The sequence below is a fragment of the Eucyclogobius newberryi genome, unplaced genomic scaffold (assembly GCF_026437365.1).
Source record: "Eucyclogobius newberryi isolate DKJ021-1_F unplaced genomic scaffold, fEucNew1.0.hap1 SCAF_9, whole genome shotgun sequence".
NCBI lineage: Eukaryota > Metazoa > Chordata > Actinopteri > Gobiiformes > Gobiidae > Eucyclogobius > Eucyclogobius newberryi.
The window spans coordinates 34423974-34496062 of NW_027316532.1; the positions used below are offsets into that span (position 1 = coordinate 34423974).

General features: G+C 40.3%; 3 protein-coding genes across 3 annotated transcripts in view; 1 reads left to right on the top strand and 2 right to left on the bottom strand.

Annotated features, from left to right (window-relative positions):
- fgf22 (fibroblast growth factor 22) overlaps nt 1-4488 on the bottom strand; it is a 17781-nt gene extending 13293 nt beyond the window's left edge. Inside the window, exon 1 of the mRNA XM_072439169.1 lies at nt 3543-4488. Within this exon, the coding sequence (XP_072295270.1) occupies nt 3543-3912 (370 nt within the window). The 5' untranslated portion in view covers nt 3913-4488. The remainder of the gene's footprint in view (nt 1-3542) is intronic.
- Nucleotides 4489-9350: 4862 nt separating this feature from the next.
- polrmt (polymerase (RNA) mitochondrial (DNA directed)) lies at nt 9351-49241 on the top strand. Its single transcript, XM_072438130.1, has 21 exons — nt 9351-9595; nt 9850-9945; nt 10961-11802; nt 11881-12014; nt 15520-15706; nt 17830-17979; nt 19632-19799; nt 20122-20292; nt 21317-21556; nt 23003-23788; nt 24070-24192; nt 24702-24824; nt 27584-27763; nt 31127-31213; nt 32679-32792; nt 38510-38562; nt 40683-40781; nt 40853-40925; nt 42674-42765; nt 45704-45777; nt 48682-49241. Exons 1-21 carry the CDS (start codon nt 9457-9459, stop codon nt 48729-48731), a joined length of 3981 nt encoding a protein of 1326 aa, XP_072294231.1. The 5' UTR covers nt 9351-9456; the 3' UTR covers nt 48732-49241.
- A 2418-nt stretch (nt 49242-51659) lies between these two features.
- The window catches only part of hcn2b (hyperpolarization activated cyclic nucleotide-gated potassium channel 2b), a 75193-nt gene continuing 54763 nt past the window's right edge, over nt 51660-72089 (bottom strand). Inside the window, exons 5-8 of the mRNA XM_072438131.1 lie at nt 65344-65490; nt 63804-64044; nt 60728-60892; nt 51660-55305 (exon numbers count right to left, since the gene is read on the bottom strand). Coding sequence (XP_072294232.1) covers nt 54353-55305; nt 60728-60892; nt 63804-64044; nt 65344-65490 — 1506 coding nt within the window. The 3' untranslated portion in view covers nt 51660-54352. The remainder of the gene's footprint in view (nt 55306-60727; nt 60893-63803; nt 64045-65343; nt 65491-72089) is intronic.

Here is a 72089-nt window from a genome sequence, read left to right on the forward strand (position 1 = left end):
CAAACCTTGCATAATGACTAATGAGCAACGGGAACCAGTCCAGCACTTCTCCAGTCTTTAATTTCCACCTCAATACTGAGTAGAGCACGCCCCAGTCCTGCTGCAGCCTCATTAACATGTGCATTCTCCTCTTTCTGAACAGCTAGGACATCCTCTGTCCAGGTGCGTCCCTCCTCAGGCCCTGTTCTTCCTGTCATCCACATTTGAGCTCTCCCAGGAGTAACACTGAGTCATCGCTGGGAAGAGACCCAAAACGTAATGTCTTTAAATTCACTCGACAAAAAGACCAATGTTTGGTCTTCAATTGAGCCTAAATTCAGTGTAAAACTCTAGATGTAATTTAATTATTGACTGCATCAGTGCCAAGATACACAGAGTAAAGCCTATATTTATATTTATCTTTGGAGCTGTATCCTAATTGGTTGTAAAGATGATAGCGTAGAAATAAGTTGTAAAAAAAAAAAATGCAAGGCAGATAATGCATTATCTTTGAAGACTCTGGTAACTTCATAATTCCCGCAATGTTGCAGATGCAAATGATTATAACACACCACTTCCTCTTACTGACCTGCGATTCCACAAAATACAGGTCCATTTATTGTGGCAATAGTGAAATTTACTAGTACAAAAATTTGATGTTTAGTTTTTTTTACTTTTTAATTTCATGTCTTCATAAATGAGTGGCATTTTCCACTGTTAAAATGTATTAAAATTATTTTCACATCATATTTCATTTGTGGGTTTTTTCCCCTCTGTGAACCTCGTCCAAATTGAATAAGCTGAAGAAAGGTCTCTTCAAACTCTGAGATGTTGCACACCATGAGAAAGTTGGTAAACACAACACGCCCTGGCACTGTAAGATGTAAGACCAGCCTCATGGTTATTTCCTCAGGGTGAATTGGCTGTCATAATCTGGAGCATGCAAGTGTCATACGCCTGTAGTCACACACCCTTTAAAACAAAATCAAACATCAAGTAAAATACTGCACTTTTAAACGCAAAATGAATTAGCTCTCATAAGAAAGGTCCTTAAATGTCATCATATTTCCTGCTGTAGTTCTGCAGTAAACCCAACTAAAAACTCATGTTGCAGTATTTTGCATTTTGCTGCTATAGATTGAGCTTTGGGCGGGACAGCCCACACAGTTGTGCTGTCCAATTAACAACCATGACCGATGACCTGGGACAGGATATGATGCGTACCTACCTCTGGAGCTTTTCTAAACACTTGGGTGTGTTTTTCCTCTAAATTATTTTATGCTCTAACCATAGGTAAAAAGTAAAACATGTTGTCTTTATGTCCCCCTCAACCCTGTTTACCCCTTCTGATGAGAGTGTTTGTGAACCTCATGAATACGTATTGGTATTGATAGAAGTAATGTCAATTCTGCCTTTACATACAATCTATCTAGTTTATCTCTAATAATCTAAAAGTTGTTTTTTATGAGAACATTTTAAATAAATCAGAGAATAAATCAGTTTTTCCCTATTACTCATCTAAAAGTCTATTTAACTCACTATAAGCCTGACTATTTCACTGCCACTTGTTTGACCCTTGTCTTATGGCACCATCTACATTTCAATCCACTGTCTCTTTGAGACAGCTGTTCCATGCCACCGCTCCACTGGGATTGATACAATATTTTCCAGCCTCAATTAGCAGCAAGTGTGTTGACGAATTCCAACTGTTTTTGCACCTGAACAGGGAGTTGGAAAAAGTGAGCGGGTGGAGGTGAGGGCCGGAGCAGGGTGTAGCAGACGGAGCTGTCGAGGCAATATAGCCATGTCCACAGGAGTGGAAGGGGTAAGCAGAGGGCAGAGGAGAGACGGCCCGACTGCCGGCCAAGAATCTCTCTAGGCACATATCTGTGACATATCAGGTCAAACCTACAGCCTATAAGTCCCGATGACTGTATCACATTACAGGACGCAAGCTTATGGAAATTACAAGATTTTATTTTAGAGTATCAATTCTTTTGGCGCCACTAAAAGACGTGTCTAAGCTATTTTGATTATTTTTCAGCTCAGTGACACTGATAAATACTGTAACTCTTCAAGGTTGAGTAAATTCTTTAAATGTGATTGCATCCTCTTTTTTGTTCCCTGATGGTGCACTCTTGTATCTATGTCAGTGTCATTAAATATGCAGAACGCACTTGTCCTCACTCTAATCGATCGCGTGGCCAAAGTATCAGTGTCCAGAAGTGCTCTGGGTCAGGAAGCTTTAAGTCTGATTAAAAGCTGTTGTGACTTTGGAGAAACTCAGTCAAAATGCCAATCAAACTCAACCTGTGCTCTTGAGACGAGTAACACAAAGCGGTCACATGTTCCACTTAGTTCAATTTAAGACAAATGCTCGCCAGCCAATGAGCAGCAACAGTGTCCACGGCCTGCATCAGGTACAGCATGGCAGTGTGAGAGTGCTGAAAGAATTGTTCTTTCCACCAAAGGAAATAAGAGGATGATAGCTCATTACAGTCAAAAGGTCTGCGCTTTTGCACAGAGCCTCTAAGAGTAATATAGTTTCTTATATTACCCCGATGTAGTCATTTTATAAAGGTAATATTTTATAATGGAGGGTACATAAAAAGTAATAATGACCGAAGAGTAATTACTAATGTAAAACTAGGTAATAATTCATAACTTGATTTTCTACCTAAATGTGTGTGTTCAAAATGTTCAAAATGTCACCCAGCATGAAGCAGAGGCAGGGACTGAGTGGCTCCGCTGGATGCAGCAGCTGCCTCTAGTAGCAATATGGAAAAACTCTGAGTCACACACTTTCATAAAAAGGCATTAACAACCAAAGATACATAAATATTACACTTAAGGGCATAACCGTTTCTATGGGCCATCCACTCAGTGAGTGAGTAATGGAGAGGGAGGTCAGCATATGACCACAGCCGTCTCATTTAACTTGTGCCAATAAGACACCCACTGATACACAGCAGAACGGCACGGTGCTGTTTGAGAATCCTCTTCTCAGGTGTCTCTGAGACAGATATATGCCAGGAATATGCCACAGATATGAATAAGCTCTTTTCATTACAAATAACAGGGAATACAAGTATGAGCCAGATCTCACAAGGTGGAGAAGAACATTAAATGTTTAAGTTAATGACACGTACATCTTGATGTAGACAACTCAGCTAAGAATGCATTTATCTGAGGTGCCAGTCATCAATAAAGAGTCTTATCTGTTTAGTGTAATTTTTTTAATCACCTGATACTTAAAGTACTTTCTACACAGTTTTGACAATTTAATCTTGTGGAAAAACTCAAGCTTTTTCCAAACAGACTTTGATCTGCCAACTGATGCTCAGTGTCTCTCCTCAGGTCAACATTCTAGTTAACTCTGCAAGTCACTCCATGAGGACCCCAAGTCCACTCTAGGGCATTCTCTCCCTACCTAGCAACATGTCTCACATGCCTCAAACACAACACAAATAATTCACCAGTTACAACCTTAGGATACCCCTGTAAAGTAGACAGATAAGAATGTCCCATAAAAGTTATACACTTGGCAACACACCAAAACTTACTGTCAGCGTAGTTTTTCCGCCGGGTGCCATCCACCTTGCCCGTTTTATCAATGCAAAGGAAGAACTTGTTGGCAGAGTAAAGTCGCCGCAGTCGGACGTCTCCCTCCAGATGATTGTAGCTGCGAGTGTGCCTCTCCAAAGTCCATGAACAGTTGATTGCTGTCGCAAGCCCCTGGACGGACTCATGCCGAACCCCAGGAGGACAGGCCCCTGTGGCAGTGCCAGCGGTGACCAAGAGCAGGGTGAGGCATGCCAGGCAAAGAGAGGCTGCACTGGGCAGGGGGACGAGCTGCACTTTGGAGGGGCTAGATGCTGTGCCGAGGGAACGTTCAGGACTGAAGTGGGCTGCGGATGTCGTCCATCTGCACATGGTGGGTCAGACTCCCAATGTGCACCCTGGGGCTGCCGGCATGCTGATGGGAGATGCCCTGTGGGGGGTAATCAATGTGAAGTCTGCAATAAATGAAGATGCTTCAGGTCCTTTGTAGTCTGAGGTTTACAAAGATCTGACGGCCTTCCTAAACATGTATAAAAAATTCTCCTGGCTTCATCTTTCTCTTGGCTTTTTTTGCATCCTGCTGTTGTAAGATTCACTTCTGAAAGCTCCCCAAAAGTTGCTCCTTCTCCTTAGCCTCAAGTCTTCTTTTCCCCAGATAGAGTCCAAGAATGTGCTTCTGTCAGTGTGGATGCCTCAGTGTGCAATGTGCACCTTGCAATGCCTGGTCCCTTCCAGCTGGAGTGGAGTAAGGTGCCGGTGGGAGCTGCTGACCCGTAGCTGAGAGAGAGTTGAATGAGGGTTGGTGTCTGGCTGTGTGTGTGTGGAGGTGTATGATACAGAGGAAGGGAGAGAGTGCGCCTGGGAGGGAGTGAGACTCGGCGAGCATGGGGCAGTGAAGCAGCAAGTGCAGTCAGTCACTCTCTGTCTGATGTGGGAGCACCACCGGAGCTGTTCCGCATTTTATCCTGGGCTGGACCTGCATCTGGGAGGCTGAGTGGAGCGGTGTAAGGGGGTGGGGCCATCAAACACATTCATAACAATTCAAAACTGAATCCACTTGGCCATTTTTATTCCTGTTGCTACTCCTCCTGTTTTTTATGGACCAATTTATGTCGTTACACCTTGTCCCATAGTTCTCTTTGATATGCTAACACAGGTCATATAAGCTTGGTTACTCTCCATCAAATATTTTTTCTAACACACCTCTCTCTTAGCACATGGGTCAAATCACAAAAGTTCCTTTAGAGGCGTCTGCTCTGCCATCAAGAGGTGGGAGACCCAGGGCAGGTTGCACAAGTGTTAGCAGAGTTAATCCAGATGGTGATGCTGGACAGACTTTCAGATCACCTGAGCTAATATTTCAATGGAACACCCTCTCTGATCTCCACTCTTTCATTTGAAGGGAGCGGAAATGACTTCCAACACTTTTGTCTGTCTTTACAAGCAGTGTAATAAAGCTGATTAGGAGGCATCAAAGAACCACGTGCCCTACCAAGTTAACGCTGAATAATTCACTACATAATAATGATACATTTTTAGTTGTGTGGCAAGAACAGAAATAAAACAATAAACAGATGTATGACTATTTTCATTTGGACTTTTCAACATGATAGTTCCAGTCGTGTGTCTCTAACCCTGAGGCCACCAGCTAAGCCAAAGGTGTTTGGAGAACTACAAACGTAAAGTGGGGCACAGTTGAGCTCACACGTTTGTACTTGTTAAATGCCCCCTGAGATGCAGCCTGTTTGACACTGTTCCGCGAAAATCAGTCTATGACCATTCATTCAAACACACTGCCTTGTTAGGCTCTTTGTAGCATTCAATTATAAAGTAAAAGTGTAATATATATGAACAAAATACAATACTTTTAACATGTTTATGTTTCCAAGTGATTAAATGGCTTTAATAATTGTACAATGGTCAAGTATGTAAAATATAGGAGGAAACAAATAGTATAAGTAGAAGTTTCGTTTTGATGTAGGATATGGTGGTTAACTCAGAAACTCACCTGGTAGAATGTGTGCTCTACTTGTCAGCCGCTTTATTCCAGATATCTTTAGTGTCTTACTGCCTTGGTCTAAACTAGAAAGAAAAAACTGATTAGGATCTGTTAGAGTGCTCCTTTTACTGCAGGAAGAAAGAAATACATGATATTTGTCAAGATTGAGTCGTTTTTCATTCTTTCCATGGCCCTTGATTTCCCCAAAACTGATATGATATAATCAAATAAACAATAATAATATACCATAGTACGTATACATATTCAGTGAGCTCAAGTTCCCTATTTTCTCTCTGATTACCTGCCCCTAAATCAGCCAAACTCATTCAAGATGCTGAGGCATGTGGTCATTTTGAGTCATATTTTCATATCAAATGCAGCAGCAGTGCTTTTCAAATATTTGGGCTCTGACTTTACTGCTGTGTTTACTTGTTGTTGTTGTTGTTGTTGTATAGTGTGTCTAAAAAAAAGAAATCACATTCTTTGATAGACTTTTGAGGTTAGGTGGGTGTGCCTGAAGCTATGGGCCACAGCGTCCAATCAGGATGCGCTCCAATGTAGGATCATAATGTTTCCCAGCAGGTTTCCAAGAGGCTCAGTAAGTGTATGAATAGAGATAATATCACAATAATGAGGCCTGTTTTGTATCATCAAAGTCTTCAAAAGAGCTGAAACCTGACCTTCGCTTTAGCATCCACAATCCCCTGCTAATGGCTGCCTATTATTAATTGTGTTTCTGCTTGCTCACCATTGTATCTTTCTGTCTTTTACTTCCTTTTGCCCCAAAGAAGTTTTGTCTTGTCCCCCAAGCCAATGAATAGTGATATGATGGCCTCACAGGAAATGTAAAGAATACATATTTGAAAGCTGTAGATTTGGGAAAAAGCTTTTGACCTGTAATAAAACAGCACGGTCTTAGATTTTTTTAAACTGACTTGTAACAATAAATTTAATATTGATTTGGTATATTCTCCACAGGTTTTCAATCATCCACATTATTTGATTGATCCAATTCAATTTAGTTTTGTAATGCTCAAAATCAAAACAGCAGTTGCCCTGGTGGGCTGATTAAACAATGTTCACAGGAGTTTAGCAAATGTATAAGTGTCCCAGCATTCCCTGTCCTTAGACCTGCCTTCTCGGCAAGGAAAAACTACAAAAAACCCAGTGAGAGATCCCGCTCCCATGGACGGACGGGCTTAATTGATCTAAACTTGGAATTATACAGTGCATTTATACAAAATCTTCTGGTTTGTGACTGTAGTATGCTATGTACTTTTTATGATCTTGCACATTAACGGTAGTAGGCTAGTAGTATGATTATGTAGTTCTGCAGATACAAATCTACCAAAATATGTGCATTTCATTCCTCAAAGATGTCGCAATTATGGGGAGAGGCCATCAGGAAAAAGTCAATAACAGCAGCATTACAGCACTGGCTGTGTCAATACAGTAGCTTTATATAAATGTCAAGCTTTATTTGAACTAAATATTGGTAAATTGAGACTATTACTCCGCAAGGTAGTTGTAAATACAATGACAGAACAGCATTGACTCACTAATTGGAGCCATCTTAAAAATGTGTGGGAAGCTAAGTGACTCACAGAAGTCCAGGAAAGGCTTGGGCATTAGTCTGCAGGCCGCTGTGATGTCTGCGCTGCTGTAATTAGCTCTAATAGACTTAAGTATCTGCAGTCCTTTAGTATTAATGTGTACTAAGAATGATGTAGACATCTTTTATTCTGCCAGCCTAGATCTTATTTGGGCCAGCTCCAAGCCTGGTCAAATGGAGGGAATACATAGGTTAGGCCTATAATGTCAACACTTCATACTAGCTCAAAAATCGATCAGGGCCCTTACAAATCAATTCTTTAAAATGTCAATATTTGTTCTGTTTACTTGTACTGTCGATACTTAAAATAAACATTATAGTTTTGATACTAGTTTGAGTATCGATTAGTATCTGGGTATATACTATACTATATATATTTTTAGCTAAACTGAAGAAAGGTGTGAAATTATTTATAGTGAATACCAAAACAAAATACCTGTCCATTTTTTTCTTAACATCACAGAAGGTTGAGAAAAATTTGGGCTTCACGGAACTGGCTACAAATGACCTTTAAATAATGTAAAGCCCCTTGCAAAAGGCCTTTACCAAGTATTTCACTGAAAAGTATCTCCATCAAGTATTCCTTGCCAGGTGAAGCCATTTGAAATGCAGCCCTCTCTCCATCTGTTAAACAAATAGGGTGTCCCTACAAAGGTGTGCAAAAGAATCCGCATGATCAAAGTGTATGAGAATGGCAGCCTTGTCGTGGCCTGGCCATTATCAGGCTCCATGAATGCCTGTCTTCTCCTCTTTTGTGTGCTGAGGCATTGACAGTCACTCACCCGGCAATGACTGTCACACCAGCGCTAAGAGCCAGCCGCCGACAGGGGCCAACCACATCAAACGGCAGTGTCGAGGGGCCCTGCTTGTGAACCGTGGCAACAAACACCTCCTGATCCTCACCTACAGCTCAGCAGCAGACACCTACTGCTGAGCTCCCGGCTTCTGCCTCCACTGAGAAAAGATGTACTGCCTGGACCTCATTTCCCCGTGCACCCCCCCTTGCTGCCTGCCACTCTGTCAAGTAGTGCTTGTGTTAACCTCCAGCCCGCCGAGACACAAAGGGCCGCTAAAGTGTTTAAGAATGCTTTATGGACGCATGACAAGGGGAGGCTGACGCTGCTGGGGGTCAAAAAGTATACTGGATATGAATAAGATAAATTTAGTGTAACTCCCGGCTTGGAGAAAAGTCACACTTGATTTTAAACTGTATGATCTTTGAACTTCAAAGCGCTGGGCTGAATAGAAGGACTAATGACTTTCAGGGGGCAGTAAAAGAGTTGGTCAGAATGAGTTCTTTCAATTGCAAATGTATGAAACTACAGTAAACAATTTTATCATGATTGTTACTTCAATATAATAAAATCACATTCAACATAACCTTTAGGGTATAAATGTTGAGTAGACAATACCGAGGCTGCATCCAGGAACAATTTCACTATTACTAATTATAATGCAAACAGGCCTAAACCGGTTAATGTTAATGCTATAGCCTTAACTATTATTTTCACAGTTCAATCAACATTGTCATGGTAAATCTACTTTTATTCAACACTCAACATGTACTGACATTAAAGAGACATGATATTGCCATAATATTGCTTTTTAAAGATAACATTTAACTCACCTGCTGCTTGAAGTTTCATCTCAACCTCTTATTTGTTGATCATGGTGAGACTGCCATCTATAGGTTAAAATGACACATGTATCTCAAATGAATATGCAATCAATTTAAATAATATCGTTTCAGATGTGTGTGTGTGTGTGTGTGTTTGATTTTCACAATGCATATCTAACCAAATCAAGTTTGAAATGTGACTGAAAACGTCTAGATAAAGAATATTTACGCAAATGCGTCATATTTATTTATTAATGCCAGTGTCTTTGTTATAAAAATCGTTGTTGGAATAAGATTTAGGCTCTGTATTGTCCGGTTAAGGATTACAATATTCAAAAAATACGAATAGTCGTCTAGTTATGATTACTTTCTAGATCCACATGCAACATCCTCCAAGCTCACGTGACAGGGCTATGTTTTCAAGTAAACATAATCATGCAGTAAAGACAAATAATACATGTGCGGCATGCATATCTATGAAAGTGTAATATACCTGCCGTCAGATTCTCATTATTTGACCATGAGGAGTGTAGTTTTTGAAGTCCAAAATCCTCGGCTCTGTTCTCCATTACTTCGCCTGACACTCGATGACCTCAGCGTGATTACTCTGGTCTGGAGCAAAATGGCGCCGTCCATGCACGGTGCGGACATGGGTGTAGAGAAGTAATGCGGTTATAAGATGTCAACATGTCACTGCTCAGAGTCTGTGCCTTTGCCAAATGTGTGCAGAGTAGCCGCATCTTGTTGGAAAAGTGCGCTGTACGAGCTTCGTGCGTGCACTGTTGTCCTTTGTGCCTTTTCATAAGAAACTCCAGACGAATAACAGGTGAGCTGAAGGATACACTGAACTCATCATCAGGACTGACCTTAGTGTATTTGACAAGTTTAATATCAGACTTTACTTCTTTGAAGTGACTGTGTTTGAGGTCAATTTGCAACCTGTAGCAACATTACGACCCCTCTCTGTAACGTGACTACTATGCCCATATATCCTCATGTGCAGCTACTACATTTTTAAAAAATGTTTATGATGATTTCCACATACGCAGAGTGTTCAATGTATTTATTTTCTACTGACAGAACCCGATCTGAACATTCAAAGAAGAAGGCTATCTTTTCTGATTCCCAAGTCAGATGACAAGAAGAAACGCAGACTGGAACAGTCTCTATTGGATGGTGAGTTATATATAAATAGGGATGTCAAGATCCATCTATCCATCCATCTTCTTCAGCTTATCCGGGGCCGGGTCGCGGGGGTATGCAGTCTAATCAGGGACTCTCAGACCACCCCTCACCCCAGACTAGACACTTCCTCCAGCTCCTACGGGGGGATCTCGAAGCGTTCCCAGGCCGGCCGAGAGACATAGTCCCTCCAGCGTGTCCTGGGTCTTCCCAGTGGGACATGCCCAAAAACCCCTCCCCAGGGAGGTGTCCCGAAGGCATCCGGAACAGATGCCCGAGCCGCCTCAGCTGGCTCCTCTCAACATGTAGGAGCAGCGGCTCTACGTCGAGCTCCTCCCGTGTGACTGAGCTCCTCACCCTAACTCTAAGGGAGCCCCAGCCACCCGGCGGAGGAAACTCATTTTGGCTGCTTGTATCCGCGATCTTGTCCTTTCGGACATTACCCAAAGCTCATGACCATAGGTGAGGGCAGAACGTAGATTAACCGTTAAATCGAGAGCTTTGCCTTTCGAACAGTCGATGCAGCAAACGCATCACTGCAGATGGTGCACCGATCCGCCTGTCAATCTCACACAAAAATGAGGATGTCTTGGTTAATAGTCTATATATTTATTTAGTCATTTACATTAAATTATATTGAGTGAACATGCACGATGCAATTGTCATTTTCAGTGTACAGTTGTCTGTGGCTTGGTTTACAGTGTTTGGCAGATATAATCCGGTGTAATAATACTGGGTGATTACTGATTACTCCTACTAAAAGCTAACAGTACATGCAACCTTTTTTCTTTTCTTTTTTATTGTGAGAAGACTGTGACTGTGTCTAAAATAAGTCAAATGACAGTTTACTTTAAAACTTGCTGCCCAACACTGCTGGTCCAAACAGGACTATTCACTAACTAAAACAATTTTCTCCTGCATGGGTCACTTACCCATAAATAAAATAAGATGCATAAATAATGTGTACGTACTGCTTGTCAAATAATCCGTTTTTTGCTTTCTCCTTTAGTTCTGGATGCCAGGATCCAGCAGCTCCAATCTGACGTCGTTCTAGATGTCCAACATGCAAAAGTGCAGTTATTCACTGCATCTTCTGGAACAGGAGCTTTATCTGGTAAAAGTCCCAAAAGCCAACCACAGGCAAAAGTAGACAAGCCCATATCAAGCAAGTCAAAATCTTCCGCAAAATCCCAGCCCAGTCGTTGGATGGAAAAACTCTCGCAGGAAAAGAAGAACAAACTTAAGAAAGAGCAACATCTACAACAGAGAATCCAGAAGAAGGCTAAAGACACTAAAGGGGGCAAAGGCAGCCAAATGCTTCCTGGTACGTCACTTAAAACTATTTCTACCACAGCTAAAATCACTGCACCCTCAAAGAAGAAAAAGAAAAGCGGTGCAAAACTGTCTGATGAAATTCGTGCGGCGGTAGCTTCAAGCTCTGCTACTGTAGCTGGACATGCCGCATTGTCTCGAAAGGTCTCAAAAGGAAACACAAATCGCTTATTAAATATAAATTTGAATGAGGAAGGTTCAACAAACACAATAGCGGAGAAAAAGGGGAGAGCGAGTGTGTTGGCGGAGGCTGAAGAGCTGGAGAATAGACTGAATGAACAATTAAGGCAATGGTCTTCCTCAAATACAACACACACACCAGATCTGCCAGTTCAGGCCGACGGCACATCGGCTGCAGAACTCCAGCAGAGCATCCACTCGTACTTGGAGGCCTGTGCGTTCGTGGGGGACATTGACCGCGGACACCGCTTCCTGCTCAGCCAACACCGAGTGATGAGCAGGCGGCGGCATCTCAACACAGACGTCTACAACATTATGATGAGGGTCTGGGCCAAGAAGGTGAGTTAGCCCTTCACTCTTTACATTATATTTCCAGGAAGTGTCCTCTTGATTGAAACGCGTGTGCTCCCGCTGTAGGGCACGCTGAATCACATCGGTCGCATATTTATCTTGCTGGAAGAGGCGGGGCTAAAGCCAAACCTGGGATCGTACTGCGCAGCGTTGGAATGTATGGGACGCAATCCAAGCTGCTCACCACGAGTTATTACCAGGCAAGTATGAAACACTTCTTTTTAGTTTGGTGTTGCTGCAAACAGTACAGGTATCTACTGTATGTAATGATTTGGTCAGACCAGCAGGGGGCCCCCTTTCCTAATATTTATTTTACTTATTTTTTGTGTCCTGGACTTTTCTATTGGCTTTAGTTTCATTTTCTAGAATAAACATCTTATTTAGTCAACAGGATAAAATATTTTAGTTTGTATAATTATTGACAGCAGCACCACAAATTAAATGTGTTGATTTATTTTACTATAAGCCTATCCCATATTAATCCTTAGATTTAAGTTTAGTCTTATTTTCCAACAAAATGACAATAACCTTAAGCCTAATGAACCAGACTAACTTTTTTCCTTTTCAAAGGAAGCTGACCAGTGTGACTAGGCAACTTTATGTTCCCAAACTCTGTTCACATCCTTCTGCAAATCCATTGTAACCTTTTTTACTCCAAAAGCAGTTTTTCTATTGAAAAATATATACTCAATCAAACTATTTATAGATATTAATATGACTCAAAACTCCAAGGTAATGTAAATTTACTATTACCTCTTTTGATCTCAGTAGTAGGGGAAAACAACAACACCACTTTCCTCTTATCATCTTTGTTTCTATAGCAACTATAATACGCTGATGCCTGTAATATTTAATTATGTTTTTTTTACCAAGCCCCTCAACAGACGACCAAGTTAATAAGGCTCACTAGAGGTCGACGACAAGAGACTGGTGTAATTAAAAAGTAGCCGAGCGACTGGGCCCCTCTGACACACTTTGTGCTGGTTTAATATATTTGTGCAAGTGCATTTCTTCATCAGGAACTACCATGACTGCGGCAGCACCCCAGTTTTGCTGCAACTAGGGCAGCTTGACAAATTATATCATCAAGAGCTGCAAGTGTACACTGGAATTTTATTGACGCTATTAACCAAAAATAATGCAGAGGTACGATGCACAAGTCCACTTTTCTGAGAAAGTTGAGTTGAGGTAACTTTAAGAGAGACAATTAAACAAAAATATATTGAAATTAGTAGAGCTGCAACTATTAATAACACTAAATATATCATGCTCATAACGTTTAAAGTGTTAATAGTTATTCGGACCATACAGATTCTAAAACGCATACGAAAAGCTCGAAAATCACATCACACGCAACATTATCAAATCAAAATGTCACAAAATAATGAATCATGTCTGATTTTCTCAAAAACCAACAGTGCGCCTTATATATGGATTAATTCTGGTTGTGCTTACTGACCTCGAAGCGATTTTGTGGTAAAAGTTGCAGAAAATGCGGTAGTCGACTAATCTAATGGTGTCAGAAATGTAGGGTATATTTATTGTTTCCCTGTGCGTGTATTTTTTGGCCTTTTTTTGTGAATGTTTGATACCACTGATGAGACTTAAGGCATGAAGCACGTTGGACTGGGCAGTTGTAGAGCATAAATGAGGCTCCATTGATTACTGTAAAATGATGCTCTCGTGACAAAGGCAGACTCGTGTACCTCTTATCTGCATTGGCTCGCTGAATATAGTGTTGCCTGGCCATTTCTCTTGCACATTATTTTCCCAATCTGTCCTAAGTCTTTTCAGCCCATTATCCCTTGAAGTTTTGCTTTTGTAAGTGCTGCCTCTCCCACTGCTCCCTCCTCCCCAGCGCTGCTGCCGAGCACTCACCAGGCTGATTATGCTCCATCATTCAACCTTTTTGCCCTTTCTGTTCTTTTGGACCACACCGCCAGCACCCACACTAATCCTCCTTTTGTTCAAGCCTCTCTTTTTTACTTCCACCCCAAATTGCACATGGCATCACACTTGACTCCAAGGCAGAATGAAGGAGACAAGACTTGCTCGGCTATAAATATTCGTCTACTTGTCACTATTTACTGCTAAGACCATCAAATATATACATTCATGCATTTATCATTTTAAGAATTAATTTTAATAATTATTTCAATAATAATAATAATCTAATATTTTTTCTTTCTTTGTCAATATGAAAAACCACTCTATTGCTTTTTGGAGGCCCAGAAATTATGCATTGTTTTTTCCTCTGAAGTGTGCCTATAAGCTTTGCAGCTTTACTGTTGAGATGAAAACAATGTGTAAATACAGACAATGCATAATATGTTAAATAATGCAGTTGCCACAAACACTTTTTCCATTAATGAATAAAATGTGTTTTATCTGTAGTTGGTGTAAATAGTAAACAATATGCAATTTAAAAAAAATCATATTAGAATGTGCAGTGTCTGATGTTACACTGTTGATGGTGATGAGTTGTATGTAGTAAAATACTATCGCCTGATTCTCGCAAAGGCATATTTTCTACACATATTAAATTACAGATACCGCTTAGGCCTGTTTATTTCCTGAACCAATTTCCTGAACCAATTTCCCTTCAATGCATTCATTCTTCTTGATGCCTCGGCAAAGCTCTGCTTGTGTCTGATTTAACTAGGTCTGAGGAAGCTGCTGAGCCAGGGTTTCCACCTAAACATAATTAGCACTGCTATAATTATTATGAAAAGGAGAACAAGGTAAAGTGGAGGTCTCTGATGACAAATGGGAGTTTCACTAAACTGTTGTGCTGTTCACCTCCAGACAGCATGCACAATGACTTTATGCAAGATGTTTTAGCTGAAAGGCGGTTCATCCTGAAGTACTAAGAGCATTTACCCCTTTGTCTACATTTATTTAATTTTTTTTCAATACTGTTGGTGGGGTTTGAACTTCTTTGTTTCCATGTCAGAAATGTGGCTAGACAACTACGGTCCAGGCCCAATGTTACTGGTTTAGCTTTCTTACATGCCTAAGTACTGGATTCATACAATACTCGACATAATTGGTTGTATGGGGCGTATCCTGTTGACGGTGTGTAATTTGATCATAGCAGGAAATGCCTTGTAGATCAATTTGACAAAATCCAGAAAAAAAAGGCAGTCTGTATTAATGTACTTACATGACATGGTTTGAAATCAGTTTATAAATAAGTTGATATAAACTATGAATAAAGTCTGTCTAAACATATGAATGTGCGTTTCAATTAAAGCAGACTGCTCCTTCAATCCATAGCTCAGATATGCATTTTTTCTTTTTTAATGAATCAGATGGTATGAGGAGACATACTGTGAAATCTCCCATCTCCTGACAGGTCAGAGGTCAGATGATTGTGCTCCAGTTCCATGGTGGATCTTATCTCTGATGCAAATCAAAGTGTCTAATAAGCTATTCAGAATTCTGCACACATGTGAGAATCCTAATTATTCGATCATGCCAACTCGTGACTATGTTTTTTTAGTCCTTAGCTTTTACAATTAAAGTACTCTCTCTTTTTTGATTATCCGCCTTAACTCCAAGTGGTGTTTGTCTGTCATTTAATATCCTACTACCCACCTGGCTCAGTTTTCCAGATTTTTAGTTCAATTTTCCCCCACACTAATAAAGACTCATGACCACGACTGTATCATCTAATTTAGAACTTGTTTGTGGTGTTTCGTCCAGGTGCCTGAACCAGATGGAGGAGGATGGAGTTTCTGTGGACCATTTGTTCAGTCAGTGTCTGTTCAGACAAGATGAGAGGGACATGGTGCTGAACGCCATTCATGTTGTTCAGCCTGAATACCAGCCGTGCCTTAACCCAGACGGAGATCGGCACTATCCTTCACTGGTGGAGGACTTCTACACTCGGGTACAGTAACAGGGCTAAATATCTTTGTTAAAGTGTATGAGGCTGTGATTTAGGGAAGTGGTGATGGTATTTGAAAATATAATATCAAGAACAACAACTGTATGGGAGCTGTAGAGCAGGATATAACAAGATTCAAAGGTTCAGCTGAGGAGTTACAGGTGAGGCAAGGCTCCATGAGGGATGAACGCTACAGATTTAACTTTTGGGCCCAAGATTTGCAACTAGTGCTGAAGAATTTAGAAAAAAAGATGATTTAAGAAATATGATGTAATAATTGGAATTAACTGTTTAAATAACAAGAAATTATATTTATTCAGAATCACAATCTTTGTAGGGTTTCATGTTACAGGCAGAAGGTTTTATACTTTAGAGAGATTTTATTGTTTGCAGCAGACTATATGCTATTAAAATGCAGCCATATGTATCACTTAAAATTAACTCATCATAGCTAAAAGGCTTTTTCTATTGCATAAATCAGAGCATTTTAAACACTGAATCTGATCACGTTAACTCAAACCTAATCAATACTCAAATGTGGTGTTCTTTATGAGGCAGCGAATTTGCAGTGATGACCCTGCGAACCGAAAGGAAAGCGAAATGGGCCCTGCATATTTTAATCACTCGGTCTTGTGTTTTTGGGTTTTACACCATGACAGGGTTGAGAAAGCTGTCAGCGAGCCCCCGCGTGACTCCTGAAGATTTGATTGTCACCCTTTCACAGCCAGCCACAGTCAGGCGCTGGCTCTGCCCTATTTATAGTGTGCCAGCTTTGCTTTCTAATGGCTCCTGTGCTTTCCTTTTGAGTCGCTTCTCTCACCTCTCCTCCCGCTCTTCCCACCTCCCTCCCCCCATTCAATCTCACATGATTCATTAACAGCTTTTTTGCGCAATTGTGCTATTTTTAACCTCATCACATACTCCATATTCTTTGGACCTGACACATTCTGAGTTGTCTTTTTGTAGGCCTAGACTGGTGGTGTGATGAGAGGAGCACGGCTTGCATTTTGAGATAAAAGTTCAGACTAAATCACGTCAAGCGTCCTTGCATCATTACTCATGCCTGTGATTGGAGAGCTGGCCTATTGTTACCCGTGTGGGGATCTAACTGTAACACGTTTTGGCTGACTTACTTGCATAAGGGAAGTCTGTCCAAATAACTTTTGAGTACAAGGCGAGCAGATCTTTAGACAGCAGACACAATTAGAATATGTTTGTTGTTGGTGTGATAGAATTGATTGAATTATAGTTAATAAAATGGTGTTTGATCAAGCCGTGGCTTTTCACTAGAGATTATTTTATGTTCTTTGAAACTTCTGCTTCCAATAAAAAATGGACACATATCAATTACATTTTGATGAGTGCTTATGCTGGACCAAATGCTCCTGCTGTGTTTTTGAAGTCCATTTCCAAAACATAAGTTGCAGTTGAAGATTATATAACATTTAGTGCCTCTATAGTGTCTATACACATCTCTTCCTTCATTTGCAAAATGAGGCAAAATGTAATTATGTTTTAATACCATAACCCATTGTACATTTTGTGTCAATCCAAGGCCTGGACCAGATGGCAGAGTAGGTGAACGCAAACTTTTTTTCCGGGCAGCACTCACATTTTCATTGCCGGACAATACAGGATTACTCACACGTTCATGACTCATTCTAAATTCAACATTGAGTAAGATTATCGATTTATAAAATGGTTAAAAGCTCATAAAACTAAATTGTACATAATATGTCCACTTTAAACACTTAACTACCGGCAACTGCTCGTTATCCTTTAACTGATGGGACTGGATGAAAATGTCTGTTCAAATGAAAGCAATCCTGAACTGAAAAGTGTCATTTCTTTATATGCATTGTGTGTCAGAGTTCTGTCATTAGTGTTTGATAAACTCTAAGATATAGCATAACGTGGCTTTGAAAGTTTGGATTGATTCCCCCTGGCAGCGGTTCAGATGGACTTACGATTTGGCTTTGGGTGACTGGCCTGACTCATAAGTCTTTATCTGCTTCCTGTCATGAACCTTGTCTGATAGGATCTCAACATTCATTCCCGCAATAGCACGATACACACTGCAATAAAACCTCTGAGCCAACTGTCCTATTCTGTGATCTGTGCTTTAGAGGGTGGAGCATCGCTATCCCAAACTGCACTTCACCAAGCAAGAGCTGCAGGAGCGCTTTAACCAGCAGCTCAGCATGGAGCAGGCCTGCACCGTCACCATCGAGTCTGTGGAGGCGTCCAAAACGGTCACTGAAAACATGGACAAAATGGTACACACTTCTGTTGAGCACCCTGTTCACTACCAACTAATGTGTTTATCCGTAGTTAATGCAGTTAGTGAAGACCTTAGTGTTTTTTTAATGTATAGCGTAAAACACATACTTTGACGTAGAACTACAGAAGGTGGCGGTAAATGCACCTTTTCAGATGGCTGCCATATCAGCTATCTATCTCTATACATACATACATACATACATACATACATTACATACATTACATACATTACATACATACATACACACACACACACACACACACACACACACACACACACACACACACACACACACACACACACACACACACACACACACACACACACACACACATACATACATACATACATACATACATACATACATACATACATACATACATACATACATACATACATACATACATACCCTGGAAAGTCCCATTGAGATGTAGCATCTCTTTTTCAGAGGAGTCCTGACCCCAGAGGGGAGGAGCCTATTGTACATGTTTTTAATTAGGCCCAATACTGACCCCTTGTGGTGAGAGATTTTTTGTTTTTTTTTACGAACCTATTACTGACCTTTCCAGAGAATCAGTATTGGCTAACTGAATGTACTGTACTGAATGTTTTAGCATTGGTTTTCTTCTAGATCTTTAAAAAAGATATTATACTTTTTTTCAGGTACTTCGTATTGAATTATACATCATTGTTTTACATTTTGTTCACTGTAAACTTGTACTAATGGCTCATAGAAATGGATCCACATGTGTCACGCGGAGTCTTATTCTTTCAAATAATCACAACTAAGTACAGGGATGTGGGTGGGGATAGGGGGTAGGTGGAAACAGGAACAGTACAATTCAGTATTAACTCAAACATGCAGGAATCAGTCAAAATACAACACTGAGTAAGATAATGATGAGGAAACACCATTGTAAAAAGGTTAAACGCTTGTTGATTTAGCATAATATGCCTTCTTTAATATGTATAACAAAACTGAACAAACATTACATTGAGCCTTTATTCCAAACTTGGCATTTGCAGCTGGCCCTGGATGGTGTGTCTGCAGATGGGTTATGTGGGACGCGAGTAGTCAGAGAGTCCCTGGTGGTCAGGGGGCATTTACAGACAGAGGGAGCTGAACAATCTTGCAGTGTAATGGTGGCCGGCCGATGGGGAAAACGTCACCTCTGTCTACACCCATTGCTGCAAGAATACTGAAAAACCCATTACTTGCAAAATGAAAATGTTGAAAAAAATCTGCACCATTATTTATGTAATAGTTTATGTAAATATGTCTATGGAAAAGCCCTTCAAGAAGGACTTAGCAGTTAAGAAAGAATCTTTAATGCCATATATATCATATACTCGACAACACAGGTGGGTATGAAATAATTAAGAAAAATCAGTATCTTAAATTTAAATTAATGATGTACTATGCAACTTTTCTGGTGGAGGGTCTGTCACCAGCTTGTCTCACAAAAAATGTAATTGCTTTGCCTTGAATGTTCAACAGTATGGTATTAACTTATCAAAGGTTTCAGACCTCCCACTTTTAAGATTGACATCAAAATGACTTATATTTGGTCAATTTTAGAAAAGTTATTTTTTTTTACTGTTAACAGAACTGAGTGGTAGTTATTGATTTCCAGTTGTTTTGTTCAGCGAAAGCTGCTGTCAGAGTTGAGGACACATTGGCACAAAACCCTGCTTCAAGCTTTGAAGGAGAACAAGATGATCCTTGCAAACACCAACTCCAGAGACTACAGGCTCAACCTCTACCCGTACCTGTGTCTTCTGGACGACAGCGACTACGTGGACATCATGGTGCAGGTAATCATCCCGCCTGACTTGCACTTATGTGTAAAAGGATGTAGAAATGCATTGTCTGTTTTGAGGACATGATCATTCTATCATCATCAATCTCTTTTTATTTTGACATAACCATCAAATCGGAAAAAACAAGGCTTTATAGCTTCAGAGAAGTCTGCAAGTTACTCTGCTTTGATCAGTATCAGACTGAAACATTTGATGAGGTGTGCGTTTTGATTTTAGCATCTTCATGTCAGATGAAGCCCTAACAAGCTGGATGGCAGGAGCGATATCATTTATTGCGTTTAATGTCTCTAACCCTGTCCTTGCTTGCCCTGTCCAGGGTGTCGCCAACATGCCGCCCAGTGGGGAGTCCCTCAAGATTTTGGCTCGAGACCTGGGCAGCAGGGTCTACACCAAGTACTCTGTGAGGCAGAAGCAGCAGAATCACATGGTGCAGAAGATGAGCAACATTTACAGCTTCTACACAGACATTTTAGCCAAGGACACAGAGGTAAGAATATGCATGGATTTTCACAGTATTTTTTCTTATTCTGTTGAAAACGATCCAACATAATTCATTATAGGATTACAAGACTAGTGATTGTTTATTGAAATTCAATATATTTTTTATTTGTGTAAACTGAAACATTGTATCCTGTTGAGCTCTTGCCTCACTTTGCCACAGAATGATCCTGCAATAAAATCACTATTTGACTGCTTCTAAACTATATTCATAATCCTATGTAATCCAGCCTGAAAATGTTGATATTTGTATTCTTACATTGGGGTGTAATTTTAATGCAGTCTGTTTTCTCAATGGGATGTTGGGGCTGACTCAGGGCTGCTCCATTGTTTTGACGCTGCTGCTGCTCTCTAGAGAAAACCCTCTTGTATAATATAATGAGGCAGCGCTCATTATATTCTATGACTTCCTACCTGTAGATCCGGAAGGTGTTTGTTTCTAAGGTACCGGTACTTGACATGCAGCCCTTTGTTGTGAAAATGGAGCTTGTTATCCTGTTTTTATGTTGTGTAAACATTAAAACATTAATTTGATTTTAAATGTGAGAAAGGTTTATACTTTGCATATCATCTATCTCTTGTTCCAAAGCTGACCTCACATGAGACTAAATTGTGTACATGTTTTCACTTCACTTACATTATTACTCAACACAACAAACAACAGACTAATTGTCCTCTCCATAAGCAGCTATCAAGGGGCATGATTGCTGGGTGGAGAAAGAACAGAGTTCAGCTCCTGGGCTGGGTCGGGTCACTTTGTGTAAATTTGTATGGTCTGTGAATGTGGGGTATCCTCCAGGTTATCCGGTTTCCCTCATGAACCTAAAACTTGCACAATATGCTAATCATCCAGCTTGGTTGTCCTGACCAAGCCTAAGATCATCACTGTGATCGTCGACTGTCGACAGGGACAAAATAGGGCTAACGTTATCACAAGTTAGCCTCTTATTTCAACTTTGAGAAAGGTTATTTGTTTAACACTAAAAATATCACTTCCCTGTGTCTGTTTATAGACATACAGTGTCCTTCCCAGAGAGCGCTGGTGTGAGCTGGAGGTTGAGAACACAGTTGGTCCTTCTCTGAAGGGAGCAGAGAACAACTGGCCTTTCATTGTGAGTCTGGAGCTGGGCACGTACATGGTGGATCTGATGGTGAAAAACCTTAAAATAAACAGTGACATCTTGAACCCAGCGTACGACCGGAAACTCATCCCCATCCTCTACCACATGTACACTTTCAGGAGCACCAGACAGGTAACTAGTCCTCCATCAATTTCATGTTTCAGGTCAAATATTCAATTATGGTTTTGTAGACTGAATTGTAACTGAAAATATAATCTGATGTTCTGCCTTGTTAGATTTGCCCACGGCTTGCATGTCATTGTTTGCTTGAAATGTCATAAACTAAAAATGAGAATGCCAGTATCTCTGTGATAATAGTTTGGCTAATTTGTCTGACATCCATATGTGAAAGCTCAGCTTTTTATTATTTCTTCTCTTAGTGAAACTTATTTTTAGTATTTCATATAATTTAAAAGGGAGCTGTTATTTCTTTTTTATATTTTGTTGTACATACTAACTGTTTGTCATAATTTTAGACATCATCCCATCTGTTTTGGAAGATAAATTAGGATTATTTTATCATCTAAAATCTTTTTTGGAAGAGAAATTAGTATTATTTTATCATCTAAAATTAAGATGATAAAATAATACTAATTTCTCTTCCAAAACAAATGTAGATTCTAAATTAACCCGTAATCATTTAATAACTGGCCTGTCTCGGCTTGACACGATTGACCTTAACACGGGACACTGTCAGTCACCACAAAGCCCTGTGGCCTCACACTCGAGCACCCTCAGCTCCTGTGTCCAGAGTGCGAATTATAAAACCACTTCCCGCCGAGTGAATTGGCAGGGGGCAGCGGAGTAAGATGAATAGGGTCCCGGCTAATCCTTTTTTTCACTGTCCTCTTAATTGGCTCGCTGATTTGTTACCATGGGACCTCACTCAAGTTTGAGCGGACAAGTTAAAGGAGGGAAAAGATTGGACTTTTTGAAAAGGCAGATTTTCAGGTTATTCCGTACAATACCACAGCTATTCCTTTGCCTCTTCCCACTCTATTCATTTTTTTTATTCTCTTGGTAGAGGTCAGGCCAACAGGGGAGTATCCTAATGATTTTACAGCTCAGCGGGAAAGTCTGACTCATGCAGGCTTGGCTGAGCTGAATAATTCTTTTCTGTCATGTTACGTTCATTTTTTTACCTCAAATTGTCTCATGTGCTGTGCCCTGTGACCTATAGCATTAAAGAGGTGTGGAGATAACTATGGCAATTTAAACTTGGGCTTGTTAATGCCAACTCTTTTGGACCGTAGTATAAACATTTCATGTCATCTTACTAAATTCATAATTTGTTTTTTTTCCTCTTATCGATGCGAGTCAGTAAGAATGTATTAGTTTAGTATAGTTTTTGCAATAATAAAGTTTATAATGGTGAAAACTGCTATCAGTGGAAAATACTTGTTCACTATTCACTATAGTATGATATGACAGTATTATTAGAATAAAAAACAAAACAAAAAACATTAAAAGTCAAATTAATTCTAATTTCTCACTTCTCTTTTTGTGTCGTATTGAAAATCGTGTCATCCACCAACGCTTGGCTTCTCCTAAAACTCTTAATACAACCTCTTTTGGCAGGTGGGCTTCATTAAACCTCACCCGATCCTGACCCAGATTCAGCAGGACGCCATGGAGACCAAGTTGACTTTTGACTCCTATGTCATCCCGATGCTGTGTCCTCCTGTGCCCTGGACTTCAGTCAAATTCGGGGCCTACCTTCTGACCCCCACCAAACTGATGCGCACCGTCGACGGAGCCACTCAACACGAGACTTTGCTGGAGAAGAGCCAGAACCTACAGCCGGTCATGGACTCGCTCAACCAGCTGGGCAACTGTGCATGGAAAGTCAATAAACCACTTCTGGATATTATCATCTCAATTTTCAACGATAAAGGAAGTGACAAATTAGATATCCCTCCACCAATGTCAGAAGCCCCTAAAATCCCCCACTTCAATTCCCAAGAGGTATCATACACAGCCAGCGAGAAGGCCCAGATGAAAAGACAGGTTGTTATTGCCAAAAAGAAATGCGCCGAAATGCACAGTTTGCGAATGGATGCACTTTATAAACTTTCTATTGCCAATTACATGCGCGATGAGGTCTTCTGGTTCCCTCATAGCATGGACTTCAGAGGGCGGACGTACCCCTGTCCACCATATTTTAACCACTTGGGGAGCGACGTGACACGCGCCATCCTTTTGTTTGCTGAAGGAAAGCCCCTCGGTCCTAAGGGGCTGGACTGGTTAAAGATCCACTTAGTCAATCTGACAGGTCTGAAGAAGAGGAGTTCACTGCAAGAAAGACTGGATTACGCCAACTCTATCATGGAAGATGTATTGGATTCTGCCGACAACCCATTGAATGTGAGTATTTTATTGGGTCAAGGTCACTGTTATTACATTCTGAAAGGTTTATAGCTTCAAAATTAGACATAATGTGATGCAAGACAGACTAATTAAAGCAACAGTAATTGACCAAGATATGTTCAGGTATAAAAGGGATACATGATGCCATTGTTACTTGTTGTATTTATTGCAAAAACAATTCATTTTCAGCATATTCTACAGCCAACACGTTGTACCTATTTTTTGTGTAAACTATGAAAAACTACTGTATGAACATTTTCAGTATGGTTTGTGTTCAGGGCCGGTGCTGGTGGATGAATGCAGATGAGCCGTGGCAGGCGCTGGCATGCTGTATGGAAATAGCCAACACAGTGAGATCACCTGATCCGCAACTGTTTATCTCTCATTTTCCTGTTCACCAGGTAACTATTCACCTCATTATCTACAGCTGCATGTATCATATTCACTTCATTATCATGTTTAAAGCTGGATTTAACATTGTTTACTGATTTGAGATGGGTCATAGCAAAATTGTTTGTGAGGCCTTTGTTTTTGACTGGAAAGCTAATTAATGTAGATAATGAATCATTGTTTGCGTCTGATAATCGTCTTTCCTCAGGCAGGGACTAACTCTATTCAAGTGATGTTCAAATGTGAAAATAATAGAAAATGTGCGCAATAAATGGTCTAATTATCTAGTGTTGGGTCCTTGGACAAAACATTCTAGTTAAATGAAGTGCTTTAATCAATATCTTAGCTGATTCGCAATTGCACTAATTGTGTCCATTCAATTATAATCTTTTTGTTCATTTTAAATCATATCTTCTGTTTTGCTCTGTTTAATTTAGTTTTAATCTAACATTTCCGTGGTCCATTTATTGTCACAATTGCACATTCATCTTCTTACCTTGTGCGCGCTCCTCTGCTCTAGGATGGGTCCTGTAATGGGCTGCAGCACTACGCTGCTCTGGGGAGAGACGTTATTGGTGCCACATCTGTCAACCTCTTGCCCTGCGACCTGCCCCAGGACGTCTACAGTGGAGTAGCACAGCAGGTCAGTGCCACACAACTGTTGGAAATGTGTTGTCTGTCTAGGGGTTTGCAATATGCCAAACAATTACCGAAATATAATTACATTTTCCAGAACCCTGATCACACTTTCAATGTTATCACTATTTATGAATACAACTTAAAGGCGGTATGGGCGATTTTTCGGCGATTTGAGAACGCAGGCGGAAGTGCGCATGCGCACTTCCCTGTGCGGACCGATACAACACACACGTGCGTTTGTTTATTAGCGCAACGGAGAGCATCGCATCGCTCGTCTCCCGTAGATTTCTGTCCACTTCTGCGTCAGCTCGAACTGTCTTTCTCCGTCTTCATTTTACCCCGTACACTGAGGGAACTATATTATGATAGATCCATGCGCTTAGGCACGCGGAAACGTGGGGACGAGCCTGACGCGGCTCCAGGTGAGCGGTAGGTGCGTTTTATGATTGATACGTGGCAGGACAAATGATTTATCCACGCCACGAGGAAATATGATAAAAAATTTGCTGAAAAAAATCGTCCATACCACCTTTAATACTTTACGCCTTGTTTACACTCAACATGGAGCTTGGGGGCTTGACATATTTTTAACGGTTTACTTGCAGACATCCCAGGCACATCAGCTACTGTTGTATCTGAGTACAGGAGCGCAGATTTACAAGATAACACAGAGAAGTACTCGTCAAATTACTTTTAAACCACTCAAAACCACCTTGGTATTTGGGAAGATTAGACTCCTTGCAGATTATCCTGCGAGTCAGCTCCTACCCTGCATCCGTAGTGCTCCGAGGCAAGTGTGACTACACAGGGTCGCTCAGTTAGTAGAGCAGTTGTCTTATGATCCTAAGGTCGGCCTTTGGAATCCCGCTCCCGACATAAACATCCTTGGTAGAGCAGTCAGATCCCCCTGGCGGTCCTGCTCCCTAAAGTGAATAAAGCCATTGTGTCCTTGGGCAAGACTCTTAACCCACCTCCTCCCGGTGTGGCAATGGGTGAGTGGTTGAGTGGTGTGTGATGATAAGAGCTTTGAGTGCCTTGAAGATAGATAAGCACTCTTTTTCTTGCAAGTCCGAAATTTGCATCAGGCATAAACCCAGCAACTTCAACTAACTGTTTCATCGGAGTTCACACTTCACTGTGAGCGGTTAAATTTGCCTGTCACTCACTCAAAGCTGGACAGAAAGCTGACAACTGACTAATAAGAGATATCGATGGGGAAAATGTTTGTGCTTGAGGTTCAGAGCTGCATTAAACAGAGGAGCACTAAACTATGTCACTATTGTCACAGGGATCAAATTACCCGTATATTGTCCAGCCCATCTTCTGTTAATTTAAAGTTCTTTTTTGCTTATATAATTTAAAGCAAGCATAGTCCTGATGGGTCACTACTAGAATACATAGTTAGCCTTGTCTCTAACTTGAAGCACTTAAAGTTTTCCTGTGGACTATATCTTGCATGTAATTTGCTTCGTTAATATGCCATACACCAGAGTCTCGGAGTAAGACTTTCCTTCATATCTAAAAGCTCAAAGGGCAAGAGTGCACTCTGCAATCAAAGCGTGCTCTGAACTAGTCTGTCTGACATCAACAGTATAGGAAGAATCCAACTTTGCTAATTTCGATGCACAATATATTTCAGGATTGTAATAAAATAAAATACAATATTCTTATCTAACAACCCAGCTCAGAACACTTCCCACATAACCCATCACAGAACAGCTTTGGCCTAAACTGTTCAAGGAAATGCACTCTACAAAGTATAACTATACTAAAATATTATAATATTTTCATTTTCAAGTGCGGCTTTGTACTTTGCCTTTTTATACATCCAAATGCTGACTGGAAGGTGTTTGTGCCAATTAATGTCTCACAGGGCCGTCAGCACATCTGACTTTTGAAAGGCTTTTACTGGACTGTACACGCACTAAAACTCAAAATTGATACACATGGAAGGTTTCAGACCCTTTCAGTTACGAGAGGATTTGTTGGAGTCTATTATTTTGGCCTGAATGCTAATCATCAATGCTTATAATTGAGTTGCATTTAATGCCTAACTTGCTGCAACAAAGCCAAATTTGCATTTAAAGTTCATTTGCTACAGAATAAAATTGTAACTTAAGCTAATGAATGAAGATCAACAAAAGAAACTGCAGCAAGGACCCACTGGCCGCTGGTTGGGCGTCAGCTCTGGCCTTTTATCCCACATCTGGGCAGGTGTGGCTGAACAGGCGGGAAAATCTGAGAGTGGAAGCAAGGCAAATACTGGACGACAGGGTCTGTAACAGTATGGCATTAAAGTACTCTCCATAGAGACGGGTGACGCCACAGAGTTACAGGCCAGATCTGCATCCCATCCGCACCGCATCACAGTGAGAATACATCCATTTCAAGATATTTCTTTAGAATCTGAAATTGAATGAATACTGCAATAAATGCTGGAGGGATCATTTTAATGCCATGCTGTGTAACATTCCAGGTAAAGTAATAAAATCTCCTTGGCAGACACCCATATAAAATGTATTTATTGTTGCATAATATCAAGCTAAATTGACAAAAGCCCTTTATGTAGTAAAAGCTTCAGTTGTAGTCATCTGGACTCAGTTAGAAAAATTACGATTTTTTCTAACTGAGTCCAGATGACTACAACTGAAGCTTTTTCTACAATGGAACACGCCTGGACGAATGAGGGATTACACCGACATATTCCCTTTATGTAGTGTGTTAAAAGTACAGTATTAGTACTTTTTTGTCTTTGTCTTTCAGGTGGAGGAGCTGAGGTCACGGGATGCAGAGAAAGGCCTAAAAATCGCACAGGTCCTGGAGGGCTTCATCAGTCGGAAGGTGGTCAAGCAGACCGTGATGACTGTGGTGTACGGGGTCACGCGCTACGGGGGACGCCTGCAGATTGAAAAGAGGCTGAAAGAGATTGATGACTTCCCCAAGGTATGGAGAGAGAGAAGGGGGGGCTTCCTTTGTCTTATTTTTAGCATAGCATGACGGAGAGTTCTTTTAGTACAGGATTGGCTTCATATGGACTTCCTGTCACACCATATATGGTCAAACAATATTATTAACCCATTTCTTTTCTACATTGATATACCATTTATGACTCCTGAACTCAAATCCTGTGGGATTACTTGCAGAACTTCCTTTCAGTACTGTATAATAAAGCTACAAAGCTGACTTTTATTCAGCATACACTAAAAAGCATTAAATAATGCTGTGTTTTCTAAAACACATTATTTGTTTTTTGGTATTGTGCTTGAAGCACTGGGAATGAACTATGAAAATATTTAATTAGCCATTTAATTGCTTGATAATGCAACCTGTATTGCTTGCTGATTCAAGCTGATGAACGCACACCTGAGTTTTGACCTGTTGGCCTCAGAGGCAGAACAGCAGCCATGAGTCCGTTGAGGCTCTGAGGAACTCCTGATATGTGACACTATCAAATGTGTCCCAGTTAAAGAAAAACATTCTTACTCTCAGTGAATCATTCATTTTATCGATGAACTGTGGATCCAAATGCTCCTCGACGCCCTGGAGAAATGGTCTCTAATCCATATGAACGGTTCATCATCTGCCAGGAAGAACTGGTTCTCCTCCTGAGTAGATCCAGCTCCACTGTCTATCTCGCGTCCGTCTGAGGGAGTGGGATCTCTCCTTCACTGTAGAACTCGTCCAGGTTTCGTCTTTTTTCCAAGGAGGTTTTGTAGTTTTTCCAGGCCAAGAAGGAGGGAGCTTGGGACATTTGTCTAAAGACACGGGATGCTGGGACATTGCCAAGTCCGTGTGAACATTGTTTTATCTGTTTTTCACTGTCGCCCTCCGAGGCAACTGCAGTTATGAGTTTGGGTATTACAAAAATATATTGAATTCAGTTCAATATAAAAGTAACATTTACATCACATATTGAAAATGCCATTTATGTTCAGTGTACAGTAAGTTTCCCCCCAAAACAGACTTTTCTGCTCATATGAGTCCTTAGAGGGATGAATAAAGTTGTGGATCTGAATAGAGGACCAAGGAGTGGATATATTTGTTCAGGAAATAATCATCTGCCTCTGACAGCAGAGATTAATTTCTTCAAGAAAAGCATACATAAATTCTTTGCTAATCTAACCATAACAAGTGTTGCTCTGGTGAAGAGCAGTGTCAGAGGAGATGATGTAGAGATGGTCCAAGCGGCTGCTGGAACTCGGCCCCTGATGAGAAAACACAAAGCATTGTTAGCAATACAGTAGGAGCCACATTATTGTAACAATGTAAGCATATAGTTCATCTTACCTACTTTATTTACAATCAACTCTTCAGAATCCTCTCAGTTCAGAAAGGGTTGTCTACAGAACAAAAACAATAGAAAAGAGAAAGACATGACTAGTCACTGTTTTTTTATTATTGCACTAACTAAAGTAAGTGCAGAGCAATGCAATATACTCTGCTCTCTAAACCTGAATATGTATTCTAAATATACATAGTACAAAGAAGTTATTGTGGTGCAGCAGTTCTGCACATTAAGCCACTTTTCCACTAGCCCTGGTCCTCCAGACCGGCTCATGTCAGAGCGTCTCAGGCCGCTTTTGAGAGCCCTCATCTTATCTTTGGGTCTGGATGACACCCCCCATGTTTAAATCAAACTAGTTCCTAGCCCTTACAAACCCTTAGGCATATCATTGGTATTCATATGCATGCTTTCCGGATACAGCTTTAGAACAGCCTTTTTCAGATGGCAAAGTGAAACTGTGTCAGACCACCAAATCTCAGTCAATCAGAGCGCTGCATGTGGCGCTTACTTCCAGGTTGGCGAAGGGATAAATCTTTTGATATTGGATGCAAACGTCATGCAGCAGTCTGATTTTGTCACAAAGTGCTGATTTACAAGATACCAACGCGTGTGTTTACCCCAGCGTTAACTGACAGATATTGTCTTACAGTTAATCTCTTTAGAGGAGATTGGCTGGTCTGTGTAACTCCAGTCTCACAGCCCAGAGACTTGAGCTAAATGACTTCTGCATAATGTCTGTAATTCTTGAAACTGTAAATTAGTGGGAAGTGTAATTGTGACTGATTGTGCTAGGATACAGTAGGTGGAGGCCAAGGCAGCTTCAGTTGTGAGAGGATCTTATCTCTGCACTGAAGAAACTAAGCTCCAATGCATCTCAGTGGATCTTAAAGATTGCAACATTACATTACAATTACCGGTATTATTATTAGATTTTTTTTATCTGCATAGTGACTATTTACTTGATTAATTTAATGTGAGAAGTTTGATTCACAGATATCACTATGGAGCAGTTGAGGGAACCGTAAGATAGGTCAAGGGTAAAGTAAACCAAATGCAGATTGTATCCACTTACTTTACTACTCAAAAGGGTAGAAGTGCTAACTTCTCTGTTAATGATGTATTTTAAGCAAATTGAGATCCAATATGCTTTGGTATGAGAGACTGGGCAATGTTCCCTCTAATTTTTCATGTGTCTGGGCAAACACACAAGCTTCCTGGGCACACTGAGGACCACTGTGAGCAACATCAGATGTGCCCCCTGTGGCCACACACCAGTATCACGCAACGCGCCTGTTCAAAACCTTGCATCATAGCAAGTTACATTAAAAGACTCGAATTACAGCAGCAATTTTCATTGGTTTACTTTTATTACAAGCAATTTGGCCCACTTAAAATTAAAAAAAATCATGTTCATGAGATGTATAGTATGTTATATGTGAGAGTCCTGCTTTGGCCTGGCTGAAGGACTTGCCTCTCTTAACTCCGCCCCATTATTGTTAACTAGCTAACCTGCTCGGTGCGTAGTGGCAGGGCACATATGCACTATCAATGCTATGATTGGCTGCGTAGCCTAAGCAAACCGCATCGTATCATTGATATATCGCTCCTGAATATTTACGAAAATAGAACTAGTCCATATACGGGCCTCACCTAATAAACTGCAGATGCCCGCGTTGTAACACAAGATATTTATACATAAATAAACGTGGTGGTGTTGCGTCTTTTGAACCGGGGTCCAAAGTAATGATGCACATGTTGTCTTTTGACTACACTCTGCTGTAGACGACCTTCAACCTGTTGACCTAAGTTTAAAATTGTTGCAGTCAAATCACACACACAATACCTATTTTTCTTATTACAAAGATGTTCATAAAATATTACTGTAGTATTCAACCTAACAGTTGACACTTTGCCCTTCACAAATTGAGTATATGCATTATAATTATTGTTTAATCCAAATAGATTTATTATAGCTGACATCCCTTTAGAATACATGCGTCTAACTCTTTGTTCCCTTTCAGGAGTATGTGTGGGATGCCTCTCATTACCTGGTGCGGCTCGTCTTCAGTGGCTTAAAGGAAATGTTTACAGGCACAAGAGAAATCCAGGTAACAAAATTATTTCTTTAACATTTTTTCTCCATCCATGCAACTTTATATAATAGACTTTCTACTCCTGACCCAGTGCTGAATGTAGGCTAGGTGTAATTTTTATTCATGACTTTTGCCTCACTATTACCTTGCCATAGACGCTCATTCATCACGATGAGTCCATTTATAGATTGTGGATGTACACCTGGTCTGGAACCGCTAATAGAAGCACCACCCACTGGCAGCGTGCACCCTTTGGGGACGGTGCAGGGATGACCCAGTCTGAAATGAAAAATCCCCCTCCAAACATACTATGGTGCTCTCACATGTGTGCACCTGCTGCTACAAAATGGGTCACTCACAATGTCCCGACAAGGGAACCCAGTGGAAACCCATCATCACTCTGTATACCGTAAAACTTAAGTGTAAATCATGTTACTAAGAGAAGTATCGTATCTGTGCAGGATATTCATTCAGGATATTCATTCTCCAACTTTCCAGGCCGGGCCCAGTAATTATGGGTACATCCGGGTTTGTTTACTGCCTGCTGGATTGTTGACTTATGTTCATAAATTCATATATATACAAAATGTTTTTGACTAAATATTACATAGTTTTAATATCATGTAATGCTTGGTCATGCTTTATCTAACTGGCTGCTTATACTCTTATCAAACGTTTTCAATAGAATCAGATATAACAGTGCTACTATATCAAGGTAGCTGTTGTAACGTTGCCTGCTTGTTCCAACCTGCTGAAAATAGTAAAAAGAATGACTTAAAATTTGCACTTGACGGCTAATTATACATTGTTTCAGTTAACTGTTTATTTGACTTGAATTGTTACTTGATACCTGCTCTTGGTACAATGTGATGAGAATGCCTAAACTCCATCACAGTTTTGCTAAAATGTTTTCTCCCTTTACCCTTATCCTCCATATTGATCGCACCAGTCAGTCAGTCCAAGCTATCTATCTAGTTAATCTCTCAGTCGTGTTGCTTGCTTTCCAGCTCCCTTCATCTCTTTGTGCCTGGGATAGATGGATAGTCTATAGCACTGATGAATGGTGCTGCTTTGGCCCAGGCTGTCACATTGGTTTGCTGGGGTATATATTTGTCTTCGCAAGCGCTCATTGTGTGAAAATATTCTTGTGAGACTTTCATTCACATATAACTGTGCCAGACACATTCGCAAACCGTTGTTTTAAATTAAGCAACAATTTCTCACCTGTTCCTTTTTTAGTTCATAACAGTAGTCTTTTCAAAACAAAGCTCCGATCCTTTGCATAGATCATCTGTTTATGCCTTCTGGGAGTTCTGGCTTGTACCACATACAACACTATATTTTTTTATAGCTTGATTTGTTGATCGTTTATCCCAATGGTAGGAACACCATGAGCAGAGATGTCTCAAATTCATGACCTTGTTTGAACATGCATGCTCGATGGGCACTTGACTCCAGTACTTGCTCCCTCCTTTTCCAGGACTGGCTGACGGAGAGTGCCAGGCTCATTTCCAAGTCTGGACACACTGTGGAGTGGGTGACTCCTCTGGGATTACCCATAATTCAACCATATCATCGCAAACGCAATCAAGTGGTAAGTCAAGTACAAATGATATGAGCCCAGCCATGCAATATGCCATGTATGGTACTGTATGCATGCCATATAGGGGTTTGCAAAATATTCAAATATTGATATATCCTGACACTAAATTTGATGACTCAGTATTGATATTGTGTGCTGTTGTACATATATATGGAACTTTTTGGTGTCAATTTGTTTCACTATTGGACAGTTCTGATTTTTTTATTTGAAAGATAAAACCCCTCAAAGTCTGACCTTTTTCAAAGCACCATTTCACTCCTACAATCTTAACACTTAGACGTTATTTTATTGTTATTTCAGTCTCCTTACCTCTTCCACACTCAAGTATTTGGTGGCAAGAGGATGGTATGGATCTGGACTCTTACGTCCTCTCACTTGCTCACTGTCGCTAATGTTATACTAGCTTAGTCATGAAACTGGCATCCTATAGCACAGAGAATGTCCTGGTTGGCTGCTCCCAGTCTTGATATGTCTGTTGCAATGCCGGTGGTGTATTGTGATTGTTCTATTAGTGGTCAAACAAAGGCCAAGCTCACACCTTCTCCAGAGTGCCCCGCCACTATTCGGACTGCGATTGTGTCATGACTTGAAGATTAAACTTCTTTACCCCAGGACATGTCCAGATAGCGGGCCTTATTGGAACACTCGCATTAAAGTCATCATATGGTTATATATCTGATTTTGACCTCTACAGGCTACTGCATTAGTTAACTGAGGAGATAGGATATGCTTCATGCTGACAGTGTCTGAGGCTATAGGCCACCCTGCATGCAGCCATCCTTTTGGTTTGACATCAAGCGGGAGGTTGCTATGGGGGGGCAGTGAGACACCTCGTAAGCAGGTGCAGAAGAGGCTAGATGACAGATGGCTGTGTCCCCTGTGGCTTCTCTCACTGTCAATGTAGTGGAGAGCGTCATTTGATCTGATCTTTCTTTAATGTCCAGAAATGAGTAAATAAAGTGAATGATGCAGTGGTTTCCTGGAGTTTTTAGCTCTCATGTTTCACAGATAAATTTCTTCATCCCCAGCTTTAATTCCTTAATCCAGTTGCATCACTAGGCAACAAAAATCAAAGTAACTTGCAGAAAGGTCACCTCTTCTACTGTATAGGATTAAATTCAATCTCCCAGTCTCCTCTCAGCCTCTTAATTCAAGGTTGGGATTTGGAGGGGTCATTACTAATTATACCCAGAGATTGAATTGTGTTGAATATGGAGAGTATGTGCGAAGCAGTGATGGGTAGCCAAAGCTGTACTCAAAGTTGTTTTTGTGTGGTATTTCTCAAGTGCATGTTAAGTAAAACTAAATGTGGTGATGAACTCAAAGTAATTTAACTGATATTTAAATGGTGTAATCAGTGAAAGTATAAAAAGTATATCAACGCTCACTTGATTAATATTTCTTCAGCTTGCCTTGTGGAGCAGAAAGTTGAAATAACATGAATACTGTACCTGTTGAAGGCTGTAACTGGACTGCCGGCTCAGAGGTCACTGTAGTTTATTTTTCATCCTGGTCTCTCGTTCTCTGGCAAGGTGATGCTGAAATCTCATTGTCAGTAAACCGTAAAACGTGACACAAGGGACTCATCAGTTGGATTGGCTGGATTTGAGTGGATTTGAAGTTTATAGTGTGACTAAAAGCCTCTGATCTAATGTCCTCATTGTGAGCAGAAAGGGTCAGGTAATCCCGTCTTTGTGTTGGACACTGATGATTTCCCCCGAGTCTGATAAATTATCCTAAATAAATTCAAACCAGTACAGTCTATAGTATGGTCACTGGTGATTTCCCCTGAGTCTTTTAAATTATCTGAAATGCAACGCAGTACAGTCTGTTGTACATCTATACTGGAGGTGAAAGAGCAGACAATACATTGTCTTACCAAAGTAAGACAATGTATTTGTTGAAACTATAATTAAATGAGTATTAAACATATCACCGCACAAGTCGGCTTTCGGATAACAAAGATGAACATTGTTAATATGAAGTTTGATAAACCTATAAATGGGTAAATTAAAGCTGAGTAAAGTAACACAATAACATGTATCAAGTAGAAGAAAACCATATTAAACAGAAATTAGAATTGAATATTTATAAACTTTAAAATTCCTATTTACTACCCACTGTCTTCAACTTAGTTGGGGTGGTACTTGGCCGTTATCTTTTTACCAAAGCAGAATAAATACAGGTGGAGAAAATTCTGTCTGAAGTCACAATGGTTTCACATTTTTGTTTTGGTAAACGGCATTTTTACATGTTAGTTTGATGCCCTCACTGACTCCAGAAGAGCAGTGTTTAGGACAGACACCATGACCGTGTAGAGCATTTTGAGCTAAAAATCTAGTTAAACTTGCTCTGTGAGGTCAACAAGTTATTGTGAATGTCATGAAAGCACAAGATAAAGCACCATTTTATTCACAGAAAAAGCAAAGTGACCCAGGATTTGCAAACAGAGGTGAGGAAAGCATCCATGGGACTATTCAGGCGGGACATTGGCTAATATCCGCATTGTGATAGATGGGGATTCCCCTCTATAGAGAATACAGAGGTGGCCATCACGCACAAGGCCATCTGTGCACTCTGTCCCAGGTGATTTAATGAAGCAGCAGCTTATTCCCCACAGACTCACCACAGGCTGTCGCCATGGCCCATCCATCGCCTCCTACAATTTGAACACATCAGGAATGCATGCATTCAGATGAGCGTAATGTACGCCACTGACCTCATTCACAATGTGGAAGTTTATTTGTCACAGCAGGAGTGATGACCTCCATTTTTGGTGACCCTCACTTCCTCACTTACATCACATCCAACTCTCCCCTGCCTTTATAACCTGTCTACATGTACTCGGAGAGGTGTGTAAAAATAGGATTGATAGACAGAGTCCAACAGTGCTTCTATCATCAGTGATGGATGAGATGGCTTCTGTGACAGCAACTTCTACTACTGGTACATGAGATTTTTCAACCATTTAATGATAAGTGTCACTGTCTGTTTTTATTGTGCCGTGACCTTTAAACTAGACAACTGAAAGCTTGCATTTTTGACAACATTGACACACATCAAACCATAAACATCTCATCTCATTTTTGTTCTTGAATATTTTGGACAAACCACCTGCACACATTGTGTATATTGATTGAATTTGCGTTTTATTTGCAAGGCATTCTTATCACATAAAAGTCAATGCATTTTTTGTCATTAGGTATTTTACTTGTTCCCAGTAAATTAGATAGAGACTTGACTCCTACCTGACATGAAAATATAGAGAAACCTCGTTAATTTTTACAGTTCACCCCAGTACAATTTGGTGAGTGAAATTTTATGTGATTACTAACAATTCACTGCATTGTAATCTCTGTGTTTTGTGTTATTTGAGACACTGCTTGTATGCAATGGCTCAGACTTCAAATTACTTCTAAAATGCAAACAAATCCTTAATTGTTTCTAACTATTGAAGACATTTCTGGTCCTAGAATCAGTGGGATAGAGTAAAAACATGTTTAAACCCAGCAAAATGTGAGTCTTAAAGAAACTAGTCAGTTTAACCACGTTTTCTTCAATTATGTTTGCTTTTCAAACCCATTTCTACCAGTGGCAGTTGTTATTTTTTCTAATAGGTGAAGCTCAAACTATTAAAGTTTTATATTATGATTGAATGGCCAACACACATACAGAATAGACCCATTTACATAGACCCAAACTTGTTTCCTCATATAAACATGTATTCTGAACCTCTATGCTTTTTAAGTTGAGATTAGAATACAAAATTGGAAGTAACACAGTCTAAATCTCTGGTGGGCCATTTTCTTTTTTGGCACACTTTCTCTATATCACGCTCCTAAAGCAATCGGAGCACCCAAGGGACCAATGACTTGTCAGCTGTCCAGGTCACAACCAATCTAATGTACCATGTAGCAGAAAGGACGGGACTTCTGAAAAGATGAGTGCTGTATATAGCCTGGCAGTTTTCAGTCCTATAAACCACCCAGATCAAACCAGTTCCAGCCAAGCACATTTGCACGAGACATAAGGTTTAAAGCCTTTACAGCTGCTCTGTCTCCCTGAATCACACAAACTGCATTTAATAAGCTAAAAAATGAAATCACACATCCATTGTAATGTGCAATAAAAAGTTGTTACTCTGAAAAGGTAAATTTATATATCGATTCCATTCTTCCATGGCCTGATTTCATTTGTATTATGTGATACTAAAATATATAGTAATAGCCAATAGTCAATGAAGTATTATGTCTTCTATTTTCCATTTCTACTGTGTATAATTTGTATACAACAATTCTAATGTATTTGTTCATAGCCTTCCTTAAACAATGCTCTGAAAGTTTGTAGCATATTGTAGGCAATGCACCAGTCTTTGTTGTCTTTGAACATAACATGAATAAAAGACAACATTGTATCAGAGGAGCAGTGTGGGGTGAGCAGATGCCAGACTCCGATGCATTAGTGTAGGGTGAGTGGAAGGTAAACACATTAAAGCTATATGGAGCAGAGTGATGAGGACGGGCTGCTTGTTGCCAGTTGTATCAGTCCCCTGATACTGGGCTGCTGTTCTCACCCAGGCGTCCATCCAAGGGTCAAGGAAAGTCTGCCCCTGCCACAGATACAGAGGGGCATTTCTGACAGGACGCACCCTTCATGTACTTTCCCACAGTGGAACTGGGCAATGAATAACAAAGCAATAATGTAATGTTATTTATTTACTCATCAGTCAAGAAAATCATTCAGAACATACATTAAATCGATACGTGTTTTGGCCTGACCTGTAGAACACCAGCAAAAAAGACAAAACTTTAACATGCTGTATTATCCGCTTATTTTGAGCGTATTTAACCACTTGTGTACAAATTGATTTTGTTTTGGATACCAAGGTGTGGGTGGCGGGATTGGGATGGTCATTTGGCAGCTGCAACTTGATTTAAAAACCAGCAATGGAACAAAGTGAAAATTCCCTCTCAATTGCTGACAGGATACGCTAGCACACTGGGCACCCTTTGTGTTTATGCACCTAATTTCCTGCAGCACACTGAAAAATGGATGTAGTGACGGAGCTGACCGGGCATGACGAGGTCACCACTCACACATCAGTCTCTCATGCGTGTGTGTCTTCTTTTAGTTGAAGAAAACCCACTGAACATTTGCTTGATTTGCTTTTTAACTGAGGTCTGTAGGCTCTGCTGCCAATAATCCCATGCTCAAAAAATGCTCTGTATCCTTTAGGGCCTGCTTTAATCCCCTGAAAAGGCATACTGTCTGGTGTCACAGGGGAGACCGGGATAGGGCTTATTAATAACTTGAACTTTAAAACCGTGAAAAGAGGTGAGCTACATTTACAGCAGTTCGACTTAACCCCAACTTCTTCTACTTGGCTATTCCTTTATAGCTTTCATAACTGTAACTTTGAGGGTGCAGTAGGAAAGGGCTTTGTTTGAAGAAGTGAACTATTCTTCAGTGGTGTAAAAATACGGAGTATTTAATAAAAATGTTTTTTTGGAAGCCCTCAAATAAGTTGCATTTGATGGAAATCTCATTGTTTTTGTGTTTGGTGTCCATAAAAAACCTTTATGACTACCTTTTCCCTTTCTTTGTCACCGCTTGCTTTATATCAACATGCTATAGCTCAGCATAGTTCATAAAATGCAAAAGAAGTCTCCTTAGTTGTACCACAGATGTTTGTTTTTCTGTGTCCACAGCTGAAGAGCACCATGCAGCACATCAACCTCCAGATCAGCTACGACACCAAAGAGTGAGTCCTCCCTCCATCTCTGCCTGCTGAACTCTCACATTTACCTCACATTAGTTACCCGGAGCACAGACAAAGAACAGCAGCTGAGAACTAAAAAAAAAAGTTTTAAAATGTGGTCATGGACTAGTTTGAAAAGCTGAATTTTCTGATACATTCCAGCTGAGGTGAGTGTGCAGTAATTGTCTGAAGTCCTTTACATTCATTTACTGACAAAAGAACAGTCTCTTGTGGATATTACCTCAAATTAGCCGGTGGAATTAGGAATTCCAGTAGTGTGCATGCCTTGTGCAGCCTTTATAACGGGTATAGACAATGAAAGTAGATTTAAAGAATGCTCAATTTCAATCTTGTGTTTTTTGTTCTCCTCTCAATAATACTTAAATCCCTGCTGTATCTGAGCAAATGGGATTTGCAACATACCAAAGTATTTAAATTTAATTCATTGTTTTTTTTTTTAACTGCTGGCTGAAACTTTTCATTATAAACATTGTGTTTATAGAACTATGCAAAAATGGAAATTGGAAGCATGAATTAGGTCTTTTCAAGAAGTCTTAATTTATTGATGGAGCAGAATACACATGGATAAACAGAGAATTACTGTCCAAAATCACCATCTATATATAGCGACACATAAGCGTCTCTTGCCTGGTCAGAGTTGTAGCAAATTAAATTCAATGGCCAGTGAAATTCCTGTCTGGTAGAGGATTTTAGGTCTGTGTGCTTGGCTGCTCTGGTGGTGAGAGGGGACAGCATCCAGCAGAGAGGTTAGGGAGGTCACTGGAAGAACGAGAGAGACAGGGGAAGACTGACAACCATCGTCCCCAATACGTCGCCCATGGACCCAACTCTGGGAATTCGCTAGCTCCAAAAATCACCACCTCGTCATAAACTGGCTGTCAGTGCAGGCATTAATGTTTTAGTGGCTTTGGTCCTGAGCCAAACATGACATAGCCATTCAATCTGCCTTGGATTTAGAACGGGGCTGTCCAGTTTGTTAACAGCAGCGTCGCCGGAGCTTCCTTCCTCCCTTTGAGGTTAAAGTATCACACAAACAGACTGTAAAATTGTTACATCTGTTTAAAAGTGCACTTAAGTCGTGCTTCTCTTTTTTCAGTTCAGTTATTTTGATTCTCTACATTGTAATTCTCTTCAAAACAACAATTTTGATATACTGCCCACTACTAGCGCATGCCATAATACTTGCCATATTGTTTGCAAACACCAAAATCCTCCAAAGGGAACTCTAAATTCAGGACTATTTTTACCTGGTAACCCTTTATCTTTTCCACTCAGTCAGACCTGTGGGACCAGAGGAGCAGCTCAATTTGTCAAGAGGAAGAAGTTTTGATCCAAACATGGACAAACTATGGTTACTAGCACGTCTCTTATAGAAGTGTTTGTCTTCTGCTCAGCCTGAAAACGGCACGTCCAAAAATAAAAGAGCAGGAGTAAAGTAAGAATGATGGATAGGCAGACCGACAGACAGAGGTATTATATGTGTGCTTGGGCCAGGCCTCTGTCTCTATGCACATTAGAAGACTGTTGTGCTCAGTGGCGGCCCAGAGGATTTGAATGGCACAGGCTCACAGTAATAGCAGCTCAGAGAAGCAGATTTCCACACACCACATCTATTCTCATTTTCGACAACATTGCTTTTACATTACCTTGAAATCTCACTCCCATACCATCTATAAGTAGGGTACAAATATGAGAAAAATGTCAATAGGGGCAGATATGTTATGTTCACCGCAGACGTTCTTGAAAAAATGTGAACATTTGAAGTGAAAACCTGCATAACGGCTGAAATCAATGTGCAATATGTTATTCATGATTGATTAAACCCATGCACTTCCTCCCATTTATGATCACAACATTAAAAGCTCTCAGGATGACTCCCTTAAGAGCAGGTGCGTTTTAACTAGAAGCTATAGCAGTGTTTGTTTACTTCAAGATTTATGATGTTACTGAAAAATTAACTACAGGGTAAACATTCCAATGACATATGTGTTTATTTTCTGACTCTGATAGTAAAGTAATAAAATGAAGTCAGTGCATTTACCTATTTACGAGGTTTATAACTCGCGCTGATCGCTGTGTGTTGTATCTCTTGTTTTACACAGGAGACCAGACACAGTCAAACAAAAAAACGCCTTCCCTCCAAACTTCATCCATTCCCTGGACTCCACACACATGATGCTGACGTCACTGCACAGCCACAGGTAGAAATGGTATTTATTTACATTTTAACAACAAACAATGTGACCCTAAGCTTCTTTTCTGTCTTTTTTAGTGCTGGTCTTACATTTGTGTCGGTGCACGACTGCTACTGGACCCATGCCCTCACTGTGGACACTATGAATAAGGTGCTGATTATTCTTTCTCAATACATCTGCATGCGATCTTTGTCATAGGTTGCAAATTAAATCATTTCTTTGGTTGATGACAATCTATTCTGACTTTCTCCCGCACCCAAAATCTGTATTTTAGGACTTGACAATACAAACATGAGATTTAACGACTTCTGCCTAAGGCCCATAGGTGTACGTTTCCTTTTTTTTCACCTTTCCCCATCATAAATATGTCTTTCAAATGAACGTATAACATTTATTGTGGTAGCGCAGTCTATTTTCTGCACATTGTCTTGAGCAATGACGCCGTGCTTCTTAGGTTATTTATATCTGAGGCAAGTTCTATTTTTAAGAAAACAAATCTTAAGCTTTGTCCCACTACGTAATAAAAGCTATTTCTTTAGTTGTGTTTGTAACTAATGGCTTTGTGAGGGCAGTAAAAATGTGCTTTGTGACGCCCGTAAAACACACTTCATCTTGTATCACTAGTTTCTTGGAGCCACAGACTGAGCCACAGACCCTGGGCACAGTCACTTTTATGTCGGCTGAGGAGGGTTGACCAATCAGGCTCTCCGGTCTGAGATACTCCGGTCTGATATTTTGTGTGTCATGATTAGCGTGTGCCTGGCTCGTTACAAGGGTCATTGAACAGAGCGGAGGGGCAGGCTGCAAAGCACATGACTTGAGATCTCAAACCTGTGGAGGAAGCAGCAAGTGGTGACGAGTAGTGGCAGAGTACATGTTTGTGGGGCTGAAACAAGTCAATCAATTATTGAGATAATTGACAACTACTTTAGAAATTGAATACCATATTTTCCGGACTATAAGTCGTACCGGAGTATAAGTTGCCAGAAAAATGCAGAATAGAAAAGAAAAAAAACATATATAAGTTGCACTGGAGTATGAAATGCGGTTGCAAGTGTGAAAAATAACAAATAATATCACATATAAGTTGCTCCGGAGTATAAGTATAAGTCGCACCCTGGCCAAAACTATGAAAAAAGGTGCAACTTATAGTCCGGAAAATACGGTAATCATTATTTGGACTATACCTAGACTCCTAAACATGCCATGTGCTAAGAGAAGATGTTTTATGACAAAGCTGAAATCAAAATCAAAATGACCCTGTACATTTAGTGTTTTTGATGACATCCTGTTTTGTTTGTAACTATACTCTTATCTACAGTGGGTTATTTTAGATGGTGAAAGGCCTGTGTATATGAGATTTAACCACAGTTGACCCAGATAAAGCTAAACAATAAATTGATCAATCGAAATATGAATTGCTATAATAATCAATTGGCAAAATAGTCCAAGTACTTGTTTGCCAGTCCCAAGACTCAGAACCCAAATTGATTTGTAGCACTACATTTAACACTGCTTACATTTATTAGGGGTATAAAGAAATTGTAGTAACCATGACAATAGTGATGATAACCGCATGAATGACCGGTGCTATTTTGAACTCACTTATATGTTACTTTTTTACATTATAAGGTGCACATCTTATTTAATTTGCCCATGCTGTGAGGGACAAAGTGCCGGCAGCCTAATTCATCAAGACACATGTCAATATTTAATGCTGGCTGTCCTGGGAGCTGTGGTTCTCCGATGGCTCCTTGAATGTTGAGCAGTGTGCCATGACCGACATGCGTTCTGCTGGATGTGGGCTGAGCATCTGGGGAGTTTCTGGGTTAAGTTTGACTCTACTTCACTCACAGTCCTTCTCCTTGAGTCCCTTTTTTTGCCTTTTGCCCTGTCAGATCTGTCGAGAACAGTTTGTCGCACTGCACAGCATGCCCATCCTCCAAGACCTGTCCAACTTCCTGCTCCTGAAATACTGCGCAGCACCCATGTGAGTACAAGGATATGTGGATGTGTTTTCGCATGATATTGCAAATAAAACAACATATGTTCATATTAAAGCCCCACCGTGTGACATGTCAGCCAAAAAATATAAAATAAAAACCCTTTTGGTGTTTTGTGTGTCCTTACTGTGAGCAGACTTTTCCACAGACCCGCCTGGTGATGGGCAGGGCACATGTTTGTCTTCCAAAGTGGGTCTTTCTCCACAGATTGAATGTAGTGTTCTAGTGCTGGGCGACATCACACCCTTCATGGTATAATTGTCAATTGATCTCAGGGACATTGTGACATCATTCCCTGCAGCCGGTTTTCCTCCTGGGTTTGAAGGGAAGAACACATTGATACCGATTGTGTGGAGGCTCTGAAACTGAAAAAAAGTTTGTTGGAGTTGAAGCAGAACTTATAACGATCACTTAAATATCCTTAAACAAGTACAAATATATTAGACACACCATAAAGTATTTTGTCCAGCATCAATTATATAGTTATTGCAATAATCAAAGCCTTAAATAAAAATGTTTGACCGACTCAATTTAAAAAAAAAAAGAAAAGACTATTATTAAAATGCATGTTTAGTTTCAATTGCTTTTTTAATTTTGGCACAGTTTCGCACATTTTCTGTCGTTTGTTACAGCAGTATCAAAGTACTTATCACAAGCTTTTCCACATCAAGCATCAGTGCCAGACTTATGGCGCGAACAAAAGCCACGGTATTATTGAAAAATTACGGCAGTTCACACGTCGTTACGCTATGCAAACGGAAAGGATATTAAACTACCTCATCAAACATCTCACATTAGGAATTATGGGACTGTAAAAGTTTATTAGCGCGTCACAGTTTTTCTTTATCAGACACATAAAATGATTTTGTGCAGGGAGCGCTTGAGTGTGCGTTACTGGCCCCAGGCGGGGTTATGCTCATCGCGGCGCTGTGTTTTTCTCTTTGGGATAATTGGACACCTTCTCCACAGTCTTGACTCCAGCGCAGCCACCGCCTCGTTCAATCTCTCTGTCCCCCACAACGCACATTATTCTTCTGTAAGCCGACAAAACACATTAATAATTCGTGTTGGCGCCTGTCGGAAGGACGGCAGGACAAATGAGACAGTTTGGGTTTCTTTACTTGTTTCAACTCTCAATTTAAGGTGTCAAATCATCCATACAGCCTGTATATGACACTGTGTTAGCTTTGACTATTAGCTATTGTTCCATTGTTGTGTTCAGTATATTCATCATTATACACTGCATTAACAGACTTCTATACCTTATTTCAGACTGCGTTTTTGACAATGTCTTTGACAACTCGTGTATCATTCTTGTATGTATCTCTGGTCCATAATGGCCTGAATACTAAGTTGCCATGCGTTTCCCTAGGGCACGTCTTATTAATAATCCAATTCACTAGAATGTTATTATTAGGCAAGCACTCGCAGTACAGCCAATTACAATGTTATATATATATATATATATATATATATATATATATATATATATATATATATATATATACACAGAGTTGTCACAGGACGATATTGAATTGTAAAATAATCGCAATTAACGATAATATCGTAATATTTATGAAAATTGCTGACTTTTTAACAAATGGAATTATATACTCGAATGACTAGATGCATCATTGAGTTAAAAACAGGCAATATTTACAACTATACAAAATCCAGAGACTCAGAAAACGGTTTATTGCTGCTGTCGGTAAACAAAGATTCACAAACTAGGAACTTGCTTTGGCGGCGAGGTGCAACACGAGAGTGAACCGTTTTGAAATTATATATACGTACTATTATTTTGTGTTGAAAATGTGAGTCTATTGTCTAAAACCTACTTATATTACTTATTTATGAATTATTTATTATTATGGTATCACACCAGTCCACAGTTGATACCAGTATTGATACCTGAAGTATCTGACTGTTGTGGTAAAGAATAGGGCTGGGTATTGACCCTCGCGATACGATATGTATCCCGACACAGTGGTCACGATACGATATATATCCTGATACGATAATATATTCCCTCATTAAGATATGTATCCAGATACATTTTTGAAAAAAGGGTCGTAAAATTTACCTAATGGGTAATTTTTTTTAATTATTTTATTAATAATAATTATATTATTAAAGAAAATATATGAAATTTCATGTTTATCCACAAAGGCACTTATTTATAAATCATTTATGCTCAAATAACTTCATACATCCAACCAACAGATCCAAATAGAAATATATATTATATATATATATATATATATATATATATTAGCATGGTCTGAACATGCTAATATATATATTAGCATGGTCTGAACATGCTGCAGCTGCATCTCCTGCACATGCGAGATCATCACCTGTGAAAAAGAGACATTTTCTCATTGGGTTTTCCCTGTATAAATCCATAAAATGATTTACCGGTCTCACCTATGGTCTTGAGCTTAGGTAATGACCGAAAGGACAAGATCGCGGATACAAGCGGTCTAACTGAGTTTCTTCCGTAGGGTGGCTGGGCGCTCCATTAGAGATAGGGTGAGGAGCTCAGTCACACAGAAGGAGCTCGGGGTAGAGCCCTTGCCCCACTACCCGATAAGTGGAAGAAGATGGATGGAAGACTGCTATCGAGTATATTCCGGAGTATCAGAAATTTGAAATGTTAGTATCGTGACGACGCTAAAGTCTAAACATCCAGGCATTATGTTCCTGTGTTAGTCATTCCAAATACAGTTTGAATTCATTTGTTTGTTTGCCTTCACAATATTCCGCCACCTCAGTACCCCAGAGGGCATCGGTGATTGTTATTCTCCCTGTTCCAAGGGTTTTTGACTTTCTGCTGGAGGTGTTAATACTCTTCCTGACTTTCCAGCTCGTCTGTAAATGGTCATTAACTTGTGACTTCACTGGTGTTTTTTGCCTTTGTGGCAGGACTGAGGCCAAAAACAAGAAGTACCAGGAGTACAGGAGGCTGATGCTGCTGCTAGCCAAAGTGCCCCAGACAGGTTAGTTATGCACACTGCTTTACTTTTGCTCCACAGTTTGTTTGAAATGGGGACACTGTTTGGACTCCTGTCTTCACTTCTCCTAATTGGGTGAACAACGACCTTTAATGCCCTTCAGCTTTAGTTGACCGTAGGTTCTCTCCAGCCACATGTCGGCTGTATAATTGCTGAAAGGTGCAGGTTCAGAGGCAGCTGGATGCTAGCTTTGCTCTTATGTAACCTCTCCATCTGTATTGGACTGTCTGACAGCTGGCTCCTACAAATTGATTGTTGTTAATTGTGTTCCTCCTCTGCATAAGCGGCTTAAAGAGGATAAGGCCAGTCAGGTGTGGCCCGAGAGCGTGACTTTGAATGTCCATTATATTTACCGTTCAATACTTGACTCGCAATCAGAAATCTGTTATAATCTGTGGGCAAACTTCCTATTATGTACATGTGGTTTATTGAGCATAATCCCCCTGGCTCTGTTGGGTAACTTTTGAAGCTTATCAGGTTAAAATACAAGAATACTTCTAAGTCTTGGAAAATGATATACGGTGTACCTGGAAGTGTGAGAACCCCAAGAATGGACGCAATTTGCAAATCACAAAGGCTTTTGAAGTACCATAATATCCTCCACAAACAACAAAATATCCTGTCTTTTTCTGCATAAAAGCCACTAACTCTGTTGTTTGGATGTAACGTGTTGAAATTATTCATTTTATTAATTGGTCAGTTATTTGTCAATTCCCCTGGATGCATTTAAAATGAGAACTTTTAACAGAATCCTATTATTTACACATAAATATATTTTTTCCCAAATCATGCAGCCCTATTTTCAATTTCCAAAAAATATTCATTCAGTTTGCATTCAGTTTGACTAGAACTGAAGCTTTTTCTGCATTCAGTTTGCATGTTCAGATTGATTGATTGATTGATTGATGAAAAGCTCCATAGCTCCAGGTTAGTTTTCTTTAAGTTAAGTATGAGTCTGGTGTTCTTTTCGGGCGACACAGCATGACATCGTGTGAAGCTGTTTGTTTTGTTTCGCACAGTACATTATGTCATCGTGGTTACAATCTGTCTGTGTGTTACTACGATGACATGACAGCCTCAAAAGCACAAAGAAACACTGCCTACAAAATGTTGATAAGTTCTCTAAAACTTACTAGGTCCATATCAGATTCAGCATCTCATACGACGGTCGATGTCACTTCTCTTCCAGTTACAACCGTAGCTTGGCTCTCGGTCACTAAGATTTTATGGCCCTCCAGAGACGTGGGGTCTTTTGTAACAACAATCAATAAGGAGGTCTCGGGAGTAACGCAAGATCAAACGCTGGATCTTAGGAGGCTATTGAAATCAGAAAGCACTGGCAGCATCAACAGCGACGATGGGGCCTTCCTCGTATAAGACACGCTACTCCAGAGACGATCGGCGGCAGGGGGCGGGGTCAGCCCTGACGATAAGTGACATGTCACCAACGCCAGTGACAGTTCTGATGAAGGCTCGCAGTTAAGCAGCTGAAACATGTCAACAAGGAAATAACATCTCCTTATTGATTGTCTTTTTAAAAAAAGTCTGTGGATATATCTTAATAAGTCCAAATGAACGTTGTAGGAGTTTTTATGGCCTTTTCATTAATAATTCACTCTGGTGCTTCTGCTGGTGCACACAGTTGTCAGGGAGAGCACACAAGCCACAGCACAGGACATAATTCAGGGCTAAAATTAGCATCCAAGTTCTGCTCGATTGCACTGGTATACGGTAAGAATGTGTGAGAATTAAAGGTTTGACAAAATGTAGCTCTTTGGTATTGCCATGGCCTAACCCTAACCCTGCACTATACGTTTAAGAACATTTTAGGTGTGTTTTTAAGGCTTACATGAACTGAAAACTAAACTGCAATGTGTGATATTTAAATTAATAATATATTTGTGTGTGTATTTTCACTTTACAAAAGCAACCAACAATAATAAAACTGCACAGACTTATTAAAGTAAAACAGACGGATACAAACTCTAGTCTCAGTCTATTACATTAGATCATTAGTATTGTTATTAGGCCCAAGCCGAAAGACAAATATGCCTGTGAGTAGTTTCGAAAATAATTTTGAGTGATGGCCCCGTGAAAAAATATTGAAAGGCGCCTCAGTATTGCCACCTCAAATATCAATTAACACGTGGCCAATAAATGTAATTGGAGCGTGTGTGAAGATTTCCAAGCTGAACGCAATGATATGCAAATGTAGTGGCTAGCTAATAAAATGGCTCTCTAGCGCCCTCTCCAAATTAGATTTTCAAAAATTCATAAAGGGCGATCTATTTGTCATAGACAAGTATATATATAAAGTTTATATTGGGTACATTATTGACCGGGCACAATGCAACAAAATCACGTGACTCAAGGTTTTTATAGCGGGAAAAAATAGTTGAAAAAAGTTTCCGTTATTATTTTTTTGATTAGGCCTGAGCCAAAGGACGAACATAAAAGCCAATGGGGACATAACTCATCTCGAACCGTGCGGTCGTGAAAATGTTGAATGACTTACCGGTAGTATAAAGTTGGTACTGTTTGTGAGGGAGAGGTTATGTGGGCGGGGGGATTAGAGGTGTGCTCTTCGCTGGTGGCTCGTACCCCGCAGATGCAAGAGGGGCGAGGGCCTTTATCGCCATGCACGGCTTTAATTATTATTATTATCATTATCACAATAAAATACTTTTGCGCCAGTTTTTGTACTATGTTGTACTGATTATGAATACTACAATCAAATGCTGGTTAATCTAAAACTGTTACACAGCTAGCATAAGTAGTACACATTTATATTTTGGTAAATCCTTGACCATAGCCTGACCGTAGTTAAGTCTAACCTGATATTGAATTTGCTGGAGAGATCGACATGTTCACCTGTTTTTTTGCCTGTAGGTGATTTTGATCTGCAGCTGGTGAAAGAGTCGACGTACTTCTTCAGCTGAGGCTCCACCAGGTGAACCAGTCGTGGACATGAGTGAAATTGACAAGCGCCGCAGGAAGGTTTTGGGCCTGGTGGAGTCTGCATCGATCCAGGTGCTTCACCGGCTCCTGGTTCACGAGCTGCTCTGTAGATGGGCACCCACAGAGAACAAATCCAGAGGTGGTCTTCTCCTCCAGACGCAAGATGAGAAAATCAACAGTGGGCAGGGATGTTAAACCTTCAGTCTGACAAATGCATCAACGTACCAATCTGCAATGTTATTTCCTTTGACTACATTGGATGGATGAGCACAAGATAACGGCTATCAGTGGTCATAAACTGGAGTTTTTTAAAGCCATAGAATTGAAACGCATCAAACGGCTGTTTTTTGCCGACTATAATCTCATTATTGGTCGGCCTATGTGCATTTTCCTGCTGTGCAGAGCTGTGCATCCTCTTTCCATCGAACAGCTGATCCGTCAGGGAACAGGACGCTAATCACTGGAACCCTAACCCTGGAATTTGTACTTGAGACATTTGAGAACTTAACCTGCAGAAATAAAGCCTTGTAGCTAATACAGTCATCATGGTGTCCGCCTGCTCGCCGTCCTGGAATGACTAAGCATTTTACGATTCCTCTAAATAAATCTGTTTCTTAAAATGTCTCCTCATTCAATTCATAATTCGAAGAAGTAGCCAGCCATCTTGTGCTTCAAAGAGGCACCTCAGCTGGGCTTTTATTCACTTATATCTACATATTTCCATCCCAGTGTGGGTGTGTGTGTGATGAGATGAATGCTCTTCTTTTAACGCCACCACAAAGACTTGACTAATCAACTCATAACTCATATTTTTCTGGGCCTCTGTTGCTCCTAGAAGTAAAAATAGATCTGATCATTTTCTGGAAATGTTACAGCACTTTCAGACAAAAGGTGTTCAAAGCCACAGAGCTCCAAACACCGACAGATGAATGACAATGAAACGGAATGGAAATCATGCACAAAGACTGGGCCCATTATTATGGAATTTATTCACAGTACACTTTGAATTTCATAATGTTGCTACTTGGGACTTGGTTCACTTGCCTTTTAATTAGCTATAATCACATGCAACTTTTCCTGTCTCATGGTTCCTAATAAGTGGGGCAGTAATCAACGGTCGAATTTACCTCTGCACAATTTTTCTCTCCCTTGACATTTGTGCTGCCCAGCCCCATTTTTACATATACCGGTAGCTTTCAATTGATCCCACAAGTTTTATTTAAGGAACTCTAAATACTCGCTTCAACCTGCTTTTCCTTGTTCATCTGCTCCATTCCCAATAGTTGGTCCAAAACATGGTACACAGCCCCAATGCCTTAACGAGTCAAAGTTTGTCATATCAAGGAAGATGTAAAACATTGCGTGCTTTGTTCATTTGTTTATTTGTTTGGATATGGACAAAGTGGCTCCTGAGCCAGTACAGTTTGTGGTCTTGATATCCTTTGAAAGGACTTCTGCTTTGGAGCGAGCTGCGTTCCTCTGGGGTGAGTTCATAGTCGTCACACATGCCTGTTCCGGGCTAATGGAACAAACTGCTCTCAGGAAATAGTTTCTGCTGCAGGGTTCCTCTAGAACAGAGATTCACACACATTTTATAACTGTTATGATTGAGGGGTAACAGTGGCAGAGTGGTTAGCTCTCCTGTATTTCTTTAACCAGACCATTGGACCATTCAAGCAACTATATCCCCTCTTCCTCCTCCCTGGGTATTTGCATGACATGCTTTGTTTGATATGAAACAGACATGATTTTATTTTAGCTTGTATGAAGATCTTCATTACATAGTCTTCTTGTCGGGCTCTGGACAATCTGAGTAAACAGAAAATATTACTCATCATGAGGCTCAAGATGTTAAATGCCAAAACATTTGGGTGGTATTAGTCAGATCCACAGACGAAAGCTTATTAAAGCCCCAATAACATGTTAATAACAAATGACCTTTTTCTGTTTACAAATTCAAAGATGTTAACTATTCTGCCACAGTATTACAAATATGTTTTACACCTACTTTGTGCATTTCCAGTCAGATTCACCAGCTACTGTCACTCTGGACCTTGATCCATGGTTAAGAATGTGTCCTTGAAAATACTTCATCCAGTATTTTTTTCCGAATCCTTGAAAGAAACCCGACTGACTCCTACTGTGCTGTATTCCTCTGCTTTTCCATGCTAAATATGTAGACCTATGAATTGCTGTTTGACTCTATAGTGAACATGCAAAGAAAAGGGTAAGAAAATGGGGATAAAAGCATGAGCTACATGATGAATGTGTCAGCGCTTATCTTCACTTGAGGCCAGAGCCACTGCTGATAGGAGCCACTCAACTTGCCCCGAGTGAGACGGCTTTGATTCTGTTGCCAAGCTGCCCCGCCATATCTGTAGCAGCATGGCATCATGGAAGTCTGGCAGCAGTTATAGGGGGGGCATCCTGAATTGAGCCAGGATTAAAACTGAGGTGCCGGGGGTCAGTCACCTGAGAGACTGGTGGATTAGTGCAAATCAGGCGACACATCAGGAGGACAAACTGTTACCGCACACTGGCACTGCGATTAGTTCATTTTCTTTTCAAATTCCAGTGACATTTATTAGGAATTTGGAGACTTGAAAATATTACTTTAATAGTTGGGTAACATTTCAAAATAGATGTCATTGTTCCAGTCAAGAGCTAATGGGTGTTTTCTGCTCTATTTGTTGATCACTGTAACTTCAGCAGCTGCAGTTTCAGATGTTACCTGTTCTTTCAGTTTAAACATGTTGGCTAATGCCGCTATGGCCATAATCATAGGTGAGAGAAACGGTGAGTCTAACAGTATTTGGAGCAGTGATGATGCATATGAAAACTACACATTTCTGCTTCTATTGAAAAAATGGACATTAAAGGTCAACAGAAATAATCCAAACACAGATAAGTTATCCTGTATAAATACACTTTATTATTGGACTTTATACATGTATTGCAGTGGGTTATAGGTGACAGTGACGTTTGCATTGTAATAGTTTTGCATTATTGTACAGCCACACAACAGGATTATATGAGTGATGCTTAATCTAGGCACTATAGTTACACACACTTGTGACGAGTGTGGATGAAATGAAACTCAATGTATTTTATTCAAGGGTCCATTTATCAGTATGAGTTCTAACCTGTGTGTCTGTGTGTGTTTGCGTTTCAAACTGTCCCGCATCATAAAGAATGCTCGAGTGACAAAGTGAATTGTTTACAGTGCTGCCTCTGGCGTAGGAATGAAGCATTTGGCTACTCAAAGTTATCAACATAAAAATACATTATTTTAGTACTTTTGTTTGTTTTTTCCCTAAAATATGAATTGAAACAATTATTCGTATGATGCATTTAATGACCCACTTTGTAGCACATGACTTGTATATTTGTGCCTGTTGTGTGCATCTGGCTCTGAAACCCTTCAGGCTGCACTGAAACACTGACAGCTGAGACTCTAACTTTTACATAACATGCTGCTGGAGCTGTGGAGTGCATTAACAGAGTTGTAGGAAACATGCATAGAGAGAAACCGGTGTCAAAGTTTGCTGTAAAACTCTTAAAAAAAAAAAAAAAAGGTTTCCATGTAAGTATCCATGGAAACTACTGCCAGCAGCTGCAATGGTGTGAAACCTGATTCCCTACAACTAGCTATTTGCTAGTTTCTTATAATAACTTCCCCGATGAGAAAAACATATTCACGTTTTCAACAGTTTAAGTGTTCCTACAGTTACGGTAAACTAGGCTAAATAAATAGTCCCTTACATGTGTACATAAATTACAACCAGGTTAATTCCCAAACTCAGAAAGAATCTTATAAAATCTGGTCTAACACATGAAATATTGCATTTCTATGAACAACTCCAGAACAGCACAGACCTTCATCTGTATTTAAAGTGACTTTACTGAGACTGCCTGCGCGTTATTGCTCTCTAGAAATTAGTGTTTCTGTGGTTGGTCAATAACTCGTGTATCACACTGTTTGCATACGTGTCCAGGACAGTCTTTTAGTTAGTTTGTATAATGTTCACAGCTGGGTCTTTAGTGTCTCCAGGCTGTTGATGTTTTTACATGAAAACTTAGCAACATATTGAACATCCATAAGCTATGAGTGGAAAAGATTCCTGTGATGAGAACGTCCCCATCCTTTGCACTTTGTGTGTTACATAATATGCCCAAGTTACCTAGGACCCAGCTTTAGACGTTTGTCTCCAGGACACAAACATAGTCAGTAGTAGTTATCGTTCAGTAAATGAAGGGTGGATAAATTGGGTAAAACAAAGTGCTCTGTTAAAATACTTGGACTTGAAGAATAACCTAAATTGTGAGTTGGAAATAGGATATGAATATCGGCACTTTAAAGTTAATCAGAGGAGAATAGTTTCAGACCAACAGCCCTCCTTCATCTGTAATGGGATGACTTTGCACAGATGAATGTCAAAGAACGTTGGGTCAGGAGTTATAGTGTGTTATAGTTTTGGACACGAGTCTTTAGTGTCCCATAAAACTCTTAACAGAGGCACACTGTTCTGACCTTGTCAGAGCTCTGACTGTCGTGAGTTCATTATGTGTCGCTTTGGCTTAGACATAATGACCGACTATGAACAAGGCATTCAGGGAGAAGTGACTCAATTGAATGAATTTGTTTTGAATCGTAGAAAATCCTTGGAAGTAACTGGCAGTGATTTTTAAAGTTCAGCAGACTGTAGGAAATTATAAACTTTTATATTCCACTCTAAAGGGAAATTAAGTTAAACTTAAAAAAAACCAGGCCACCTGAATTAGTTGATTGGCAGGATCGGCAATGTTTGATCAGGTCAAATGTGTCTTGTCTGTCAGTCTTTTATAAAGCCAACGCTCGACATCAATCATTCATTTAAACTGTAAAAGCTGCTCCTACTTCACACTGTTCTGAAGCTTCAGATATTTGTCTTGGGAAATAAACCAAAATGTTATCACATTAAACCTTCAATTTACTACTTTTATGAATAAATATTGATTAATGCAGTTTTAAACAACACAAATATACTCCTGAGCAAAAATCAATGCTTTGCTGGAACAAAGCAATTTGTCTCACTTCCGGAGTTTTTAGAGCAAAAGATGCTCGCCCCATAGACTAATTAAAATATAAGCAACAGTATTGACTACAAGAAAGAATAAACACATTTTGTGGCATAGGCCTTTTATACTGAAATTAAAGTGGCAATATCCAATACTGCTTCTTTATATAATAGTGTTTGAACTACAATTGTTTTATTCTACTAGGCTTATTATTACAGCTATGAGGGGAATACAACCACACCATAAAAGTACAGATTTAAAAGTTTTACAGGTCTTCCCTTCCCTACAGGTCTTCTTTCTGTCTTTCATCAGTAATACATTTCAAGGGTGTTGAATATAAATTAAAACTATGACATTTTGAGAAGATGCTACCTTACTTCTGTAGTTCTGTGCACTTATTGAGTTTGTGAGCATATCAAAATTCACCATGGAGACAGTTTCCACTTAGACCCTCCGCAGTTCCACTCACTTCTCATTCATACATTCATATAGTCAAACGTCAAGTGAGAAAGTAGAAAGTTATTCCCTCAGAGTTTTACTGAAATCACAAGTTGGACGATAACTTTGATCTTACTTTGACGTAATCTGTCTCCGAAAGGCTCCCTATTGAGTCCTTTTTGGGTTGCCCTGAGTCTCCAAGGCCTTGTCCTGAACCCCCTGCTGCCACTGCGGCACCCCCTGTTCCAAACCCTTGAAACGGTGAAGGCGAGGAAGCTGCGGGAAAGGCCCCTACAGACATTTGGTGTGGCAGCATCACTCTAGGAGGAATGGCACTCCGGACAGCACTTTGTCCTGATGGAGTCTGTGAAGGCGGCGGCCCTATTGACGTAGAGGAGACTCTTGTTGATTGGGGAGGGCTCGGGATGGTAGGCTGCAACCCCTCATGGGGCAAGGATGGTTGGGATGCCGATAGTACTCTTGCGTCCTGGTTCAAGGTTCCCATTTGTAAGGAATGCGTGCTCTTATGCGCGCTTGCTCGATGAACGGGGCTGGATATGTGTTGCTGAAGTAGGGAGAGTTGCGATCCAGATGTGGGCCCGGTGAGTCCGCTAGATCCGTACTGGAAGGACCGCCCTCCCGTGGCTAATGGGCTCTGAACGGACGGGCTGGACATGACCGAGGGAAAGGCACCAGAAGCGATGAGCTGAGGCTGGAGCGGAGCGGCCGAAACCTGAAAGCGCCGCACCATCCGGGGAGACTGCAGCGCGTTCCCCTGGTTTGGAGGGCAGAAGCTCATGGCCACGGCCTGCTGCAGGGTGGCAATGGCAGAGCTCTGTTGTTGCTGGGCGGATGAGGGAGGAGGCAGGAAGATCCCCCCGGGAAGAGGCGGGGTTAAGGTGGACAGAGACATGGCACGGGGCCGCGGCGTGTCCACGTGTTGCACCATCTCGCGGTCGTATTTGACGATTTCCTGGATCATCTCATTCTCACGGTTGTTGAAAACGCCCGAATTGAGGTCGTGCTGAACCTTGTGCATCAAAATCGAGTTCTTCTTCCCTGCAATGACAATGATGATGATGTTAGTTCCTGAAATATGTGAGTGAAACAGATGGGGAAAACAGGTTAGCAGAAGAATTAAGGTGTTACGATTATGTTGCCAGCCTAATGAGTTAGTTAACATTGCACAACTAAATGTGCATAAAATAGTCCAACGCTTTTAGATTAGAGATTCTTTTCTGAAATTATGAAAGAAGATTTTTCATATTGTGCAGTGGGGCGCAGATTATGCTAGCTCCATTCGTAACAGAGAACACATGGCTGCTTATTACCTAAAACCTCCACTACATATGATTTAGAATTATAATTTTGTTAACAACATTAATCTCTTATCTAAATATCTGTGACCACTTCAACGCTGCCATGATTAATGAACTAAACAGTTTCTGATTGTACTCAATAATAAGCTTTATTTATAAATATTATTTACAGCCTTCAGTGACAATATTCCAACTTTTATTTGGTTGATAATCCATTTAAAAAGTATCAGTATACAATAGAAATAATCGTTAAACTAGTTGAGTAATTGAAAAAAATACAGCTGACTCGTCCAAAATAATTGTCAGTGACAGCCCTAAACCTCTTTCAAATGTATATTTTCTTGCGGTGTGAGTTAATTTAGTTAATTCCCCGTAGCCTTTTTGTTTGTGTTTGTTTTGGTGGTAAAATATTTTTCCAAAAGACAGTTAAACCTTTTCAGGCAGCCAACAACAAACACATCTTATTTATCATTTCAAAAGTGTAAAAACTAAAAGAAGGGAACAATATTAGAGCCCTATACTGTATGTTTCTGATACACACTGGACTATATCACAGCTTCCTAAGGACCACATGCCTCCCACATAGTGTTTGTGAGATGTGTCTCTTCTTTCTTGATTGGCACATGCTACAACAATATGTTACTCTATATTTGGCTCTTTGGACCGCTTCCACATGGACATGAAGCACTAATGAGCCCAGCTACTGTACATGCATATACTGTATAAAATACTTTCTCCTGTGTGATCTGCTGCCCATATCTTTGGTTCTGTTTTTGTGACCCATAAATTGATGATCTTGCTATTCTAGGCCTGTGTGAGAATCATCTGATCTGTGTCTTGTCAGGCCAGAGGAAGAAGCAGATGTTAGAGAAGTGCAATCCAAAGTGATCACATTCTCACCACATCAGGTGACGAACACTGCAAGTGTTAATGACTAAGGCGAGATCAGGGAGCGGCTCGTCCTTGGTTGAGATGGATGTTACAAAAACATTACAAAATTCAAATTCCAATTTTAAGTTTAAAATGAAGGTCAAATGCATTTAAGAATATTTCATTAAAAGGTTTGAACAAAAGTCTTTGCAGGTTGTATACATACATTTCACAGTCTTTTACAAAGGCCCTCATTTGTTGGACAAGAGCTGTGTCATGCGGCTGCAAAAGGCCACTCTTCACCAACTGGATGATTTGGCTTTTGGCTGCCTCAGGCCTTCACGAGAGGATCCACATAAATCCCTAGCAGTGGAGGCCAAACCGGACCAACCACAGGCATTTGTACTTATAGGTGACTGTAACGCTGCATTATCACCTCTAGGCCATTGTATATGCCGGTCATGGAGTGTGTGGGGGATTCAAAGACTTCAAAGTGCTTCCTGTGAGCTTGGCCAATGGGATCACGGTGGGAAGGTGATATGGTGAGTCTTTAACCTCTTTAGCCGCTTTAGCATGTACAAGAACCAATGGCACGCTCAGGGGGGACGGGTGAGAAAATTCACTGTATCGTACAATAAGAAAAGACAGAACATTTCCATGAGCTTTCTGCTGACTGTGGAAGGCCTGGAGTATGAAGCAGAGGCCTGTGTTACAAAGATCAGTCTCAAAAACTAACAAGTGCACAGCATTTTAATATTAACAAAAAAAACCTGGTTTAGTCTTGTTTTAAACCTTGTCTAGCCTCATTTTAGACCTGGCTTAGCCTCATTTTAGAGCTGGTTTAGTTTAGTTTTAGACCTGGTTTAGTCTCATTTTAGACCTGGCTTAGCCTCATTTTAGACCTGGTTTAGTCTCATTTTAGACCTGGTTTAGTCTCATTTTAGACCTGGCTTAGCCTCATTTTAGACCTGGTTTAGTCTCGTTTTAGACCTGGTTTAGTCTCATTTTAGACCTGGCTTAGCCTCGTTTTAGACCTGGTTTAGTCTCGTTTTAGACATGGTTTAGTTTAGTTTTAGACCTGGTTTAGTCTCATTTTAGACCTGGCTTAGCCTCATTTTAGACCTGGTTTAGTCTCATTTTAGACCTGGCTTAGCCTCATTTTAGACCTGGTTTAGTCTCGTTTTAGACCTGGTTTAGTCTCATTTTAGACCTGGCTTAGCCTCGTTTTAGACCTGGTTTAGTCTCGTTTTAGACATGGTTTAGTTTAGTTTTAGACCTGGTTTAGTCTCATTTTAGACCTGGCTTAGCCTCATTTTAGACCTGGTTTAGTCTCATTTTAGACCTGGCTTAGCCTCATTTTAGACCTGGTTTAGTCTCGTTTTAGACCTGGTTTAGTCTCATTTTAGACCTGGCTTAGCCTCGTTTTAGACCTGGTTTAGTCTCGTTTTAGACATGGTTTAGTTTAGTTTTAGACCTGGTTTAGTCTCATTTTAGACCTGGCTTAGCCTCATTTTAGACCTGGTTTAGTCTCATTTTAGACCTGGCTTAGCCTCATTTTAGACCTGGTTTAGTCTCGTTTTAGACCTGGTTTAGTCTCGTTTTAGACATGGTTTAGACTCAATTAAGACCTGGTTTAGTCTCGTTTTAGACCTGGTTTAGTCTCATTTTAGACCTGGCTTAGCCTCGTTTTAGACCTGGTTTAGTCTCGTTTTAGACCTGGCTTAGCCTCATTTTAGACCTGGTTTAGTCTCATTTTAGACCTGGCTTAGCCTCGTTTTAGACCTGGTTTAGTCTCGTTTTAGACCTGGTTTAGTCTCGTTTTAGACATGGTTTAGACTCAATTAAGACCTGGTTTAGTCTCGTTTTAGACCTGGTTTAGTCTCATTTTAGACCTGGCTTAGCCTCGTTTTAGACCTGGTTTAGTCTCGTTTTAGACCTGGGGTCCAAGTTACAAAAGATAAAATTTGCCATCAGTTATTAATTGCCGACATGCAAAATAGCAGTATTTCCCTTTGCCACTTCAATATCATTTGTTTTGATGTTTTAGATGGCTCCAGTTTGAATACACTTTATATTGTATTATATTATATTAGAAAAGTTGCACAGTGAGTTTATTCCAGGAAGTTTTGGACAAGTTTGGTTTCAACAGCATTAATATTCTTGGCATGGACACTGTCAGGCCTGTCTTGTTTGTTCTGCTCATTATTGAGTGAAAGAAACAAAACAAACATAAAACATGTGTGATTAATATTCATTGGGTGCAAAGTCCAATGAGGATATTTGGACAGTGGCTACATATCGGATCTCACCACACGAGGTTTGCTTCAAGGTTGATAATGAGCCTGACCAACTGCGACTGTTATGATGATGAATTAGACTTATTTTATCTTGTTGTGAGTAATTTCTATTTAATTTTTCTCTGACTGTTTTTTACAAATTTCAAAAAAATAAAATCTTAGTAAAGTAAAACAAAAATATTAGTTTCAAGATAATATTTTGAAGTTGGTGTAATCCCTCATTTGTCCTGGAGTGGTCCAAAGGTTCAATGGAAGTCATCTGGACAATCAAGACGTTTTAACTGCCATCCAGAAGTCATTTTGAAGCTAAAGGTCCTGGACTGAGAAGCAAGAAACAATATTGTGAATTTGAGCCATTTTAACCACTGTAGATCTTCAGTCTTTGCAGTGCTTGAAGTGTGGAATCTTGGTTTATTTTAGTGATATCATTATGATTGTTTGATACTGTAGGTACTCTTCAGATCCATGTTTTTTAGAATAGAATGATGAAAAATTAAAACAGATGCCAGAGCAATTAACAATACATAAAGTTTTCAATGAACTGGAAGCTGGCTCCCTGAATAATGTACTCAGCCCCGCAGCTTATTGTGGACACGCATTCCCTCTGGCTCTTTGTTTTTTGTCTATGGTTACGAACACCATGACTATAAAGAAAATAGCAACACTTCAGTTTATCATGGCATTCTATTTTAGACTGATTATAATGGCATGGTACCAGGTGATGAGGACATTACTTTGTCTTGCATCGAATGACCAGTAAATCTCACATTCTGCACTGTACTGTCATTATTAATAGAACTGTTTGGGGAGTGGACTATGTTTGCAGCTATAAATCCCTTGTTCTTTCTTTGTAGTTCTATGTTATGGTTTAGTTTGACTGTTTTTTCAAAGCAAGTAGTGATTTGTATGAAATTTGGTTTAGGTTGTTCATCCAGACGTAATAATTTATTTGGAGCTAGAATGGGCACAAAACATAAACTAAAACACCACTCCTTCTGGATCCATTCAACTCGGTATATGAGCCATACATGCTTCAGTCAAGAGGCAAACCCCCCACTATTTCATCAGAGAATGGTTATTTTTAAAAACAGTTCAGGAAATCCATTATAAGTTGAATTGCTGCTATGAAAATATAGGCTTTCTGCACAGTATAACCTTCATTGTATCATAGAATTCACCGTGTCCCAGCTGTGAGGTGGCGGGCCGTTTTGACGTGAACAAATGAATAGCTTTCCCATATGCCTCATTTGGTCACATGAATGACTCACTTCCCGATGAATACCTGCGGCTGCGGTTGAGCAGAGGCTGATTGTCGGTGGCTAAATTCTTATGATGCGAATCATAAATTATGCCTTGATCACTTTGGTATTTTCTTCATTGGCTCTGCTTTGTCCTTGCTTGTAACTGATTAATGTTTCACTAAAAGTGTATAAACGGAATAAAGTTTGAGTTTTTGTGTGCAACCTTCAAGTAGCTATTGCTACAAGGCTGAAAGAGTCACGCTCAAAAACAGTAATCTGCCATCTTATGTACTTTCTTCACCGCGGCACTTCTTCATCACATTTACTACTAAAACAGGGGTGCCCATACAGGCCAAAAGGATATGTATTACTGTGCCAAGGGCCCAACCTAATTATGTGTAGCAGATAAAAATTGTATCTGCATTCGATCAAGTTTGCCTTTATTAGTGTCTTTTCGGAACAAAATTTATTCAAAATAGATACAAGTACTCCCTATAAATCACACCACCCCGTTGCAGGCCGCATTAGACCCCCTAGAGGACCATGTTGGTCCTGCGGGCCCCACTTTGGGCACCCCTGTACTAAATATTATATCACTAAAGATTATTAACTTGCAACAGAAACTGTACCGAGAAACAATTTTAGGCCTGATTTTTGCATTGTATTATCACATTAGTGTGAATATACTGTAAAATGTACCTCAAAAGTGCAGAAATATCACATTATCACAAAAGCCAGGTTAAGATTTTCCTACCTATTCTGTCGAGTCTGTCGATGGCTACCGTCTCAAAAGCCCTCCTCATCATGGGGTACTCCTCCAGCACCTCATTGAAGTTGTCCACAGATAATGAGTAGAGCCGACAGTATGTGTCGGCACGGACACTGGCCGTGCGCCGGCCCCGGGTCAGCAGGCAGATCTCTGAGGGCAAGACAAGAAATACAACGTAAACATAAAGAAGATAAGAGTCATTCAGCAATAATCAAAACTTGCATCCTTATTGTGACTGACCTGCTCTCACTGTAGCTCTGCTTATTTGAACAACACAAAAGAACCACTCACATTTCATTATTCATGCCGAATACAATTGCATATTTGAGTGATAAGGCTCCTGGAGCATTACCAGTATATTAGAACTAGACACAAGCGGTGTGAAATGGAAGGTGTTGCTTTACGTGGTTATTTGCAAACACATAATTCCAATTAAGATCTTCCTTTTATTAGCACCCTTCATCATCTGTTTATTCTCCACATCATGATTAAGTGACCACTTGGGTTTCTCTAAGTTATGATCCAGTGTTCATCTCACGTTACAGTGTGCTTGGTCCTGACTTTATTGGTCTTGAAAACAACACAATTACCAAGTGTCCATGTCAGTAACAGTCAGGAAGAGCACTGACAGCTGACAGAAGCGCTCTATATTTGGAGAAGCTTCGTTACATTCAGATGTTGCATTTTTCATCCCGCTGAATCTCTCTCTTTTAGTGTTGTCTTGACAACCCTAAGCCTTGCACCTGAAACGGTGACCTGCTGTGACTTTTGGTTCAACAAGGAGAGAAAACATTACATTTTGAGCATGCGTATGGAAGCTACAGTGTATTGTGATTCTAAAACTGTGCGAGTCCAGTCGAAGTCCAGCTTGAGACAGCAAAAGGAGGTTGAATTCCTGACTAATTGAAAAAGGTTTCAGCACTCGTCCAAGTACTGGTAGATATAAACAGTTGACTGAGTGATTGACGACTGGGGATTACACTGACTTTGGTATGGTAACGAGTTTGTTCCATTTAGAGCAAGTTTAGACATGAAATATTCCAGGTCTAGACATTGTTTAGTCCCATTTTAGATACCAGGTTTTGCTCAGGGATTATTATTTTTTTACACAGTTCGATTTGCAGTCTCTGTCTCTGGCCTAACTATGCCGTTCCTGTAAGAAGACAAGATGAGGCTTATTTGGTGCTTGACGTGGAAAGCTCAAGATCTACTGCTCTACAAAGAACTTAACCCAGCAGGACTGACAGGGTGAACATGACAAGCTGCTGCAGACACATGCCTTTTTATTTATAGTCATTTATGTATTTGAATGGGACTGCGAGCAATGGATTCATCTGAACTATAAAGGCTACAATTGTATTTGGATTTGAGTCTGGATTCAGCAGTGGTAGTGCATCACTTGTGAACCTGGAGTGAGCTAAAAGCATTGTGCGCTAAATAAACCATTGAAAACTCATTGCAGAGCGTAATATGGGACATGAATGAATAACCAAATGAGTAATTCATGCAGTTGATATTATTATATATGCTGTGTGCAACTGTGCTCAACATTTTACATGCTACGCAGAGAGCATTTCTGAATTTATGTCCCAGATGTTGGTCCATAAATTGCCACATCTTGCTAGTTACGCACGGACGAGTGATTTGCATATTTCTACGGGCATCATTATAAAGCAGTGGGAAATACTTGGAAAGGATAATCAGATTAATGAAGCCATGGGGGCTACAGTAAAGGCCTGCTCCAACCACCATTTGCTCCGTGTGGACTGGGCAACTGCCAAGAGCAATGACAACACTGGATTGCCTGCCAAAAATACCAAATCTAGTCTATAGTTAAAATGTAATATGTGCTATTTACTGAATTATAAGGCCTATTTTACACTTTACGCTTTTTTAGGCCTATTTTACACTTAAACAGGTCAGGCTTAGCAAAATAAATGTCACTAGATGTGTTAAGCCAACTTGGTAAATATGAGTATTGTCTTTTTATTATATAATATAAAACACCAGTGCAAAAGGCCCAGCCATCACTGAACACCCAACAGTCGTTTCAATCTGGAAGACTCAAATGGACAAAATCTCTTATATTTATTATGTTATGCTGGTATATAGAATAATGTTTAATAGGAATACAGAATGATAGGCGCTTAAATTCTGGCAGAAAATATCGTATAACGTACGTAAGAGGAACGGAAGTAAATTTATCCGGAGTCTCCATAGACCCTTGTGGTGAAAAGCTGAAGTAATCAGTTGATGATGATGAGGTGAAGGGGAGGTTGTGGCACGAGCTGAAAGCTGAGCAGTGGAGAGACGAGCAAGTGTTTAAATGTAACCGGCAGAAGGCTGAGTGGCTGAGCCGGTGTGCAGTAGCAGCTATAGTAGATGTAGAGGAGGAATCTGCTACGTGAACAAGTGAGACAGCGCTACAGCAGAAGCAGAAGATTCCAGTTGCATTTTTACTTTACCTTATGAATAAGAAAATACTTCAACTACTGATTAACAAAATATTAAGGGCTATAGCCCCCAAGTACTAAAAATGTATGAAATATATTGTGTATAGGTCATTGTGTTCATGCTGGAACATCTTCAAATGTAGTCATACATCACTATGTTCAAATTATAGTGAACCAATCCATGTCCAGATCATTTCCTCTGTCCACTCCAGTCCGTGCTGACCATTACAAATGGCCCTGTCCACATCATGTGGTGCGGTGCTAATTAGCTTGTGTTAATTAGAAATGTGGATGTGGTCACATGGCAGCGGAGCCTCCTCGGCACCGCTGCTGAACTTAGGTCAGTCCAAACCAATTATGTATTTATACTGTGACTATTTTGGTGATGGTAAAAAAAAGCGGCTTTGTTCAGATTTTTAAAAATAGATTTAATCAGTTTGTGTGTCAAGGAAGACCTGGACATGTATTGCTAAACTCAAAAGTCTGATGTTACTGTGTATGAATCGAGCAGCTTGACAAAGGAGTTAAATCTGGTGTAATTGCCCTATCACCTGGCACATGATGAACAATTTCCCCAGCTTACCAGAGATAAATGACCTATGACCCACCTCCGAAGTATGATCCGTCCAAGAGTTTCATGCCAGTATTGCCTTTAGTGAGCACGCTGACCACACCGTGTTGGATGAAGTACATCTTCTTGCCGATCGTGCCCTCTCGGATGATATAGTCTCCGGGCTGGAACACCTCGAACCTCAGCTTCGTCAACATGCCCGTCACAAAGTTGGGGTCCGCGTTTGCGAACAGAGGCATGGAGGCAACCAGCTTACGGCAGTTAAAATTCACTATTTCCTAAAGATGGACAAGAGACAACACATGACTAAAAGCAACAGGTCAAGCGTAAATGGTAAAATATATTCAACTAATCAGTTTAAAGTCAACACACTGTAAAAACAGAAAGCAATACAGTTAACATGCTTAGTGATAGCAGCTTGTAGCCATTTCATTAAAAGGGTGTTAAATCCATCTGTACAATATTTACATTACATATTAGGCCCGAAGTCACTGGGATAGGCTCCAGTCACCCGCGACCCCGAAAGGGAACAAGCGGTAGAAAATGGATGGATATTAGTGGTCTATAATACACTGACAACTTATCATTAAACCACCCTTTTATTAAACTGATGAGCATTATTACACACTATTATTACAGAGCATGTGATTTTTTTAATTTAACCTTTTAACTTATTGAAACACCGGTGTATAAATCTTTATAAATTAGCTCCAAAATATTTTTTTTATATTAAAGATTATGTTTTATGATAATGTTTTAGGACAAAGTGCTCCTGTTTGAAGGCGTTTTTCAATCTCTTTGATTTCCAGCTTGAGCCAGGTATCACTCCTTAAAATGCATAATGTCAGGTTTGTTTGGTGGGATAACACCTGTGATAGTCAAGTGGCAATTTGTACAGAAAAGTTTTAAATTACAGGAAGTAGCTAAAGTCTAATAAGGAATCCCGCTATGTCCTCAATCCACAACATTCCATTGAAATACTAGAGACAATTTACGCACAAGGTCCACATTTTTCTGACAGTTCAATCTTTCAGAATAGAGAAATTGCACGGCTTGGATGATGCTCATTACCACACGCTGCCAGCTCAGCCCTTGTTATCTTGGCCTTCGTCATCAGAGTTATAATACTCCCTACAACATCAAGTGTGTCGGATGGTTCAAAAAACTTCTCTTCCACACTCATGCTTCTTCTTGCAACTTACTTCAGTTTATTCTAAAACAGTTAGAAAATTAGATGAGTTTTGGCCCTTGTTTACAATATGGTTGCTTGGTAACAGTTATGGAATTATCTCTATCACATCTGCTGCTCATGTCCGACCAGGAAGTAACAGTATAAACATCACCAAAATGGTCAAACTGCAAAACAGTTAAGGTTTTTAGCTCATTCTTCATCATAATTATGTCTAGTAAGACTCTAACCTGCCGTATGCACGTTAAACTTCCAACTTCTATGAGTTTTAATTAGTTTTGTTCCGCTAAATCCGCACCATCTTTAACTTTAAATCAACAGACCATAACCTGAAGGTGTCTTGCCTGGTCTAAATAAGTCGTTATAAATTGCACCTCGGTGTCCATACCTCTCTGAGCGGCTCGTTAAGCTCCTCCAGGATGCTCTCCTCATCAAACATCTTGCCCTGGTATCGGTGCTCGTAGTAGTCATGGATTTTCTGTCGGAAGTCCGCCGGCAGCTTGTGAAACGACATGTACTGCTCCACTTGTTTGTACTGGAACGATAGGAAGAGGTTTTGTGAAACAGGCTGCAGACACAAAGAGATTGGGTTCTTTTGTTCATGCCGCAACAGGAAAGCCATTGGAAAGTGTCGTAAGCAGTACAAAGAACAATTTCACAGTGCACCGGTTCAACTGTCAGATAAAGAGGGATAAAAAGACAATTGCTTCTGTATAGAGTGAATTGTTTCTCTCTATTAGTTCTAGGTGATGTAGAACACGCGCTGATGATGTGAAGAATTGTGGGTGAAGTGTCTTGAGACTTTCACAGAATTTCTTCTCAGAAAAGGTAAACGATAAACAATGACTCATATCAAGCTGAATATTAAAGATACACTATGTAACTATTCCTCCACCTGCTTGTCTCCACGGATATGCTGTTTTGTCTGAAATGTTCCACAGTATGGCATCAAAAATATATATCTTGTATTTATTCGAAAGCAATAGTTTTTATTGCTCAAGAATACTTTAATTAACTTGCATCCTTATTGTGAGTGGGCTCGTCTCTCCACCTGCTTGTCTCTATGGTGATAGATGTGTTAAATGCCATACTGTGAAGCTTTACAGGCAAAGCAATAACCCTAAGAGCAGACCGTTCACCAATATGATACATATTGCATCTTTAGCTGATCATCCATCACCGTAATCAAAACAGAAGTGTAAGCGATGTACAGCCACAAAAGGTCAATTCAAACCCAAGTGATTCAAAGATCGTCTGCTGTTTATCGACTGTACATCAAATAGAGGCCAAACGTCCTCATCTCATCTCATTACAATGGCACACAACACATTACATGCCTGGATTCACAATGGAAATAGAGGCAGAGCAGATTCCTCTATAAAGCAAGATTGGATGGACCAGGTTGTATGCCTGTGTAGATAAAAGCTGTATGTGATCCTCCATCTCAAGTACAGACTTAGGGCTTTATATGTCGTATGGGGTGCTCAAAAATGGGTAATTTTATGTGGTTTCATGCACCAAAACCTTTCTGTACACATCGGCAGAAGCCCCAGGAGGAACACGTCACATGGATTTTCTCTTAAAACAAAAAGGCCGGCAACCTTCGGACGGGTTTCACTTCCTGTTTGTATTAGCTTTTAAAATGTTTGCAAGGCATTAGCCCAAGTTCTGAATAATAACAGAGAGTGCAGAGAAAATAAGCACGCAAAGTAATGGTGGAAATAACAATACTATTACATCACAGAAGGAAGGTCTCAAAATGTGTATTAGTTGATACATATTTTATTTGGATTGGAAAGGATTTTTGTGGATCACAGCAGAATGGAGGAGGTAAGTAAATCATCCGTAAATCAAAGTAACAAAATTATGACTAAAAAGTCCAGTTTCCTATAGATGATTTATGAGTTAGTAGAATTTTGCTCCACAACATGGCGACCAAAACTGGATGTTTGTTACTAAAGGTTACCATGGTGACGTTGGTTGTACCTTACAATGAGGTAATATAAAGCCCCTGCCCAATACCTGCACTTCACGATGAGCCGCTGAAGTGTGCAGGGTGTTCCCCATTCTTGTGTTCAATGCTCTGATCCGGACTTCATCACAGGCAGACTTTCTTCTCCTTCTCCTTCTCCTTCTCCTTCTCCTCCTCCTCCTCCTTCTTCTTCTTCTTATACTGATGATAGAGATGCTGAGAGTGGCGGTCAAGAAGAGGTTAACAGATCGTCTTTCTGTCCTCACCTCGGAACTCATAGCGATACGGTTAGCATTGGAATGGGCTGAATCTACCTGGTGGCCTTTCTGCATTGCAAAGCATTAAATCTGGGAAGTCGGATGGCCGCCAGGGTATAGTGTGTCCAGACGTAGGTCCGTATGGGGAGGAAGAAGAAGAGGACTCAGGGCTGCGCAATGGGCAGTCCGGAGGGACAAGAGATGGCGGATTTATTCTCTAAATAAGGAGAGCTGTGAGAGCTGTGGGAGAGATCAAGGATGCGAGAGTCTTTAGAGATGGCTCGATGCTGGTTATGTGCAAAGACGCAGCTCAGCGAAGGGATTGAGATTAAATGTCTGGGTGGAAAGAACATTCTCATGACTGACGCTGAAAGAAACACGGTCAGATGAGTTATTGCAGGCGTCATACATGAGCTATGGCGTAAGGCCATATGTTCCACCGCCCCTGCATTGCTTTAAGTGCCAGCGCTTTGGACATGTAGCAGCGGTCTGCAGAGGGAAGCAAAGATGTGGTAAATGTGCAGGAGATCGCGAGTAAGGGAAGTGTGACGAAGAAGCAAAATTGAAGTGCTGTAACTGTAGGGAAGAGCATAGCTCTGCCTACAGGGGATGTGTGTTAAGCAAAAGGGCTGCTGAGGTGCAGAAAATGAAAGACTCTAAAAGCATATCCTATGTGGATGCAGTCAAGAAAGTGTCAAGTAAAGAGGTGAAAGTAGATACAGTGAGAGATGCCTGCGCTGCTCACAGCCAGAGCAAAGTGAGGAAAGCCAGCTTTGCTCCCAAGTGTGGAGCCTTATAGTGTGGAGATTCCAGAATTACTGAGAATACCTTGGTTGTGGATAGAACGGATTTTGTACTCTTTATGGTGAATGTTATAAACTGTGCTGCTCAAACTCAAAAGAGAACTGAAAGGATCAGGATCATTGCTGGAAGATTCCTTAGAACAAAAGAGCTTGAATGGGCAGAAATAGAGTGATGGAAGTCTACTTTTGTAGAATCAGAGTAATTAAAGTACAGTGGGTGGATGCTGGCCGCTGGCCGCCGTGGAGCGTTGGGAAGGAGGAAGAAGAAGAGGAAGAGGAGCGAGAGGAAGTGGAGTAGACAAAACACCAAAGAGGAAGAGGTAGAAGTTGGGGAGGAGGAGGAAGAAGAGGACCTGATGCTTGGAATTCTTGGGCTTGGAACTCATGGACTTTGAACTCGTGGGCTTTGAACTGAAAAATGAAGTCTCCGGGCAAAGAAAGCAGTCCGTGTGTGTGAAAGAATAAAGTCTAAGGAGTAAAGTCTGGCGGTAATATAACACTTGGATACCAACCGCCATAAAACACCAAAGAAGAAGAAGAGGACGTTAGCTGCCAAACTCCATTAAAAGTACCACAACAACAACATCTTAGAGGGGCGGAATGTCATTTTTATTTTTTTACGGTAAAGCGTAAAACACATACTTTGAAGACGTACAAATACAGTATGTAGTGGGAAATGCACCTTTTCAGTTGGCTGCCAACCGACAACAACAACAACATTCAACAGTATCTCAAACGGAACAAATCTACATGGGATCAGCGTGTTTCTGCCCTGCACAGAATCTTAGCCTAAAGCTATGAAGACTAAAAAGGCTACAAACAGGGGCTCCTGTAATGAGGCCAATACCTGCAACTGGATACAAAAACCAAGAAGAACAGCTCCAGGACTATGTTCTGGACTCCATGTGGACAAATCAGTCCCCAAAGTCCAGGAGGGAGAACCATCCTTTAACCCCAAGTCTGATTCCACTTCTCTCAAGAAGAACGATCTTGAATTGAACCAGGTTCAGCCCTCCACAGTGAAGACTCCAAAGGCCAAAGCTACTAGAGCTGTGCAGTGCACAATAAGAGAGAGGTACATCCTCCCTGACTACACTCGTGAGGAGGCCATCAACATCTTCATCCAACAGAGCAAACCAACACCGGTCAGTTTTATTCAGAAAGATGAAATGACAACACCTACGGCACCTGTGTGGCCCAAGCTCACCTTTCCAAAGAGAAAGACATACATCATTTCTGAGAAAGTGGACAAAACTGACTACACCAGAGAAGAAGTTCTGGAGATGTTCATGAGGCAAACCCAACCTGTCACGCCACTGTGCTTTGTTCAGGGAGGCAACATGACCGACATAGTTATAGTGAGCAAGAAGAAAGATCATGAAGGTCAACTAGAGGAGACAAAGATCCTTGACCTCTTCATCGCAAAGACCAATCTCACCAAAGAATTGTATCTGGTCGATGGAGACAACCTCTCCACTGTGATGCAGGTTCAGCCATCCACAGGCCAAATCCTGATCCCTGCTCTCAAGAAGAACGATCTTGAACTGAACCAGGTTCAGCCTTCCACAGTGAAGACTCCTAAGGCCAAAGCTACAAGAGCTGTGCAGCGCACAATAAGAGAAAGGTACATCCTCCCTGACTACACTCGTGAGGAGGCCATAAACATCTTCATCCAACGGATCAAACCGACACTAGTCAGTTTTGTTCAGGAAGATGAAATGACGACCCCATGCTGCACATGTGTGGCCCAAGTTCGCCTTTCCAAAGAGGACGCTGTACACCATCGCTAAGGATGAGAACGAGACTGGGTACACCAGATAATGGGTTCTGGAGATGTTCATGAGACAAACCAATAAAGAAGAAAGATGTTCCACACAACTCGATTGTATTTTGTTCTCACCACAGTGACGTTTTGGGCGCTGCTCTTCAGCGGTCAAGCAGGTTGAGCAGTGGACTCTGACTTGGGGATTTAAGTTGTTTGTACAGAAATCTCAAGTGATTTGTTTTTATAATCGGCTCTCTAAAATTATGTGTGCAAGTACTTGAACAGGTCAGGGAAGTGAGATTCGTAGGAGTCATCTTTGATGAAAAGCTTAATTGGCGACAGCACATTGATAAGGTTTAAAATAAATGCAAAAAGGTAAATAATCTGCTGCATTGTCATCTGGCCAGGACTGGGGTGCTAATAGAAAGTCGCTTCTGAATATTTACTGGACTATTATGAGCGCAACTATTGATTATGGCTGCATTGCTTTCATGCAGCCATGTAAGCAATTAAGACTACAAGAGGATTTTTATAAGTGATCCGTTTTTTATATACTTCTGTATCTACACTGTTTAGCAACACTGGAATTTCCCCATTGTGGGACAAATAAAGGTTATCTTATCTTATCTTGTGTCTTCAGCCGAAACTAACTTCGGCTGAAGTTGATTAAGGTTGAAGTTGATTGGTTAAGAAACTTGATGTAGAAGCCCAAGCCTTACTTATCCGTTGTGGGGCTTTTAAGACTTCCCTGTCCCTGCAATGCAGGTTGAATTGGGAGAAATGCCACTATGGGTCAGGAAGTTAAAGCTTATGTTTAGCTTAATGGGTAAATGTACAAGGACACACGGGCACATCAGTGAAGGAAATTCTTAAAGAATGTTGGGAACATCATAGGACTGACTATCAATATTTTAGTTGGGTAGGAAATTCAAAAGCACAACTTGCTGGATTGATCTTAACTTGAACCCTTGCTTAGTCCACGGTAGCTCCTTGGAAGTTTATTCCGGCTCCTGTTGATAAAAGTTTACATCACAGTCTCAAAGGAAAAACTAAAAAGGCAGTTCATTGTTCAAGAGCTCATTGATAAGCATTCTGATGATGTCTTTATTTATATCGATGGCGCTGCTTTTTTTCATACTGGACCTTGAGATCGCGGTTAAGAAGAGGTTAACAGATCATCTTTCTGTCACAGAACACACAGCAATATAATTAGCCATGGAATGGGCTGAATGTACTTTGCAGTGTCACAACATTGTGATAGCTTCTGACAGTCTCTGCACTGCAAAGTATTACATCGGGAAAAAGGATATTCTATATAGCATCTTCTATTTGACACTCTCTGTCCAGGAATGGTGTGAAGGTCTCCTTCATTTGGGTTCCTGCCCATGCCGGGGTGGATGGTAATGAAATTGCTGATTTGCTGGCAAAAAATCCCTTAAACTGCCATCAATTGATGTGATAGTTGAAATAAGTAATTCTGAAGTCAAGCCTATTATCAAGAGTCATGTATATAAACTTGGCAGGATTATTGGACTCTTTATGATACTGGACGGCATCTGTATCAGGTACAAAGCAGTGTTGGTCCATGCAGATCCATGGGCAGGAACAGGGGGGGAAGAGAAAGCCTTTACTCGTATGAGAATAGGCCACACTGGACTCAATTGGTCACTGAATAGGATGGACAAACATCATACCGATTTATGTAATCACAGTCAAGAACCAGAAACTGTTGAGCATGTGCTGATTCTCTACAGCATATGAAAGAGAGAGAATTGAATTAGTTTTATGGTTTCAAAATAATAAACAATATGCTGAATCGTCATACAATCCAGTTGCAAAAATCATGTAGGGCTATAGTTACTTACTTATATAACACAGGATTAATTGGAATATTATAGATTTAAGAGCGTCTTTGTAGTGTTAAACTACAATCCCCTTTGATCCAGTAGGTGGCGCTAAATATACCTTTTTAGCCATTTAAAGTAACGCAACATAATAGAAAAGATAATCACTAGTTAAAAGTGCTAATTACTCATAACTCTGAAACCAATGGATACTATAAAAAATATGTTTGTGTATAAAAATAGGCAAGGCAAGTTTATTTGTAGAGCACATTTCATACACAAGGCAATTCAAAGTGCTTCACACAGCAGGAAAAATGCATTCAAATCACAAAGAAATTACAGAAACAGAAATACAATAAAATTAACTAAATTAAAAATTATCAATCCAACTGATTGTCTAAACTAATAAAATCACAAACAAAAGAGAAGAGTGCATAGAAAAAATTGTTTCAGCCATATGCGCAGCTAAACAAAACTGTTTTTAGCTTAGATT

Bases quoted from the DNA above. Each gene is read 5' to 3' on its own strand.
- polrmt (XM_072438130.1), top strand. From the start codon at position 9,457: ATGTCACTGCTCAGAGTCTGTGCCTTTGCCAAATGTGTGCAGAGTAGC. The intron at 20,293-21,316 runs GTAAGAATATGC...GTCTGTTTATAG, and splicing joins TTTTAGCCAAGGACACAGAG to ACATACAGTGTCCTTCCCAG. The intron at 27,764-31,126 runs GTATGGAGAGAG...GTTCCCTTTCAG, and splicing joins AGATTGATGACTTCCCCAAG to GAGTATGTGTGGGATGCCTC.